General features: G+C 31.1%; 7 protein-coding genes and 1 long non-coding RNA gene across 15 annotated transcripts; 4 read left to right on the top strand and 4 right to left on the bottom strand.

The window, feature by feature from the left end:
• Positions 1 to 3020: 3020 nt before the first annotated feature.
• On the bottom strand, positions 3021 to 4722 carry LOC124820041 (uncharacterized). Its single transcript, XM_047291668.2, has 3 exons — positions 4169 to 4722; positions 3915 to 4048; positions 3021 to 3461 (listed from the first exon to the last, which is right to left on the bottom strand). Exons 1-3 carry the CDS (start codon positions 4467 to 4469, stop codon positions 3342 to 3344), a joined length of 555 nt encoding a protein of 184 aa, XP_047147624.2. The 5' UTR covers positions 4470 to 4722; the 3' UTR covers positions 3021 to 3341.
• A 7103-nt stretch (positions 4723 to 11825) lies between these two features.
• LOC124820040 (nucleobase-ascorbate transporter 6-like) lies at positions 11826 to 17773 on the bottom strand. 6 transcript variants are annotated; one of them, XM_088105007.1, is made up of 16 exons: positions 17386 to 17613; positions 17239 to 17274; positions 17030 to 17171; positions 16089 to 16186; positions 15789 to 15965; positions 15336 to 15436; positions 14961 to 15036; positions 14834 to 14893; positions 14508 to 14692; positions 13877 to 13973; positions 13344 to 13430; positions 12990 to 13048; positions 12807 to 12898; positions 12611 to 12688; positions 12348 to 12508; positions 11826 to 12249 (listed from the first exon to the last, which is right to left on the bottom strand). In XM_088105007.1, the coding sequence occupies exons 3-16, from the start codon at positions 17139 to 17141 to the stop codon at positions 12031 to 12033; spliced, it is 1602 nt and encodes a 533-aa protein (XP_087961133.1). In that variant the 5' UTR covers positions 17142 to 17171; positions 17239 to 17274; positions 17386 to 17613; the 3' UTR covers positions 11826 to 12030. The 6 variants fall into 6 exon arrangements, with proteins under 6 accessions (XP_087961133.1, XP_087961132.1, XP_087961130.1 ...); XM_088105006.1 differs by lacking the exons at positions 17239 to 17274; positions 17386 to 17613 and adding an exon at positions 17632 to 17773; XM_088105004.1 differs by lacking the exon at positions 17239 to 17274 and having other exon boundaries at positions 17386 to 17612.
• A 14184-nt stretch (positions 17774 to 31957) lies between these two features.
• Positions 31958 to 34968, bottom strand: LOC124821007 (rac-like GTP-binding protein ARAC8). 2 transcript variants are annotated; one of them, XM_088105003.1, is made up of 8 exons: positions 34692 to 34967; positions 34324 to 34411; positions 33909 to 34018; positions 33587 to 33650; positions 33312 to 33376; positions 33163 to 33228; positions 32613 to 32707; positions 31958 to 32247 (listed from the first exon to the last, which is right to left on the bottom strand). In XM_088105003.1, the coding sequence occupies exons 1-8, from the start codon at positions 34794 to 34796 to the stop codon at positions 32208 to 32210; spliced, it is 633 nt and encodes a 210-aa protein (XP_087961129.1). In that variant the 5' UTR covers positions 34797 to 34967; the 3' UTR covers positions 31958 to 32207. The 2 variants fall into 2 exon arrangements, with proteins under 2 accessions (XP_087961129.1, XP_087961128.1); XM_088105002.1 differs by lacking the exon at positions 31958 to 32247 and having other exon boundaries at positions 32255 to 32707; positions 34692 to 34968.
• A 7409-nt stretch (positions 34969 to 42377) lies between these two features.
• Positions 42378 to 48435, top strand: LOC124821006 (protease Do-like 9). The gene is made up of 9 exons (XM_047292804.2): positions 42378 to 43173; positions 44085 to 44284; positions 44628 to 44808; positions 44931 to 45122; positions 45805 to 46037; positions 47383 to 47484; positions 47568 to 47618; positions 47721 to 47825; positions 47914 to 48435. The coding sequence occupies exons 1-9, from the start codon at positions 42537 to 42539 to the stop codon at positions 48010 to 48012; spliced, it is 1800 nt and encodes a 599-aa protein (XP_047148760.2). The 5' UTR covers positions 42378 to 42536; the 3' UTR covers positions 48013 to 48435.
• A 2040-nt stretch (positions 48436 to 50475) lies between these two features.
• On the bottom strand, positions 50476 to 52823 carry LOC124821008 (WAT1-related protein At5g40240-like). The gene is made up of 7 exons (XM_088115275.1): positions 52510 to 52823; positions 52367 to 52429; positions 52169 to 52285; positions 51513 to 51753; positions 51244 to 51402; positions 50977 to 51128; positions 50476 to 50815 (listed from the first exon to the last, which is right to left on the bottom strand). The coding sequence occupies exons 1-7, from the start codon at positions 52698 to 52700 to the stop codon at positions 50671 to 50673; spliced, it is 1068 nt and encodes a 355-aa protein (XP_087971401.1). The 5' UTR covers positions 52701 to 52823; the 3' UTR covers positions 50476 to 50670.
• Positions 52824 to 56066: 3243 nt separating this feature from the next.
• Positions 56067 to 58332, top strand: LOC148206943 (uncharacterized). The gene is made up of 3 exons (XR_015786897.1): positions 56067 to 56213; positions 56359 to 56421; positions 58114 to 58332. It is a non-coding gene; the product is annotated as an uncharacterized LOC148206943 (long non-coding RNA).
• A 953-nt stretch (positions 58333 to 59285) lies between these two features.
• LOC124828900 (RING-H2 finger protein ATL48-like) lies at positions 59286 to 60864 on the top strand. The gene is made up of 2 exons (XM_047302295.2): positions 59286 to 59444; positions 60475 to 60864. Exons 1-2 carry the CDS (start codon positions 59384 to 59386, stop codon positions 60645 to 60647), a joined length of 234 nt encoding a protein of 77 aa, XP_047158251.2. The 5' UTR covers positions 59286 to 59383; the 3' UTR covers positions 60648 to 60864.
• A 1647-nt stretch (positions 60865 to 62511) lies between these two features.
• On the top strand, positions 62512 to 69642 carry LOC124828899 (ubiquitin-conjugating enzyme E2-23 kDa-like). Of its 2 annotated transcripts, none has more exons than XM_088104999.1 (7): positions 62512 to 62598; positions 64881 to 64952; positions 67295 to 67374; positions 67705 to 67819; positions 68098 to 68150; positions 68369 to 68497; positions 69307 to 69642. In XM_088104999.1, the coding sequence occupies exons 2-7, from the start codon at positions 64909 to 64911 to the stop codon at positions 69441 to 69443; spliced, it is 558 nt and encodes a 185-aa protein (XP_087961125.1). In that variant the 5' UTR covers positions 62512 to 62598; positions 64881 to 64908; the 3' UTR covers positions 69444 to 69642. The 2 variants fall into 2 exon arrangements, with proteins under 2 accessions (XP_087961125.1, XP_087961126.1); XM_088105000.1 differs by having other exon boundaries at positions 62539 to 62598; positions 64878 to 64952.
• The last annotated feature ends 922 nt before the right edge of the window (positions 69643 to 70564 follow it).

Here is a 70564-nt window from a genome sequence, read left to right as displayed (position 1 = left end):
GTCCGATTTAACGTAAACAAAGCAAAAATTACAATTTTACTTAGACAATTTAGTGTATATCGATTTTTTTTTCTCTTTTATGAAATAAAAATAAATAAATAATTCTCTCCTAATTTAAAAGATTCCACTCCATTTAAGTAAGACAAAATGAATTTGAATAATTTATATTTTTAGACATATAATTGAAAACCAACGCATAACAAAAGTAACATTGAATCCTTTGTGAAAAGGGTGTCCAAAATTAACATATCTGTTTGTCTTAAACATATTTGTGTGTGGTCTACAGTCAAATTTAGTCCTTCTGAGATGTCCAGGTTTTGCTTTTAAGAGTTTGAATACTTGTACAACTCACGTATAGGTTGAGTGTGCACGAGCTGTAAACATGTCTATGACCGAGAAATCCGCAACCACTCTAGTTGCCCTGTGTATGAGGGATTTGTTTCCAAGACAAAGATTATAAACACTTTTCTCATTTATTCGATCTTTCTGTGCAGCCTGGAAAATGATTTGACAATGAATGCCATGCAAGCTAACTTAACACATTATCAGTCAAACTTTGAAGGCGGTTTCTTAACTTGTGTTTTAATAGCTGTTTGTTTCTTCTGTTCAACCACAATTGGTTACTTTATCTACATATAATCACTTTCAGTCTAAGGAATGGTTGATTTTGCTTCCATTAAATATCAACGTCTCTATGTGATCAAATAATTCAAATACCACTCAAAGTCCTGCATTAGAAAAAGACAAAGTTAAATATTTTATAATATAAAATACTTATAAATATATTGTTTAAAGATTTTAACTTAAAAAAAATATTTGTTAAAACTCACTAGGATACAACGGGTCGTATGGATACGGACAGTGTGTATTTGTAACTTAACTTGAAAAAAAGAAATTGATCCGCTACTCATACAGACGTCAGCTTAAAAAATACTCACATATATTTTAAAATTCGCGATACCCGCAAATATTTTAAAAAAATATTTTTATAATTTATTTAAATAAAATTACAAAAAATATATAATAAAATATAATATAAATTAAAATTTAATTTTAATTAAATTTAACCTTGTGAAATATTAATTAATTTTAATTTTAATTAAATTTAACTTAATAAAATATAAATTAAATTTTTATTTTTATTTTTTGCTAGTAACGGATATCCGTGGATACATATAGTATAATATCCACACCTGGTCGGTTTATAAACGGATATTAAAATACATGCAACCGCGGATAGTAAATATCTGCGAGTACCAAAGATCCATCATAGATTTTGTCCTGTGAGTATGAATTTTTTTGTCATCGCTGTTCATGATACATGTATAATACTCAAGTCATATGTATAATATTTTCTTAATAAGAATTTCTATCAATCTCGTCAATAATATTAGAATTGATAATTTAAAATGACCGAGTTATATTGCTGTAAGGTTCACTTAAAGAAGAAATAAATTATATGAAATTGGACTCACTTTAAAAAAAATTGTTAAGAATAATTCAAGAGTGAGTTAAAATAGATAAAAAAAAAGACAAAATTAAATACTATATAAAATGAAAAATTCATAAATTTATTATTTTAAAATTTTGAATTAAAAATAGTATCAAATCGAAAAAGAATGATCTATTTAATATCCATCGATTCTCTGTATGAAAAAACCAATCACTTTGAAACTATAATTTAAAAATCAACAAAAAAAAGAGAGACAAAATAGACATCCACTTCCTCTTTTTCAGGTATGTATATCACATACATGCATCTCTAGCCAGTATTGTTGTGAAACTGTGGTGTGAAAAAGATAATACAAATTAATGACCGAAACATACATAGCTGCAATCGGAAAGAGAAAAGGAAAGTTTTTCTCGAATATCAATGCGTATCCTCCATGATTGTTCATCATACAGAAGGTAAATAAAGTCGAAAAAAAAAACAGACAAAGAAAAAGCAGGAAAGAAAGAATGCAGTGGCTGATGTTATGGATTTTTTAAACACAAGGAAAGCACTTTGGGAAGAAAAGTTAAAGAAGCCAAATATTGGTGGGCCGTGTGGAAGGAATTCTATGTAGTCGATGATGGAATCTTTAGACCCCTCGTGCAGTGCAACTAAATTTCGTGCGTAGGAAGTGCACGAGTGGTGAGCTGGTTGCAATTGTCCTATTCTATAGTTTTTCTTTCTTCGTTTTTTAATCCTTGTTGATGCAAAATCTTTAAGTAAGGGAAAGCAAACAATTAAAAAAGACAAAGCAAAATAAAGGGTCTTTTGCTTTACCAGCAATAGACAGAGAGAAAGTTTAGAGACGAATAATGCAATGGGCCACAAGAAAAATAAAATGTTCTGCTTCTAATGCAACAAAAAATATCCCTGGGATGTCATGCATGTCTAAAGTCATGAACTGCACAGGCACATCTATTGCAACTGTTTTAAAGTAAACCTTGTGTTGTGTCACATCTTCCTTCTCCTCACTCCTTTTACTTTTCATTTCTACTCCACACATTCTTTATCTTACTACTACTTTCTTCATACTCATTGAGGCCTCTTCTTCATTTTTAAATTACACAACTGGATGCTTCAAGACAACCAAGTTCTTGCCCCATCTCATAATTATTCCTTCATACATCAATACTGTTCAAATCTTATCTATTTATTTAATAAAAACTACCCTCTATTTTTCTTTCTTCCACATAGTAGTAACAGTAAACGTACATCAAAATTCTTAAAATGTTCTTTTGTGTGTGTGAATGATATGTAGTACTTTAAACATTGCTCTTAAGTATTTTGTAACATTCTGGTGGCCAACTTGTTCTTTTCTTGAAATTAAGAAAATAAGATAAGAGATCGGCCAATAGCTGATCACAGAACCTGTTCATGTTCTCGCAGTTACCCTTAAGCCTTGAAGTATTTCTTTTGCAACCATGATTTGCTTTAAGCCTTGTGTGACGGTGCTCACAAACATATTACTTTTTTTTCGGTAATTATCTGTCTGATGCTGATGTATTATGAGCCATATATGGAAAAAAAATACATAAGAAAAACGGTGAAGTTATGATGTTGAAGGGTGCTTTCACCAGAAAGTAAGATCTGAATACATTAATTGATGTTCAATATGTCAACCTTTACTATACAGAATTATTATGCATGAAGGCAGTTGGTGAACCGAAGGGGAAGTTTATGATCTGAGTTTTCTCTGGGTTCCCCGAATGTACTATATTTAATTTAATTTAATTTCCACAGATCTAAGCAATGATGGAGAAGGATTGATTAATTTGTTTTTGGTGGTTTGAGTGTCGCTCAATGCTCCTCTGTCCCTCACATCACATGTGGGAAAGATTGAAAACACAGATCAGCTGGCTGCCTCTGAGATGCTTTGTAAAGAGGGTTGCCATGTTCTTGACTTAGCTGTGGCACCAGAAGCATTATTACTTGATGCTGTCCTTGACCCCTGTCTTTCACCTTTCGTTTCCTGAAAATCATAATTAAAAATTAAGAATCACATAGCTCAAACCACCAACTACATATGACCTTTAAACAAATCTCTCTCTCTTCTCTTTCCTTTCTCAATAAAATCCACTATTATAACTCCTTGCAATTCAATTTAACAAATCTAATATTTCCTTTCTTATTGTAAGTTTTCTTAATTCTATACAAGTCACTGGAGAATAAACGGGTAAGCAAAATGATAACATGAAGTATCAAGCTCCCAAACGAACTAGAAAAGCCTTAGTAGAAATACATCTGAATCAGTTTGCATAGCCAGACCTTCTTACAAACACATTATTTAATGTTGCTTAACGAAAAACTGGTTGTCTATAAGCAAAAATACTACACCAGGAACCTGTTTTAAAGATCAATTTTGACAATCATAAACAAGTAAGAAAGTAGAAACAGTAAAATCCAAACTTTGATTGAGATTTACCAGGTTGTCCTCCGGCTCAGACCTTCTTGCCGATTTGTCTGTCCTTTCCTTGGTCAGATTTGGCTTTTGTGCTGATTCTGGCAAGTTTCTCTTCAGCTTTGCTTGTTTCTTTGCCCAAAGACCCTTCATAACCTCTGAGAAAAACGCCACATAAAGATTCAAAATTGGAACAATTTAAGGGGAAATAACAACAGAAAAGAGTTAAAAAAAGGAAAGGGTGAAACTGAAAACTAAAGCAGAAAGTTGAAACAAACCTTGAGCTGAGATTAGTCTATAAACTTGGCCAAGCATAAGGGTATCTGTTGGCTTGAGAAGCTTGATGCGGGTGAGACGAACAGGGTTGGTGGTGTTGGGGTGGTTGTTTTCAATCTTAATTTGGCAATTTTGATTGTCCTTGGATGTGCACAATGTGGTGGAGATAAGAAGAGCAACATAGTGATCAGGGTTGGTCTTCATGACTTCACTAGCACTCACAGGCCAATACAACCTTTCCACTTTCCCATTGGGTTGTTGTATGACTAAAGTTGCAGTGTCAACGGCTTGACAGTTTCCCATCTCTAAAACGCAACAACAAAGAGGATAACAGGAATGGAAGGTGGCTTACTGCAACAATTATAGCAGCCACAAGTTTGAAAAGGGGCAAACAAAGTGATACACAAGGAGGGCTATAAATAGTGGTTGGTAAATGAATGGGAAGGCCTTTTAACTTGTAGAGTTGGAAAGTTTTACAGCAATGATAACGATAATCGGCAGTAGAAAGATAGATTTTGAGAAAAAGATAGAAGAGAAGGATGAGGAAAGAGACTAAAGTAGAAGGGGACCTCGGCAGCTTAGGTGATGTGATGTGCTCCTCTATCACGTTACATTCTCGTGGTCTACCTTCTTAGGGTAATGTAAAATCATATCTCTCTCTTCACACATCCATCCCTACCCTCTTCTCTATCCATAGGTTATACCCTCGTTTATAGGGTTATAACCTTTTTTTTTCATTTGACCTTTTGGACTTCAGGACTCCGACATTGACGCAAGAACATTAGCCATTACACTCAAAAAAAACAAAACACCAAGAACAGTGGTCATTAAAGTAATAGCAAGGGTGCGTGCAAAAACAAAAGAGTTTGTATATAAAATTATGACATTCATCTACGGTTTTTCTTTACATTTTGTCACTTGTAATATTTCTATTTTGTTCTCTCTTTCTTTAATGTTCTTTTCCTTTTCACCTTTCTAAACTCTACGAGTACACATTTTTAATCTATTAATTTCTCATTGAATACCTGGGCCTTTCTTTTAAAAATCTAAACAGCGTAATGCATTTTCATCACAATATATCAATGATCGATAAAGATTATCAATTTTTTAACTATCTTTTGATAAGCACATTTTCCTGCTATTTTATCCTTAAAATTGTGATCATTATTTTTACTTATTAAAATAAATAATAAGCAATAACTTAGCTGTTTAATAAATAATTTTCAGTAATTTAATATATAATCCATCTCATTATATTTTACTCGTGTTTATATTTTTGTTAGGAATGACAAACAATCTATTATGTGGATATTCATAAATTTATGTTGATTTTTATGAAAGTACATATATTGATTGGATACGGATTTAAGTATATTATTGTTGATGTTGTGGTTAAGATATTGTTATAATATTATTTACTTTTTACATTTTAGTAATTATTTTTTGTTTATAATAATTATATAAAAATTTATTGAACTCATTGTACTTTATTATAATAAAAATTAAATATAAAGATAGTTGTGTTTATATTTTTATTAGAAATGACAAATTAATTTGTCACCATAAATATTACCTTAACATGTGATTTCGATGGAAATTTTGGTATTGATTGGGTACATATTTAAATATTGATAATACTAAATTTTTAAAATTGGTCATGAAATTAAGGTGAATATGTCATGTTTTTTTCTATTTGTATGTTCATATTCACCAATATATTTGTCCTCGTCCTTATACTTATTTTTATCTTGAATTAGGCTTAATTGTTTGGTCTCAAAAGTTTGGTTGAAAAGTTCAAATTAGTTCCTGCTTAGCTTTGTGTTTCAATTTTGTCCCAAAAGTTGTAAAAATGATTTAATTAGGTTTTTTTTTTGTTAACATCGTTAAAATTGTTAACACTATTATTTTCTAGGTGGAATTGGTTTAAACCCCTCCCCACATGTAGATAGTACTTCTTACTCTCTTATGTTTTCTCTCTCCCTTCTTCTTTTCCCCAAATCATACTTAATCATAAAGTCATTAATGATTTTAGTGGTATTATCTAAAAAGACTTTATTGAAGCAAATTAACAAATTTTGAGAAGCAATTGACACAAAAAAAAGCAAAGCAAAAATCAAATTGAAACTTTTTTTACCGAAAACCAATCGAATAATTAAGTCTTTGAATTAGTAAAACATGTTTAATTTATTAGATAATTTAATAAACATATTAATTTTTTTTCTTCTTATTTTCCTAATTTTTGTATCTACGTTTAATCAATTTTACTTTTTTCTATAATTATTTGATACTTATCCAATTGTATGAGTAATATGAAGGAGTAACTAACAAAAGAATACTAGGTTTAGAATCACAATAAATCTTAAGTGTATAAAAAAATTTGAGTAGTTGTTTTGAGAAGGTTTGCTATTTTGTTAGAAAAATTGCATGATAAGGTTTATTATATGCTTGAGACGATTTACAATTTTTACTAAAAAAAATTGTATAGTAGTTTTTGTCAAAAAAAATTTGGATGTGATTTTGCTTGAAAATATTATTTTTCTACATGATTTCCAAATAATAATTTCTTCTTTATATTTGACATTGAAATAAAGAATGTGTAATTTTTTTATATTAAATACTTGATAATATAATGTTTTTTTATTATGATATTTTTTTATAAAAAAGATATTTTTTTATATTAAATACTTGATAATGTAATGTGTTTTTTTATTGTGATGTTTTTTATAAAAAAGATATTTGATTAATAGTTGGAACAATATAGACATTAACATTAACATACTTATATTCTCTAATAAGAATAGAGATGAAACACAAATTTTACGATCATTGAATTTTATAATTAGAATAAATTTTTATTATGAGAATTGTAAGAATGAAATAATCAAACTCGTAATAACTCGTTATCATCCCTAATTTACATTAGTTTTAATAAATGATTTTAATCTTTTTTCACCAAATAAAGGCGGTATTATAGCTTATGAGTTTATAAAATATAAGGCAAGTAAAAGAAAATACCGAGTACTATTTAAAAAAAATGTAATTTAAGTTGATATAATGTTACTCTCAAAATTTGAATAAAGTTCATCAATTAAAAATAACTTTAGATGTAAGTTTTAAAATAATTATAACAAAAACCAATAATTTACTCCAAAAGTAAATGATTTATTATTCAACACAGTTATGGGTATATATTTTATTTTTAAGAAAATAAATAAATTAGACATATTTTTTTTGAACTTGCTTATTACTATTAAGTGAAATTTATTGGTCCAGATAATGAAGTAAATGTAAATAAACATAAACATGTAGATGCAAAGAGGAGATTAGTATGTGAATTTGAATTTATTATTTAACCTCTTTGTGTGTATTCTTTTAATTCTTTCCAACACCACACATTGTCATTTGACAATGGTAGTAATAACTAACAAAAAATAATAATAGTTATTAATTAGAAAGATTAGTAAAGTAAGCTAATTTTGCGGACCCACTTTGTGATATATAAGAAAGAAGTATATTGATGATATAAATTGGTGAGTTGTATTTATAAATGAGGATGGAAAGTTGCCACGGATCGTTAGTTGTTTCGGTGCCTAATTCCAACCCAACTTTTATTCTATTGTCACTGCCACATTCACTTCTCAATAACTATACATCAACTACATTACCTTCTTTATCAGTTGCCTTTTTTCAATTTTATGTATTTTTAATTTATATCATATAAATACACTATATTCTTACTTTCATCATTGAATACGACTTTTTAATTTTTGTATTTTATTCATTGAATGCTATGCATATACCGTGTGTAGATACGGTTGGCTTAAACATTTACATTATGCAATACATTTAACATGCATTTTGAAAGTCATCAAACGAGATAAACATTTAATCATTATATTTTAGCAAATTCAAATGGAGAACGTATAATTTGTGGATATACACATTTCTTTTTCAATCTCTTTCAACTTATTTTGAAATACTATCAAAACTAAATTATCAACTATACTATAAATTTATCAAAGCCTTATACCAAGCTTATATCAATACAACATAACATAATTATATATAAACACAAATATGTGTACAAAGACAAATGAAACCAAAATAATCTTTGTTTGCTTTTAGAAACTCTTGTCTTATATATATATATATATATATATATATATATATATATATATATATATATATATATATATATATATATATATATATATATATATGTATATGTGTATGTATATGTATATATATATGTGTATATGTATGTATGTACAGTACAATTATGGTAGTTTACAAAATTAAAACAATGTAAGGATATATCATTGAAATAATTTTTACCTTATGAAAACATGTATAAAGAAGACACTATATGACAAAAAACCAATTAAATTTTATTAAAACATCAATATGTAAAAAATATAAAGACCATATATGGATTTTATTCATCAAGATATTCAACACGTAGAATATCAATTTACGTTTTTCAAAAGACTTATTAAATATGTTTTATTATCTTATTTAATCTAAAACATGGATTTATACAAATCACGAATTTATGATAAGTTCATTACAACCCAATCTACACATCTACACATGTCATGTTGTGTAAGAACTTCTCCCTCAATTTCTCATCACGTCTATGTAACTTACATCATCAATGAAGTTAAAATATCTCTTTTACAACACAAGTGTCAGTACTTAGAGACTACTCAAATAGTGGTTCAGACATCATCCCATATATATTACCTTTAATTCATTCCATCAATTTTAATAAGCATTGTAATCAAATATAACTCTTTCAAATAAAATCACAAATGAATTAAACATAAAAAATAATATTCATTTTTGCCTATATATAAAAACATAATATTCAATTAGTTGAAGAGATAAGAAGAAAATAAGAATAGAGTTTTCTTTTATTTTGAGGAAAAATTGGATATAAAGTCAATTAAGTTGTAATGTTATTTTTGATTAAGTAAAAATTCTTTCACATGAGCAAAAAAAAAAAGATTATTTTCAACTCTGAGTAAAAATATTAGAGAAATAAGTTACAAAAACATAGTCAAACAAGTATTCAAATATATTTTCAAAACCATCTCAATATACTTCTAAACAATTCAAATGATCAATCTAAATCATTATTTACTAAAACGTGATATTTTACTCATTAATTAAACTTGGTCTCTTAATTCAAAACATACTTATTTATGCTTTATCATAAGAACTCAAATCAAGAAAAAATTATCGTTAACTTGCATAATTTAATCACTAGATGAACATATCAATTAGATTTTAAATAATCACACATCAAACAAATATTACTGAAAAAAAAGCTTTTTATAACAATATATTATACCCGTTCTAATCTACTAAGTATAAAAAAATGCTATATTGAATTTTATAAATAATAGAATATTTTGTGTATTGGAAGGGATTAGAAGCTAGGTGAGACGTATTTGTAGGGAATGCTATTTTGTTTATGAGAAGGAATGTTATTTGTGTGTGGAAGTTGATAATGAGAAAAATGGTGAAAGAGTGAAGGAAGAAAAGAGGAGAGAATAAGTAAAGAGAGGGTAAGGGTGAGAGAGACAGATGAATGGGCCAATGACAGTGGGAAATGTTGTGTTGAGATGCATCAAATTCAATCAGTTGTTTTGGGACTATTCTGCATGTTATTTCTCTATCCTACCAGAATGAGAATGTGCATAATCACTAGACTAAAGTAGATAAAAGGACACTAATTTCAAAAAGACTACAACACTCATAAACAATTCTAGTGGGTTTCCTTTTCAGCCCAAGGATCAAACTTTCATTATTTTTATGCCATGGACCACACAACCCTAAGAGATACAATCCTCAACTGCTTTGCTTTTCTTCTCATATCTTCAACTATCCACAAAATGGTATTTTTAACTAAAAAAGTCTCCTATCATTTTATTTACTTTTAATTCCAAAGATGTTTTTTTTTCTTCTTAAAAATATTCACTCGTTAAAAGTTGATTTAGTTAGAGTGAATGATGTGGAACGAATCAACTGTTCACGTCTTTCTGACTAGTCTATGAAGAATCAGTACGACGGAGGAAGAAAATATTGAATGCACACAAAACTTTGGTCTATTTCGAGCACTTAAGATCAAGAATTTACTTTTAATAAAATTATTATCGTTATTATTATGAGTTATTTAGTGTCAAAAGTATCATTTTAATTAAAAATAATCATAAATGTACGATCAAGATCTCGTGGACTTTTCTATTGGATCGATTTTTCAGAATATTTATGAGTGTATTTTAAGTTTGGACTTCACATTTTGTTTTGGACTTGTCATTTTTTTTCTTTAAGTTTTTCTTTTAAGAAAATTAATTAACTTATAAAATTTATAATGATCACCTTAATAACATTTATTTTGCTTATTTTTTATATATAATTATAAATTTATTCAAATATTCAAAAGAAATATTAGCAAACGAAGACGATAATAAAATACTCCGTGCTTTAAAAATAATAACAAATATTTTGAGAAAAATTTAAATATATAAAACATGAGGTTCTGGTGTTATTTTTCATTGAAAGCAATATACACTATAGTTAAAATAGTTTATTATGCAAAATTTATAATATAATGTAAAATTATTCTGTACTTCAAATAAAATATCAATGAATAGAGATTTTTTTTAAAAAAATAAGTAAATAATTATCTAATCTTATAAAATTTCTTTCGCGTTAAAGTTTAAAGAAATAAGATAGAGTAAGAGTTAACTTTTTGTTCGCATTAACTTTATAAGAAGTTGATTTCTTAATTTATGTACAAGATAATTTTAGTATATAAAAAGAATTGTATTGTTTTTCTTCTTTTATAGGTGTTAATAGAAAACTTATCAAAACAAATTTTAATGTTGAAGAAAAGTTATGAAAATATCTTATAATCAGTTTTGAGGAAGTTGTTGACATATGGTTGTGTTGATCTTTGTTTGTTTAGGTTCAAATCAACTCATGTCACCATCAAGTTCATGAGATATTTTAGTTTTCTTTTTTCCATAAGCTTTTAAAGATGCCTTGTAATAACTGTTAATGCAAAATTTACAAAAGACTCACCTTCAAACCATACCAGGACAAAAAATATATATATCCTACAAAAAATAAAGTATATTTACTTATTTCTAAAAAAATGTTTTTTATATGAAAGAGAAGGTAACGTATAAAAAACAATTTAAAAAATATAATTTATGGTTTGATATGAATAGATAAAGAAATCTTTCACTTTTGTTTTTATTCCTTCACATTATTATTTTCCGCACCAAAGTCTCTATCTGTATTAACACATGAATAATCATGAATAGCCTTCAACTTTTTGTCTTTAAAGACATAGATCTAAAGGTTCACGGCCATCCAAAAAATACTAGTACTCATAGCATAATTCAAGTTATCAAGTTTAGAATCAAATTATCACGTAATTAAGTGCAACACTAATGGATCTAAACGTGATTAAGACTCTAGAATCAAGCTTATTACGGTTGCTCACTCTCACTGTCAATCCCCACCTCTATTATTACTATTATTATTATTATTATTCTGTTTCAATTTTGATTGATTCTGCTACGTAGTAGGAGAATGATACAAGCCTGTTTCTGTCAAAAAATAAAGATTAAAAGTGAAGATACATGATGAAAGATAAATTAGATGTGCATTTTACTACAGTGAATCCAATTTGCCAATTCAGCATTTACAGAATGAAAAGCAATAGAAGAAATGTTTTAGAATATTCTATAGCAAAAGAGAACTTCATATAACTATAACCTGTAATAAGATCCAACTCATATCAGAACAAGTTAAATTACGACCTTTCAGAGACTCTGGTTCAGCTACACACTTACACAGATGGGAAGTATTTGTTTAGGTTGAAAGGCAGTGAATAAAACTCCTCACTTCTTGTGTCAGTCTTGAAGGAGCGGTACTTGTCCCACCAATGTTTTCCTCTGTCTTTCCGAATAGCACCCTCCTTCTTATGTATTGTGTTATCAAGGAAATACGCCATGCAACCCGCAACAAATGCTTTTGATTGAAATGGGACATTGATTATATCGTTGAACTGCCAAGGTACACAAAATTGTCAGTTAGTGAAATCATGGCAAAAGCTAAGAACAAATCCAAGGTTTTACATATCACATTCATAGATCAGTTCAGTACCCATCTTGCTTTGGTGTGAACTGGACCATAACCATTAATTGCTGTGTATTCATTGAAGTACTGTGACACAGACAAACCAATGAAGATGGAGAAGCCTAGTATAAAAATTGTTCTAAAACTGTTGAGGTTGCAGAATTGAAGAAAACTTAGCCCTCCCGCTCCTACAAATAATGAATGAAAGTGGAACATTACGTGCTGTTTGATGTAAGTATAACTAAACCAAAGCTTGAATGTCATATTAGAACATCTTGAATGAGGCGTACCAACATAAGCGAAGAACAAGCAGTACAGTGCAGCAACAATAGAAGGTGGAATGGACGCAAAAACAGCTCCAAATTTACCTACCCGGTAAAGAAAAATTAGCTACAGTTGATGTGAATCAAGGCACAAGATTTAGTCTGTTAAGGCAAACTACATATTCAAATTACAAGCACTGCACGAGCTTCATCTTCAACTCACCAAGAATTGAAAAGAAAATCATAAAACCAGCCGATATCTGCACCACCCTTCGGCTGCCTACTCGTGTTAAAGCCAAAAGACCAGCGTTTTCTCTATACGGAAATCAAACAAACACCTCATCGACAATAAAGTTGTTTACCCAAATTGAAGTAGCGTATACAAGCAGAATGACTTTAGTCTTACACTGATACAGAGGATCCATTTCCCGTTCCAAACAATCCCGATAACAAAATGGCAACTCCCTGAAGATAAGAAATATGATGCATTATCATCAGCCTAATCAAAACACCTTAAACTACAATTGATTATAAGGATTAGATCAAATCCCTATCTTAGTCATCAAATTCTTAAATCAAATGATGAGGTGACAATTTTTTACTTAAGAAACATATTCTTAATAGAGGCTAAACAATGTTGAAAATACACCCACGTGTTGTTTGATTGAAAATTATATCCCAAGGATCTGAGGAACTTTATTTAAGTTTTGTTTTATAAATGAGAAAAACTAAAATGCAGGCATACTAGTTATCTTTGTACCTGCCAACCGATTCCGCGACTAAGAATAGATGGTGGTAAAGGTGTTGCACTTGCATACCGATAGACAGCAATAAAAGCACCACTGGACTGCTTGCAGCAAATGAATTGTGAATATATAAATTAATTCTAGCGAATCAGTACCATTCAATATAAACTGGCAATTGTATAACACTAACTTAGAGTTAGAGCATTGGTATATAGAATAGAAGCCAGATACAGATACTCTTGTTCAGTATCACTGCTATGTGCAGAGCCAAATTTTAGTGAATTATGCATATCATTACTATTTCCCCAAGTGATTTGCATAAAAAGGTCAAAATTATTGCACTGGTCGAACATAACTGATAAACTAAGAAAAAAGAATTTAGATATCTCCCTCCTTTTACTTCCATATACATTCAGTGATTATTGATAAAAGATAAGCTAATAGGATAAGTTTTTATTACACAAGAAGAACGATACCAGTTAATAAATAAAAGGTATTCTCATTCCAACTTAAATATAGATAAGATTGATCTACAAAATGAAATTACCTCTACGAGGGAAACAAAGGATGCCATCATCATGGCAAATGCTTGACCTGCATCAAATGTAGGGGCTCCCCATTGAAATGGATATGGAACATGTATCCTGCAAACCCCAAAAAAAAAATGTTGAATACTTCCCCAAAAAGGACAAAGGTGACAATTATTCAAAACCATCAGTTCACAGTTCCTAACTCAACACACTCAACAGCCCAGCATAGAAGTAGCTTCTCCTGGAATTGATATCAACAGATGGGTTTGGGAAGAAAAGTCAATACAAATTTAGCAAATTAAGAAGAAATAAATCAAAGCCAAAGCATCCTGAGGTTCTTCTTTGAAACTCAGATGTGACAATTCACAGATTACGCAACTAAGAGGAATGTCCCCAGTTAGCCACAAGTCCAAAAGGGTCCACTCAAAATATACTATATTTAAATGGAAATCACAAGAATAAATCCCCATAATAAACCCCATCAGCAGAAGGTACATTTTTTAATTTTGGGAAGCAATCACGTAGAGATAAAATGTTATAGTGAAAAACCACACCCCAATTTATGGACATTTTGGTAATTAAATAACCAGTTGCCAGCCAAAAAAAAATACCATTTAGAGAAATAACCAATGAAACTTCACTACTAACCATGGGGCAGATTCTATTAAACCAGCACGATCAGTACGGCAAGTTCCTTGTGTTTTAGGGGCAGCATGATTGTAAGCCCCTCCAACAGTGAGCAGATAGGCATATAGCCACACAATTGCAATTGTAAATAAAACAGTGAACCGTTCGAAGACATGTTTTCCTGCATGTAGAACATGTGGTACAAACTGCATGAAAAGCAGTAAGTGTTGTTAACAAAGATTCATAGAACCAAGATCAAGAGAACAAAATACTAGCAAGGAAATCAAGAGAACAAAATGAACTGAGATCATGACGCTAAGAGTTTTTGACACTATAAAGAACTGTACCTGTGAAACAAATACTAGCAATATGAGCTGCGGCAGTCCAATCTCTATACATTTAGCAACCTACACACCAGCAAGACATCAACATTTATCTTAGCTTTGAACCCAAGCAACTAAAATGTGTACTTACCCCAGGAAAGCCGAGCTCGTAAAGCCCAAAACCAACAAGAGATACCAAAGGAACTGCTGAAAGTGGACTCAAGAACCTGAAAAAGAAATTGAAAACTTATATCAGTTGCAATATTACACTCAATTGCAGGAATATTCAGTTCTTTCAATCTCTTTAGTTCAATGGGACTACATTGTTGATACAAATTCCATCACACAAATAAGTCAATCATGTCAGTATAATTTGTACTTAAAACCAAATTTCAATTCAAAGTAACAACTGTCAAATGAGCATTCATGGCAAAGACGATAAATCTATATTACATTTCTGTTTAGACACTTTTTACCATATAAGAAGACTAATATAACAGACACTTACTAAGGACTTGAGACCAACCTTGCAACATTACGCCAAAGCCCACTAAAACCTAGTACTATTTGAAGAGTTGATGCTACAATAAGAGCACCTTGGGTTGCCCGCATTATCCTCTTGAATTGCTGAAAGAAGAGAAAATAAATCCAAAAGGCAGAGGAAGAAAGTGATTAAACTGCTCATGTACACCCGGAAAACAAAATAGTGATCCAGCAACTCCATCAAATAAGCAACTCCGTGAATTAGAATTACACTTTCTTTTTTCTGTAAATAGTTTCCTTATAATTTCAAGGTACTCTTCAAGCACACCAGGAATTGAACCCAACTTTACTCTTTACACAGTTTCTAATGCATTGATTAACCCACCCTTCATTGGAATAAATTTGCTAAAAACTATACAGATTAGAAAGCATTTGGAAGCCTTTGTTTGGCAAGTATATCAACCACAACTTATAAAAAAAAATTCCAATACAAGACCTCTGTGGGATCTGGCTCATCACTGTAACGGCTATCACGAATAATAGAGATGGTTGTTGCAACATAAGCATAAGACCCTCCAATTACTGCAGGCAATCGAGTTCCAAACAGAGTCTGCAGCAATGTGTTAATTCCAGCTACAAAGAGTAGAGTTTGAATAACTTTTGCCTTCTCCTCCTGCAAGAAATGGACTTTCAATTTTCTACTTTTTTATACATATGATTTTTGGCTAGGAGGAAACTTTTAAATTATTTCATTTAGAATTGTTTATTTTAAGTATATTTAATTTGCTAAGCTTACATTGCCACCTCCCATCTGGGGAACAAGAGCAGTGGGAATTAGCACAGTTGTACCGAGCATCACAATATAATGTTGAAACCCAAGAAGTATGGCCTCAGCTGCATCAGATTGGCACCAACATTTAGGCATATTTTCAATAACATAAGCAGAGGAAGTAGTCATATATATTTTAAAAAAAATCAACTAATGGGTGTCATTTCAGAACACATCATTTATTTGTTCATAAAATCCACATTGTTTAATAAAACTGTTGAATGTTGAGTGATGAACGTTCTGAAATTCAACAAACTAATAACAGATTATTTTGTAAAAAAAAAAAACATTATTTATGAGTAAAATACTCTAAAATTATTACAGCAGAAGCCAGAATTAGATTTTGAAATATAAAGTAACAAACTCGGATCTGGAAATAACTGGGAATAGTCTCAATGCGAATATAGAATAAGAATACTGTCTCAAATGGGCAAAAACAAGAGGCTCGATGTATAAGAATTTCAATCAAATCTAAGTTTGGAACCACCCAAATAGGGCATTGAATTTTTTTCAATCAAGTGAGTCAGAGGTAAAAAAAACTTTGGCTGCACTTTCATAAACCAGAACCCAAGTCCCTGAACAAAAACAGTGAATTAAACGCCAATAACTCTTTTTTCCTGCTCCCCTTAATTTCATTCACAATCCTTATCAAACATAAACTTACAATCAGTTTAAGAAAAAGTTTTATTTTTTCACTTCTCATCAAAGCACCTAAAAGGAAATAATTTATTGAAAGCCACTTTAATAAACAGATAAAAAGCCAGCATGCGAAACAAGTAATGTCAGAATCACAAAGCATGCTTTTAAATATATACCATTTGGATAAAGATGACAGAGGAATCAGGTTCAAAGCAAGAGCACACAGAAACCGAATCTACTATTACAGGAAAACAAAAAGAAAAACTCACGCCATGGAGGAGGACTGGTAATGCAGTAGGAAACATTTGGAAGCTGATCCTTCGGTGGATGTGGTTGTGGCTCATCAATCTTAGGCGCCGGAGCTCCCCCACCTCCTGCCATAGCTCTCTTTCACACACTCTCTACAACAAACTGCAAATATCAACAAATCAAAACCAAATCTGAAAAAAAAAGTTAAAAAAACAGTCGTATGAGGTACCTAACAGTGAAGGTAAAGGGAAAAAATGGAGTGAGGCTAATAATAGCAGAAAACAATAGAGTTAGAGTAGGAGAGAGTCTCTTTGAGCAAGCAATAGTTACAACAATAATTGTGCAGTCCAAGAAAAGAAGAGAAAAATAAAAGCACCTTTTGACGGTGTTTGAGGGTGCAAAACAAGGGGACTTTAAAGTCAAAAAACTCAGATGACCCACACCAACCAAAAACTAAATAGACTAAAAAAATGGTTTGAGAAGATTAATGAAATCGCAGACAGTGGTGGTGTTATAGGGCAGTCTAGAGTGTTGAGTGAAATAGAGTCCAAAGTCTGAGAAAGGGAAACTAATAAAAGCCAGCACAGAATGAACTCAACACCCTCTCTCCTCCTTCACTTACTTTTAGATACTATGCTTTCTCTCTCTAGCAGTATACACTGGATGATCACGAGTTACACACAATCTTATTACAATGGTATTAGTATGTCTTTTTTTCTTCTCTGATTTTCATATACATCCAATTTTACTTTCCGACAATGTTTTTGTTTTTCGTTCTGTATATATTTTTCCCTGTTGTCGTCAGGCTGCGACAGTGGCATATGATATGACTGCCAAGTATAAGAAAAACAAGACTCGTGTCATGGTCTTAATCATTTGAGAATAATTTATTTATTTAAATATTAAACTTAGTGTACAAGGAATTACTAAAATCACAACTAAAAAATAAAAAGAACAAATGTATTACGTAAAAGGTCAAAGATAAATTTGAAAAAAGAAAATACACTGTCCACTCTGTCCTTTGTTTAGTTACAATTTTCTAGTGAACAATACTGAACAAGTATAGTAAATATGATTTGATTGTAATAAAAATATACACTATTTTTCTATTATATCTTTGTCTCTCTTGTTCATTAATTTTAATCATTAAGCGTATTTAAGTGTGTTATACGAGATTATATAAGTAGGTTTGCAACTCCACACCTGTCCAATAAGAAAACACTATATGATAACTTAATTATATTAACTATTAATTAAGATTTTATTAAAATTTTAAATATACTTCTTTATTCTTTTTAATTATCATTGTTTTAATAAAATTACTTTTTATCTGTGATTTTAAAATTGCAAGATGCAGTGAATAACTCATTTAAAATTACATATTAAAGTTAAAAAATGAAAAGTTTCTTTGGTTTTGGTGAAAAAAGAAAACCTTAATTAAAGTGGAAGTGGTCCTTTGTTTTATGAACAGACTTTTTAAAATTTATTTGAGGTTATTAAAGGAGGAGTGCTGCAATGGTAGAAACATTGAAGGTTGGTTGGGAGAATTCATAAAAACTGAAGAGTTGGGAGTTTGAAAATGTTGAAAAGATAAATAAATTGGAGTTAAATATTGGGAACAGTGTCTGAACAAGGTTGAAGAATTAAAAAGTTGAAGACAGCAATACAGCAAAAAGGAAAGAATGGAAATAGAAGGAATCTATTTTAATTTTTACTGTGAAGGAAAATAAAAAGCACCAGGCATAGTAATGTGAAAGGGGAAACACCATTCAACCCCCCAAAATTGGTAACCGCTACTGCTGTATACACACTGCCCATCAAGAGAACAAAAATCTTTTATACATGGTTGTTTCTATAAAACAACTGTGTTAAAAAGTGAGAACAATTAAATTAGTTAGGCTCAATCCAATAATAATAATATTTTTAATTTTAATGGATTTTCTAGTTAAAGTTGAAAGCTTTTTTCATGTTTCTCAAACAAATCTTTACAAAAGTATGCAAAATGTAAACTAATCTTATTTTTGTTCAAGGATGAACTTAAAATACCGTCAAATTAAAAGATTAAGTAACAGTAAAATGCAATCAGTAGACAAATTTTACTACTAGAAATTCCATCCTATACTTCATGTTAAAGAACACGTTTTTCTCGTGTTAAACTGTGACTTTTACGACTATAAATTTCATCCTTATAACTAGTGAAAAAAAATATATATTACTGTGTAAGCTATCTTACACTAAGAGTCGTGATTTCTTATATTCTTTATATTGATTTTAGTATGAACATATTAATATCTGTGACCTAATATATATATATATATATATATATATATATATATATATATATATATATATATATAAACATACATATATACAAAGTTTTTAAAATAATATGTACAGTATATAAACTCAATAAATCATTAACTCTTATAAATAAGTCTGTTACTTATCATTTACAATATTATATATCTCTTATTAGTACCATCACTCCAACATTTCTGTGTTATAGTTTGATCAAACTATATAATGTGTATTATATAAGTATACTGATAAATACTTTCAATTACTTACAAGAATACAAATTAGATATTTTTTGTGTTTCTAATAATTAGTGTTGATAAAATTACATATACCTTGAAGGTATTTATTTAAATTTCACTCACGATTGTAGTAACTTAATAAGAGTATTGCATTGGTCTAACCAATAGTGGTCTTCAAAAAAAAGATTTAGGATGTCATACTTTTATCATAATAAAATGATAATTAATTTTTCACCTTACCACAAGGTTGAGTGATCATATTAAAAGAGTTTTAAAAAAGTTTGCATGATGTTTATATGTATTACAATTATGATATTAATTCAAATATGAAGTTAATAAACAATTATATTAATTTAACCTAAGATTATTCAACATGTGAAATTGTACAATAAATATATGTTGACGGAGATGTACCTTTATTATTTATTTTAATAACCAAAATGTTTTCTATTTTGATGTAATAAAGCCTGGTAACAGACACCCTAGTAAAAATATTCGAATTACCCCTTGGTCTAAAAGTATACAAAACACGAAAAAGGTCATTCACGATAAAGGATTCTTTACTTTTTTTTTTTTTTTCCTTTCTCATCAGGGATGCTGTCACAAGAGTTTACTGTGTTAGGGAAATAACTGGCAAAATGGAAAGATATGCACCAAGGTACCTTTTTCGTTGTGGGTGCGTATTTTTAACACAAGATATTTTAATATAGATTCTTTTAAAACATTTTAATACAATATGTGTATTTTTGTATTAATTCATTATTTATTTATTATTATATTAATATATTTTAAATTTAATAAAAAAAATGACATGATCAAGATTCGAAATAACATAAAAATCACAAGTAATCATGTAGTCTTTTGGTGTGTATTTTTTTATTTAAAAGAAATCAGTGAGCTACTTTCCCATATGTGTACTGGATATATTGTATTGGAGAGAAGAAAAGGAGAAAAAAAAGAATATTACAGTAAAAGCTTGGAATTCAAGAAATAGAGCTGAAGTTTCTCTAGTTGTCCTTCACTGTTTGAATCTTTTCATATGATAATAAATAATCATTAAACATCACCTTTCTTTATCTTCAACTTCAAGACAGTTCAAAGTCTTAGACAGGGACTTTCGGATTAACTTATCCAACAACTAAATTATCGTCAAATTTATAGAATATATTCCAAATGTTAGTCTCAATCATCAAATTAACATTTGATGTTAGTTACAAAATAAATTAAGACTTTCATTTATAGTATAATTACTATTTTTATCCCTGCATAAAATGTTTTAATAAATAAAATCATTGTATAAGAATTTTACCTTTATGGTTAAAATTATTATAAAATAAAATTTAATTATATTATTATAATTGTTATTATTATTTTGTATTATAACAATCACCAATCAAGATATAAGAATTAAACCTAAAGAATCTATTTTGACAAACAACATGAGAGAATCAATTCTAAATATATCAAAAGTGATTATGGAAATCGATTATGAAAATATTAAAACTCCCATAATCAGTTCTAAAAATTAACATACATATGAGAATCAATTATAAAATATCAAGATGAGAATCATATTGATATCCACAACCAAATGTAGTGTCCAAGAAGAACAAAAGCATGTAAATTGTAGGAAAAAAAAATAAAAAAGAGAGAGAGGGTCATTTCGATAATATTACTCTCTATTTGAAAATCTTCCCTTTTAAACGAAAATGGACTTGTAAGACACTCCCTCAAATTTGTCTTCACACATTGACGTGAATCGGCAGAAGCAAACACACAACATTATACCATAAAATTCGTAGAAACAAACAGAAGCTCAGGTCCTCTTGCTTCTAATGAATCAGATACTAAACTATTTTAGTTGAATCGACCAATTAATTTTTTTATGATGGACAAAAATATATGTTAATCCTAAATTTAATGTTATATGAATTATCTTTTTATAATTTATTAAGTTAAAGTGACAAAGTGTAGTTTTTTTATGCATTTTATATGTTAATAAATAAATCTGTGGTTATTTTAAAGTGATTGATTCTATTAAAAGTAAACTTTACAAGAATCAAGACTATAATATTTTACTTCTTTTAAGGTTTATACAGTTACATATTTGAATTTATATAAATTATATATAGAGAGGGAGGGAGAGAAAGAAGTGAGACTGATTGTATTAAAAAAGATATAATATGAAATAAAATGAAAGTTTAATAAAGTCATGATTTGATGAATTCATAAATAAATAAAAAAGCTGTAATAAAATTACTTAAGTTAATCTATTTTGAAAATTAATTATTAAATATTAAATTATATTTATTATTGTAATATTATTATTTGATTATTTATTATATTATAAATTTGAAATAAATGTTTTGAAAGTATCAAAATCTCAAAATAAAAATATATTAAAAATATCAAAATTCAAATTAATTAGTTTTATTTCAACTATTATTTAATTATATTTTTCATTAATATGTTTAAGTATTTATTGTATTAGAACTTGGTTTGAGGAGAATGTAACTTAGATAGTAGCCTCGGATAAAGTTTTGGAAAAATGTATGGGTAAAAGGGTGAGCATTTAGAGATTTGTATCCAAGATTATATGTAAATTAAAATAAAAAATAAACAAGCATAAGTAAATATGGGAAGTGGGAATAGGATAGGGAATGAATTTGCTCGAGGAAATAATTGTTTGAATAGGAGAAATTCAATTTCAATCTTTTACATAAGAAATAAAGAGGAAAAATATTGATATCCATTGTGAATGAATGGTGAAGATATGATATACACGATTCAATAGATTGGAGAACATTTGATACTCGTCCATAGTCCATGAAGGGTTAAAGTAGTCACCAAAACGTGAAATATATACAACAAAGGTAGGGATTTTATACGTACATCATAATCAAATTTACGAAAGCTTTCAACCAGTTCATTTACTACAACTCAATCATAAAGGAAATAAAATTTGGAAAGAGATGTAAATGATTGTATGATGGAGAATAAAATTTTAGTAATACTAGTGTTAGAATAAACAACAAACATTTCAGTTTTTCAGTTACATTCAGTTCATTTCTTATATATATTGTTGTAATCACATACTGTAAAAGTGAATGAAATTTTTGAGAAGTTATTCAGTACATTGAGTGTCTTCGTTTGCTTTATGTCTCATCCTCTATTTGCTCTGGTGTGTAGTGACTCTGGTCGTCGCTGGTGGAAGAGGGAAACCCTATCAGAGCATCTCTCTCTACCTTCTCTCTCTCAAACTCTCAGTTTCTACTTTCTCTCTCTTGTCACGTGGTTGCAGTACTTTTATCAGCAGAAGATATTTGAGTTGGTGTTTTTCTCGCTTTTGCCCCTAAGTCTAATATGGTATCAAGAGCATAGGCTGTATTTCCTGGTGTGTGTGTGTGTGTGTGTGTGTGTGTGTGTGTGTGAAGTGGGTGTGTGATCTGTGACTGGAAGTGTGTGTATCCAGAAGAGGAGAAAGAATGTTTCTTTAGGTGTGTGAAAATCAAAGAAACTACAAGATTATAGCAAGAAAGGATGGCGAGAATTGGAGGAATACAAGAACTATTACCAGTGTTTGATAGGAAGCAGTTTGATGACTGACGCATCAAGATGCAAGCCATCTTTGGCTTCCAGGATGCTTAAAAGGTGATAGAAGACGGACTGTCTGAGTTAAGTGACAGGGCGTCTGAAGAAGAAAAGAAGAATTACAAGATACAAGTGAAACTGAACAACAAGGCAAGATTCTTGTTGTACTAGTGTGTTAGCCCAAAGATCTTTAACAAGATCTCCAAGGCTGCTACTGCTAAGGAGGTATGAGGCGTCCTAGTGAAGACTTATGGTGATGGAGATAAGAACAAGAAGGTAAAATTGCAAGCACTAAGAAGACAGTTTGAGATTCTTGTCATGGATGAGAGTGAAATCGTGGCAGAATACTTTGACAAGGTACAATAATTGGTGAATAAAATGAGGGCGTGTAAAGATGAAATATCTGATGAGTATATTATTGACAAAATTCTGAGAACTCTAACATCCAGTTTTGACAATGTTGTGGTGGCTATTAAGGAGACTCGAAAAATGGAGATCATGGAGATTGAGGAGCTGTTGCACTCATTAGAAGCTCATGAGTATCGCATCAATGAGCGCAAGTAGTGCCAAGAATAGGCCCTACAGGCCATATCTCAGTTTAAAGGGAAAAAGGTGTTCAAGAAATGGAGTAAAGGTAGCAAGAAAGGTAAAGTTTCACAAGAACAGCAAGGAGAGGATTCCAGCGAATTTGAGAAAGGAAAAAATCATAAATCTGGAGGAGAATGGAAGTTTGACAAGAAGAAAGTCAAATGTTACAACTGCCAGAAATTTGGTTACTATGCTAAGGAATGCTGGAAGGGAGAAGGGGCGAAGAATAAGCCTAAGGAGAGGGCTAATCTGGCCTAGGAGGAAGATTCAGACTCTGAAGCAATGATCTTGATGGCCAATACTGATGAAAATCAACCAGAAAATACCATGTGGTATTTAGACTCTGGATGTTCCACTCACATGACCGGGAGAAAGGATTGGTTTGTGAGAATACATGGGGTTGAACATGGTAAAATTAGACCACATTTTGGCTGCAGAGGGTTCTGGTAGGGTGATCTTGAGAGGTGAAGATGGAAGATAGGTGATAATTGAAGAGGTACTATATGTACCTGGCTTGAAAACCAATTTACTAAACTTGGGGCAGCTTTTACAGAAGGGTTACATGATGAAAATGGAGAACAACTACCTCAGTATTTTCAACCAGAATAGGAAGATTATTGTACAGGCCCAACTGTCACAGAACAGAACATTTAATGTGGTGATGGAGGCAGTAAATCACCAGTGTTTTACTGCAATAGAGAGTAAGGAAGAATGGTTGTGGCACCTCAGATTTGGGCACCTAAATTTTAAAGATCTCTACCAGTTAAGCCAGAAGAGTATGATAATTGGCTTACCAAAGGTGAACATCCCAGAAACAGTGTGCAATGAGTGTGTTCAATGCAAACAGAGCAGGGGTGTTTTTCAAAAATTTCTACCACAGAAATCTGCAGAGAAGCTTGGGATTGTCTATTTAGATGTATGTGGCCCTATACAAGTAGAAACACCTGAGGGCAACAGGTATTTCGTGTTTTTCATTGATGATTTGACCAGAAAATGTTGGGTTTAGTTGTTAAAAAGAAAAGGGGAGGTACTACAGATGTTTCAGAAATTTAAAAATATGACTGAAAGGCAAAGTGAGAAGAAGCTGAAAGTCTTGAGAACAGATGGGGGAGGAGAGTATACATTCACTGATTTCAAAGACTACTGTGAAAGAGATGGAATAGTTCATGAGGTTACCCCTCCCTACACACCACAACACAATGGGGCAGCAGAGAGAAAAAATAAAACCATATTGAATATAGTCAGGTGCATGCTGAAGAGTAAAGGGTTGCCTAACTTCCTATGGGGTGAGGTTGTACTGACAGCCACCTACATCCTAAATCTATCTCCAACAAAGAGACTAAATGGTATAACACCAGAGGAGGCCTGGACAGGAGTGAAACCAGATGTCAAACATCTGAAAATTTTTGGTTCTCTATGCTACAGACATGTACCTGATCAATTGAGGAAGAAACTAGATGATAAAGGGGTTTCATTGATTTTGGTGGACTATCATGCTATAGGGGGATATAAGTTGTATGATCCTACAACAGGGGCAACTTCTATCAGCAGAGATGTAGTAGTTGATGAAGCTGGAATGTGACAATGGGAATCAAATGAAAAAGAAGGACCAACCATTGTGTTGGAAGATCTAACAGTGGAGGCAGAAGCATGCAGGAAGGAGGAGAGAATTAGAAGATCATCTAGAATCACTCAGCTGCCAACACACCTGAGAGATTATGATCTAGCCTATGATGCAACCATTTCATCAGAATGCAATTTTTTTCACTATGCCTTAATAACTGAAGTTGAACCAGTGGAGTTTGATCAAGCTATGAAGGATGAAAGGTGGTACAAGGCTATGCAGGAAGAACTAGATTCAATAGTGAAGAATTAGACTTGGGAATTGACAGAGTTGTCTCCCAACAAAAAGCCAATAACACTAAAATGGATTTGTAAGTCCAAAATAAATCCACAAGGTGTGGTGATTAGATACAAGGCCAGATTGATGGCCAAAGGGTTCTTACAGCAGGCTAGGATAGACTATGGAGAGGTGTTTGCACCTGTGGCCAGAATAGAGACAACTAGATTGGTGGTCTCCTTGGCAACACAGTTCAACTGGACTTTGCATCAATTAGATATAAAGTTTGCATTCTTGAATGATAACCTTGAGGAGGAAGTTTATGTTGTCCAGCCTCAGGGATTTAAAGACAAAAGATATCCAGATAAGGTGTATAGATTGAAGAAAGCTCTATATGGGCTCAAGCAGGCTCCAAGGGCCTGGAATCAGAGAAAAGATGGGTTTATGAGCAGTATTGGGTTTGAGAAGTGTGCTTCTGAACATGGAGTGTATGTTCAGGGTTGTCAGCATAATGGGAGAGAAGAGAAGTTGATAGTATGTTTGTATGTGGATGATCTGCTAATCACAGGAAGCAGTGAGGAGAAAATCACTGATCTCAAAGTTCAAATGTTACAGGAATTTGAAATGAGTGATTTGGGGCGGTTAAGCTACTTCCTTGGGATTGAATTTACCAAAACTGATGGTGGAATGTTGATGCATCAGTCCAGATATACATTGGACATGTTAACTAAGTTTGACATGGTTCATTGCAACGCTGCAAACACTCCAGCAGAGGTGAATTTGAAGTTTGAAAAAGACCCTGAAGAAGAAGTTGTGATCCTACTGAATACAGGAAGATGGTTGGAAGCCTAAGGTATCTATGTAATACTAGGCCAGACATCAGCTACACTGTAGGTTTGATTAGCAGGTTTATGCAGAATCCAAGAATTTCTAACTTGAATGATGTTAAACGAATCCTGAGATACTTAAAAGGGACATACAATCTTGGAATATTATTGCCGAGAGGAGAACCAGGAGGAGAGGTACGAATTAATGCTTATTCAGACTCAGATTGGTGTAGAGATAAGGGTGATAGGAAGAGTATTGTTGGGTACGTGTTCTTTCTGGGTGGAGCACCAATCTCATGGAGCTCTACAAAAAAACCAGTAGTGGCTCTTTCATTCTGTGAGGCAGAATACATTGCTGCCTGTGAAGCCACTTGTCAGGCAGCTTGGCTATGTTCTTTGATAGAAGAGTTGAAGATGGAGTTAGCAGGAAAGGTCAGACTGCTTGTGGACAACAAGTCAGCAATAGACTTAGCCAAACATCCTATGTCACATGGGAGAAGTAAACACATCGAGACTCGGTTCCATTACATCAGGGAACAAGTCAGCAAAGGGAAGCTCGAAGTGATATACTGCAGATCCGAAGACCAGATTGCAGATATACTCACTAAAGCTTGAAGGTGAACGATTTCTAGTACTTAGAAATCAAATCGAAGTAAGAAGAGTAGAGATCGGTGAAGATCGACTGAAAGTGATTTCGAAAACCTAGGGTTTTCATCACCAAGTGAACATGAGCTTGGAGGAAGGGGTTTTCACCATTTTAATCGGTGAAAAACTGTTTTAAGCTCAAAGGAAGTGTTTTTACCGGTTTTAATCAGTGAAAAAGTTCATAATCAAAGGAGATGGAGTTTTCGCCGATTCAATCGATGAAAAAGAGGGGTTTCTTCGAATATCATGTTTTTGTTTAGGAGGAGTGTTAGAATAAACAACAAACATTTCAGTTTTTCAATTACATTCAATTCATTTCTTGTATATATTGTTGTAATCACATACTGTAAAAGTGAATGAAATTTTTGAGAAGTTATTTCGTACCTTGAGTGCCTTCGTTTGCTTTCTGTCTCATCCTCTGTTTGTTCCGGTGTGTGGTGGCTCTGGCCGTCGCTGGTGGAAGAGGGAAACCCTAACAGAGCATCTCTCTCTACCTTCTCTCTCAAACTCTCAGTTTCTACTTTCTCTCTTGTCACGTGGTTGCAGTACTTTTATCAGCAGAAGATATCTGAGTTGGTGTTTTTCTCGCTTTTGCCCCTAAGTCTAATAACTAGATTAAGAATGTGGATATGAGTGAAGCATGCAAACACTAAGGCAAACTTCTCCTTTTCTTTTTGTTCAGATTGGTGCATATGTTGTATAACGATATAATCTATAACACAACAAACCTTAGGAATTTTGGATCACACATGCAATATTAATAGTTGGTTTGGTAGATACATAAAGGAAGGGTGCAAAAGGACGAACTTAACACATATAGTCTAGTTTTTGGCTCGGAATGCATGTGAAGATAAAATGTAGGATGAATTAGAAGAAAGAGAAATAAAGTGTCTAACAATAAGAGATGATACATAACAATAATGTGAATTTTATATCTATTGCAGCTAAAGAAATCTTCGTCTTAATAATATGATAAGTTAATTACCAAATGTGATATCCTAGATACACATTAAGTATAAATATTGAATGCTAAATTAATTACACATATTAGAGGTTTGCTCCTAGGAGATATTATTGAAATTTCTTATATCTTTATAAAAGATGTAAATCTTCACTTTAATATCTATTTTGTTTGATAATTATATGTTGATTGAATTGTTAAATGTGCTAAGAGTTTTATTATAAGATGTACAACCTCAACTGTGAAATATGTAGACTTAATAACAAGAAAAGCACACAAAATACGCGCGTATATATATATATATGATAAAAAGAAAAACCACTACAATAAAAGTGAAAACAAAAGGAATCATTTTGTTATCAAGTCTCAAACCTGGTTCAATAAATCTTATATATAGCCTATAAAAGTAAGCTGCATGTTGACAAAGATTAATAGATAACAGTAATAATAGTAAAACACAAATAGAGTTTAATTTTAAAATAATTTCTTTTTTTAGTTTCTGTGTGTATACGCACAATTTAAATTAGAAAATATAGGGATGGTAGGGCCAACCCCTAGCCCCATGTGGTTGTGTCTCTTGCCATATACATATATGGTTTTATCTCTTGGATAACCCCAAAAAGTAGGTATTAATATTATAAAGGAGTAGGAATTAATGCGAAATCACAATCAAAGTATTAATACGTTTAAACCTATCCAAAAGCACCATTTGGAACATTGGTGTAAAGACAAAATAAAAGAAGGTTGATGATGGGCTAAGAGAAAGTAGAGAAGACGCAACTTGATTCTTTTAAAGGATAATATTTCTATTATTTTTTTAAGTTGCCACTCGGTGTACTTTTTGAATAAAAAAATTAGGTGAAGATGAAGAATGGTTTATATGATAATAAATAATATTAAATTAAACTTTTTCACACAAGTATTTTCTAAGAGTGGACATATGGTCTTCCAAGAGTAATTTATATGATCGGAATTTTCGTTTTAGTTTTTTAAAGTAAAGTGTTTTAATAGTTTGTTACATTATATCTCTTGAAATCTAGACCAAATCGAAAGGTAAAATATAATTTAAAAAATTTTAATTTTATAATCTTCAAAACTAAAACAAGAATTTATCATTAAAAAATATATATATCATTACAAAAATACTGTACGGTATGATTAAAACAAATTCCTTAATCTCATTCTTTTGGAAAAATAAATAAACAATATTAAGAGTTTTAAAATAAACATTATTTAAGACTGTATAATGACGTTTTTGTTTTTATTTATTTATTTATTTTACAATATTCAAAGAGAATGATGGTTTAAAGGAAAAAGGACACTTATGGATAATAACCTTATGATGTCTCATCCTAATAAGACAATAAAAAGTCGAACCTACCATATACTAAATGCAAATCTTTGTCCTTTACACTCAACCTTATTTAAGGTCAAGTATATGCACACTATTTATAGCGACGTTCAGAAAAAATTCATAAAAGAAAACTTACATAAATAATTTATAATTTTAACTTATTTTTTCTCTTTGAAAATATTAAGAAAAAAATGTTACTTTATTAATATAGTAATCAAATTTTATTGCACAATAGAATTTTACTACTCCCTCCTTTTTACATGACATAGGTTCTGACATAATTATTAAAATATAGTCTTGAATAAATATTTAAGATGACACTTAATTTAAATTAACCTTCTTTAAAACATTTAATAAAAGTATTTAAAGAAGTTAAAGTTTAATTATGTAGCACCATCTTCCGTCAAAAAGTTGAAGTTTTATTTTACCATAATACCCCTCAGTTATATATTATATAATTTCACTTTCCCTGACGGATTGTTGTATAAATTTTTTAATAATTATTGAATGTGATTTTGTTGACCAAGAGAATTGGAAGTGTCCTTTGTGTTGAAAAGTTAATTTAGTAATTGCATTAGGTGTGGGTTAAAATGTCCTTGTTGCTACTACATGATTGCAGTGTTTAATATAAGAAGAAAATCTCACCACTCCAACATCACGTCACACCAACCTTACCCCATTTTTCAACTTCATTTTTCTTTTCTTTTATACTGTCAAGCAATATTATTAACAATGAAATAGATAAATAACAAATTTTAATATTTGGAAAAGAATAATCATATTATAAGATTAAAAATTTGCTTACTTTTTAAAATTAGATCTCAATATAAGTTATATTTATTTTTTTGAAGAAGTTAAAAGAAGATCTACCTATGTATTTTGTAGTTTTCTTTCAAAACCAGTTAAATTTAGAGTTTGGTGGTTTTTTCTCATTACTTAACAATATTTTCTACTCACATTAATACTAAACATTCATAAAATATTTCAGTAGTTGATCTCCTCTCTCTCTCTCTCTCTCTCTCTCTCTCTCTATATATATATATATATATATATCATTTTTAATTTTTTTAAATAAATCTTTTTTATTTATTGAAAATCAAATATATAAATTATCTTAGAAAAAGAAAATAATAATTAAAAGTATAATTTTTCATTGAGTGAGTTTCTCCTATATTTTTGTATAACGTATAATCAATAAATAGTATACAAAGTAGGGTAAGTTACAATTCTTTTGACAACTTCATACAATTATGTTATACTTTCACAACTCTATATTATATACTCAAATCAAATATATATAATTAAATCAAACACATCATGCATACGTAAAATCAACGTCTTACTTTCACATTTAGCTTATCTATATCATGGTATTATAAAAAATATAACTTTATTTACCTAATTAAGTTTCCTATATCTAAAACTTTGAGCTTTCCAAAATCTATGCTCTAACAAAAAAAAAAGTTAAATATGTACCCAAAAGACTCAAACCAAATTTTTAATTATACTACAATTTTGAATTAATAGAGATTCATATCTATCTTATAAAGTCACATGCAAAACAACCCATCACACACCATGAATGCAACTTGCCAAAGCTAAGTTAAAAAAAAGACTTATTCATGAAGAATTTTTTATTGGACATCATTACTTTATTCTATACTAGGATTTTTGTTACAGACACAACTCTTACAAAAAAGAATAACATATTTCTAAAAAAATTAGAGAAAGAAAATAAAAAAGAATTTTATAGATAAATGGTGTGTTTTTTAAAATAATTAATTTTTTTATTTGTTAGTTTTATGCTTAAGGAATAAAATATTTCTTCTTTATATACCACTTATACTCTTAAATTATCTTTTAGATTATTACACACTCGTCCTTTTCTATTTCTCAAACTCTAAATAATACAAAGTTTGAAAAAATAATACTTGAAACAAAGGAAGAAATTTTAAAGCGTAAGAGAAAAAGAGAGAGTTATGATAAAGTAAAATAATAAAGTGACAATGAGAATATAAATTAAAGAAAATAAAATCACCAGACTGGAAAAGGAAATACAGAAAGGGGATGATTCACTATTTGTCACCTTTTCTAATTCTATGTGCTACATTGCTTTCATTAAAAGTAAAATTTTATTATTTTAAAATTTAACTAATAGTTTCTATATATAAATAGTTTATACCCATAGTTATTGTGCCACTTGTTATATTTCTTAGTGACATCTATACTGTTTTCTAATTTATGGTTGCACGTCTTTACATGTCCATTTCACCAATTAAATTAATGAACATGATTAATTAAGTAATATTCATGTACTTTAATTCTTTATAACGAATAAAAGAGGAACAAATTAAAAACACGAGAGAAATAAAAGTATCGGACGAAAAAAATACATATTTAAAAGAGATAAAGTTATCTCATTTTAATAATTATAGTAATTGGTTATAAAATATATCTATTCCATTTACCATTTTATAATTTTTTTCACAAATTTTTTCAAAAATAAATTCTAAAAAGTTATATAATTTTTTTTCTATAGATTAAGTTGGGTATAATTCTTTCATTTTATAATATACATTTTACTATTTCAAACCTTGGTTTCGTGTTTAATTTTTGGGCCCACAAGCTTACATGAATCAGATCCGAATAAAATATTTTGTGTTTGGGCTTCAATAAGCTAAACTTGCGTGACCCAGATGGACTTGAAATTATGTTTGGAGGTGTTCACTAAAAGTAAGAAATAAATTTGAAATTTCTTCTGATTCATCTACAAGAAATTTGCACCAAAAGCTTAGTATTTCCTCCACTCATAACAGACCTTCTCCTTCCCAAGAAAACTCTTTGGATCAAATCTCTCATTTAAAACGAACTAAACTCCTTCCACACATCACATTTCTGCAATTTCATTGAGATGATCAAATGAAGCATCATAATACAATAACAGCAACAATAATATACAACAAATAAATCGCTTACAATCAATGTATTATTTTTATTTGGACCAAAGAAAACATTGATATACTTTTTTTAACATAAATTTGTAGCAAAATAATTAATGTTTCATTGAAAATTAAACATATAAGTAATTCTTTTAATGTTTTTTTATTAGAACTTTCAGTTGAATACTTTGTGAAGTTACATCACATGTATTGAAAATTTTGACAGTAAACAGTGCTAAACATTAATGATCTATATCCCTTTTCACAAGTAAGAAAGTTTGACGTGCAGGAGTTATTATGATATGAAAAAAGTCTACTAACAGAAGACACCCTCGACGTGGTTTTTTCTTCTTCTCTTGTTTTTGTGGAGGCTTGATGACCACCTTGATGGCTGCATCAAAAACTGACTTCACGTTCTGCAATTAATTGCATTGACAATAGGGTCATTTGCAGAAGAATTTCAGAAATAACAGTCACTATTATTTATCTGCAAAAGTGGCAAACATTGTTTTCTGAAGCATGGCTTTATTATTGCAGATATTTCAATTCCAAACCTATCATTAGGGTCAATTCCTTCTTTCGCATATTCTCTTCAGAGAACTAAATTTCCTTAGAGTATAGAAATCAAAGGACAACTGATACTACGGTCCCATAACATAATTGACTTAACTTTTTCCACACACAACAACTCAGCTTTCTCACCAGCCACCTCAGCCAAATGGATCATTGCCATTATCCGATCTTTCCCAAGAATCAAATTTTTTAATTCATTAATATTATGATTAAAGTTATCTAAAAGAAATGCTGCCACAGGCTTGCATTTCCCACTACAATGATCAAGTATTGTACCTAACTGATAGAATAAACATACCTGCTGAGTTTTTGAGCTGCACTCAATATAATATGTAGCTCCTACTAGTTTACGCAATTCCTCACCCTGATAAAAAAAAAAAAACCAACAGTTTCAATCAACACTGTCTATTGAATTTTTTAGGTGGCTGATAGAGTAAGAAATTGTACTTGCTCAGAAGTCACAGCCACCAGACCAGGATGCTCAGCCAAATAGTGCTTATCTTCTCGGAGATCTTCAAGATTACCATAAATACAGCATTATATGCAGAATATATATAGATGGGTTGTGGTTGAACAGATAAAATCTTAACAGCATTAAGCAAAGGAGGCCTTATGAACAAAATGGGCATCACAAAAAAAAAAAAAAAAAAAAAAAAAACTGAAAATAGATGATAGAATGTATATGATGGAGACAGATTGCAAGACCAGTTCTTGAGACTTACCCAATTTGGTGCCAACTAGCACCACTGGGATGCCAGGAGCAAAATGCTGCAGTTCAGGAACCCACTGAAATGTGTATATATAAATTAGAAAATGCAAGAGAAACCAGTAATATTGTTAATTTCTTATTAGCCTGCATGAATTTTGTGATATGAAATTTATACTATAGTACTTTTGTTAAAACTTAAACTTAATTATTAAGTAGAAGTGTTTTTGTAGCGTTATGAATACTTTATTAATACCATTCAACTACAATTTAATCCCGTTGAATAACCAATCCAGTTTCAAGAAGCAATGAATAACATAGCTGAGAACCTATAATACCTTCTTCAACACATTTTCGTAGCTTGCATGACTAACTAAAGAGAAAGCCAGGACAAAGACATCTGCCCCCCTGTAGCTCAAAGGCCTCAGCCTGTTGTAATCCTCTTGACCTAATGACACATTGGATATCACAAAATTCGTGCAGGCTAATAAGAAATTAAATTGCATAAACTGAAAAATAAAATTTAAATTTAACTTAATCTTATAAAATAGAGTTAAGAAAGTGAAACTTGTTCAAACTTGTATAATGTAAATTGATTTTATCTGGTATGCTCTAAGGTCAGAAAAACCAGTCTTGTTCATCAATGCAACATTGAATAGTCACGGGTAACTACTCTCATCTCTCACACTCCTAACCACTCTACATATAAAATGTATATGATATACAAAAATTGACAAGTCTGTGTAAACATACCTGCAGTATCCCAGAGGCCTAAATTGACAGTTGTGCCTTCAACAACCACATTTGCACTGAAATTATCAAACACTGTTGGAACATAGTCCTGATAATAGCCAAACATCCCCCAATCAAATATACAAACCATAGGGGGCAAAAGGAAAAAATTAGACTCCAAAAACTAAAGGCAGAGAAATTCAACTGAAACAAGATATTAAGGAACAACCCACATGAAAAAGTTTAGTCCTTTCAAAGAGAATTAGAGAATTTCCTTCTCCCCCAACCAGAATGCATGAAAATGAGAGACATTGATTTCATGAAATATAATATTGATATCATCAAGAAGCATAACTGTAGCTAAAAGATAGCCAGCAAAGAGTTGATACCGTGGGGAATTTGTTGCTTGTATAGCAAATGAGCATGCTAGTTTTGCCTACAGCTCCATCCCCAACTGTGACACACTTGATGAACCTCGAAGCTGTTGCTGCCATTGAACTCGAATTGGTGCCAACACCCCAACAACAGAACAACAGCAACAAGTTCTCAGAAAAGGTGTGTTTTGGTTGAATTTAAGTGATTGGTTGGGAGAGAGAGAAGGAGAGTGAGTGAATGTGTGTGTATGTGGCGGCACTTCACATGATTCTGCTGTCCCTTTCTTTTCTGAAACAGCTTGTACCATCTTTGATGTTCGGTTGCCTTATTTTTCGGCTTTGGGGAAATTAAATTTGACAGTTAAACCATGAAGATGACATAATGTATCATAAAGATAAATGTGTGATTGTAGCATTTTAATTTTAAATTATGAGTTTGTTACCCACTCTTTGATCACGTGGAGAGATTCATTTCAATTCTTTTTATTAGGGTGAAGGTGGTTAGGTGCATTTATAAGTTATAGCTAACAACCATGGTGGTCACCGTTACCATGTCTGTGCTGTATCCATCATCGTCGTGGGGACTAATATCAGTAAGTACTACTAACTTTTTTATTTATATTCTCAAATTTTGATTTGTTACAAACGAAACACATGTCTCAAATCTCACGTAACATTTACTGTTACGTACTGTATTGCTCAAAAAGGGGTAGCAACAGCAGCAATCGAATCTAAGCATTTTTAGCAATGTTCTGGTTCATAAAGAAACGCATATTTGTTATATATGATTCTTTAGTTTAATCGTTGGATTCATTAATCGAATATTTATGATTAGAGAAATTAGTCTCTTAATTTATTTTAGACTTTTTTCTTTGTTTTTCAAATTTGACTGGACTCTTGTTATTTTAATGTACTGACTGAAGAAGTTGTTCAGTGAGTTTTTATTACCCACATTGAATGAAGTTTTCTACCATAAAATGTAGGTATTGTCTTTTGGTATCATCGTTCTCATTTTCTATTGGTATTATTTCTCATTAAAGAAAACTGGTTGGAATGTGGGCAATGATCATTACTATTTGGTCACTTTTGAAAAAGAAATCTTTTTTGTAATAGTATTTCATCAATGTTATATGAATAAGAGAATTCACACATTGGTGATAGATTCTATTTTATTATATAGAATCCATAGAACGTAAAAGATAAAAGAAAAGAGTCAATGTTTCGTAAGACGAGCAGAGGAAAGGGTTGTGGAATTGTGGTAGCTTTATGGTGAGAAAAGGATGAGGAGGGGCTACACATTATTAGTGACATTAACAGGTTGGTGGGGTGATTAAGTAAACATTAAGCAACATGAATAATAAAAGGGGATCCCACAAATGGATCAAGGAACACGCTATGAACACAATCTTCTTTTCTCTTTTACCCTCTCTTTTTTTAACTCCAAATACTGTTAGATGCTTCGTTCTATTGATGCATTTTATGATGCTTATGTTTGAATACTAGCAATAATGAGCATTCCCAACTGCATTGGTAGCAAAAGATAAAATGAAGTAGAAGAATAATAAAGTGGAGATGTTTTTTTATCATTTAAATATTAAAAATAAAATGGAATGGATTAGATTCTATTTTCCATTTCATAGGTAAACTACTCCTCTTTTCACCTCTAATTTAAAAGTAAGATATGAGTCGTCTTTATTTTTCTTATCAAATGTAAAAATATCTATAAACAGTGAATTAATGACATGTTTTATTTGATTCCATTGGAATTTTTCGTTATAAAATTAGAAAAATCAATGTGTTATATATATATATATATATATATATATATATATATTATATATATATATATATATATAAAGTGTCACAGACAAATCATAAAATAATGAGTTAGAAACAGATTCTGAAATCGTTATCGTAATTTATTTTAAAAAATTTATGAAAATTATAAAATAAAACATGATTTACGAAAATCAAATTTTTGGTTCAAAAGTCAATTATGCATAGGAAATATATTAGCACTCTAAATTTGATATCACGTTTGTCCAAAGGTAATATCTTTAATTAAATGTGCAAATTTGAGGTTTTTAGAGTGTTTAATTTCTCCGAAAATAACACTCTAAAAAAATAAAAATATTTTTTTATTTTTTGGGATCCGACAAGAATTAACCTTCCTTCGTACGTATTCTCCTCTAAAATGAGAAATTAAACGTAATTCTTATAACTATTTAAAAATGATTTAATTTTTTTGGAGTCAACCCGATAAGAACTGATTGTATTCCTACGTATCTCCAATCATGATGAATATCACGTAATTCTTAAATAAAATATTGTTCACTGAAAATGTTTATAGTTTTTAAAGATTTTTGTATTTTTTTTTGTTAATTGACATTTGGCATTGATGAAAAGAGTAAGGGCAACCAATGAAGAAAGTTTTGGGGGATTAATGGTGAAAGGGGTCATTAAAATGGGTTCTTTTCCAAGCCTAATATATATAAAAGGGTATGAAAATGAGATGTGGTGAGTGTTAAAACGTGTTGGACATGGTTCAAAGGAAAGTAAAAATGAAAATGGTGAAGTGTAGATAGTAAAAACATCTTGGGAGTTGAAAAAAAAAGGAAAAAAAAAAGAGAAAGTAGAGGATGAAGGTTTTCAAAATGAAAAAAGAAGTTGAAAGCAAATATATATATTTTATATTTTTTGAGAGTTGAGAAAAAAAAACATAGTCTCGCTCTTTTCTTTTATTTTTCTTCTCTTTTTTTCTTCTTTATTTCTTTTCTATTTTTTCTTTTCTTTTTTTAATAAAAAAATATACTTAAGTTTTCACCAAAAATATTTTTAGTTAACCCAATTAAAATTGAAAAAATAAAAAAATTACTTATCCATCTATTTTTCAAGCATTTATTTTTTGAAATCAAATTTTATTCATTTAAACGAGATTGGATATTTAAAAAAGTGACGTAAGTGGGTGAAAGGAATAATGTGTTTTTAAAGCTAGAAATGAATAGTTATTCAATCAAACAGATTCTATTAGCATGTATAGGGATGGAAAAAAAATCCGCGCCTGCGGATGTCCATGGATAAAATCCACAATGGATAGTTGATATCTACGGATATTTACTATCCGCAACACACGGGTAGCAGATATTTTAATACTCGTTTATAAACGGGTCAGGTGTGGGTATTATACTATCCGTACCTGCGGATACCCGCTACTCGCAAAAAATAAAAATAAAAATTTAAATTATATTTTATTAAGTTAAAATTAACATTAATTTATATTTTACAAGATTAAATTTAATTAAAATTGAATTTAAATTTATATTTAATTTAATTTATATTATATTATATATATTTTTTGTAATTCTATTTAAATTTTATTTTAATAATTTATTAAAATATATTTTTTTTAAATATTTGCGGGTATCCGCGGATATCCGCGGGTTTTAAAATACCCGCGAATATTTTTTAAGCGGGTATCCGTGCAGGTAACGGGTGGATTTTTTTTTGTCGGGTCGGGTTGCAGGTAAGCACTATCCGTGCCCGACCCGACCCGTTGTCATCCCTACATGTATTGTTTTTAATCATGTGGAATAATATCTTATAACTTTTTTATAAGAGATGTTATAGTTGCCATTTCATAAAAAACCAAGGCTTTGTTCACTTGAATGGATTTAGGGGAGAGTGATTGAATAGATTTGAGAAGATTTGAAAATAAATTTTTTTTGTTGCTTATTTGAGTGGATTTGAAGGTAGGTGATAGTGAATTTGGAAATAAATTTTTTTAATCTGTCACATCAATCAAATCCTATACTAATTCTCACGAACATTATTTCCAAATTCGCTCTCACTTACCTCTAAAATCACTCAAATAAACAACAACAAAATTTATCTTCAAATCCTCTCAAATCCACTCAATCACTCTCCCCAAAATTCATTCAAGTGAACAAAGGGTAAAAGATGTTTTTTGGATAATGCGTAACTTTTGTTTGTTGACTGGATATCTGAGTTCCATTCTCATCAACCATTTTGTCCAATCCTTGAACAAAGCAGGTAAGAAAAGATATATGTAACATACTAAATTACAGGATCACATATCACAAAATATCTTTGAATAGTAGAAATGAAATGGCTAGAATATAAAATCCGAGACAGCTTGTCAATGATTCTAGCAACATTGGCAGTTCAACATTGAATTTAGCATCTTGATAAAGGGAAAAACCATAATTTATTTCCCATTTATTATCAAAATTCTAAGTGCAAAAACCCCCTTGTAGGATTTTGATGTAGCTACATAGCTCACAAGTAAAAGTTATAAATTATCAGAACTATACTATTAACCCATTTAAAACAAAAATATAGGTTAGGAAGTTTCAAAATCTCATAAGTCACTCACAACACTGACCAAAACATGGTAATATATAAAAAAAAGACCATGACTAATAAAGACAAAATTAACATCCTCCAACTTGATCGGCTAGTTTCATGTCTATTTCCAAAAGTTTCCATGATTTTAAAGAAACTTTACACAAATAATCTACAAGTCCAAACTTGTAAGAACATGGTACTAACAACAAATCAATCCAATACAGAAGTGTAAAATTTAGTCAAAAGAATGATAAACGACACATTAAAAAAGAATTAAACTCTTCGAAAACATAAGGTTTACCAAATATGAATGCCCAAACCTTAAATATTTGAAACAATGTCATGTTGATGGATTTTGATTGCAGCCTTTGTTCATTGAACAATTTATACAAACATGTAATATAAAGTGAAAGACGAAAAACGTGAAATGTGGAGATGAAATTGGAGATTCTAAATCGTGCAAAACCTGAGACAATAATTAGAGAGGAAGAGAGAAAATGAAATCATCGAAGAAATAAAAAACAGAGAATCATTTTCATAAGGATGAATGTGGACCATTTTTCAAGAAAGAAGAGAAAAAAAAAGAGAGAAAGAAAGTCTTCTTGAACATAGATCAAAGAGGAGACACGATACAATGTATCTCAGAGAGAAGACATAGGCGATAATGTTAAGTATATCGTATGATTGATTGGTTTATGCTATAGACTGAACGATACACTTTCTCATACCAATTTTCTTTGTGATCCTAAGGTTGAGAGATGAGACCTAAGGTATCACCAGTTAGATTATAATTAGCTCGCGATTAATTAAAAACTTATTTCAAAATTTATAAATATAAGATAAAAATTTAGGTGATTGTATTTAATACAATATTAATATCTGAATCTTTAATGACTTTAGTATTGAAATACTTTCTACATGTAACACCCAATTTATCGAATGATTTTATTTAAACAGCTTGAAATATAACATTATTCCCATATCATTAAGTTTAAATCTATGAAATGATAAACCTAATTTCAAACTCCGAGAGAAGAAAGTGTAAACATATATAACCATAAGAAAAATCCATTTGTTAATACTCATGGAAAAACCACATTTTTGTCAATAAGGACACCACATGTTTGTTTATGAAGTAGTCACATCCCTCAATTTCTTTCATACATAATTAAACTTGTTTATATTTTTTGTTTGATTATTTTTAAAGGCTAAAATCTCTTTTCATCCTATTATTTGTTTGAATTATTCAATTAAGTTCCTGATTTTTATTTGGTTCGATCAAGTAATTGTATTTTTAAAAATAATCCAATCAGGTTAAGTTGTTAAGTTGGAGTTAAAGTCACATCCATATATACCACATATCAATTCATAGTATTTTCAATTTTTTATTTTATTGTTTAAACTTTTTGTCTTATATCATGTCATTGTTGTGTCACGTGACACTGATAGTAACAATGTCAATGTCATTTAATGTAACAATTTCATGCATTAGTGTGCCCTAAGAGTCTCTTTTATCCAATTTAGTTCATATATTTAAAATTTTGATTTAATTGAATCTCAATTTAGTTCATATATTTAAAATTTTGATTTAATTGAATCTCAATTTTTTTTTAAAGATAGAGCTATGTTGTTTTTCTCTAAAAATAAGACCAAATTAGTAATTAATATATTTATATGTGAAAATAAATTTTTAAATTTATACATCAAATCATTCTACCTAAATATTAAAATTAATTTTATTTTTAATTTAAATTAAAAATACTTATTTTAAGCTTATAATTTTTTTTATATTATACTATATATAGCTAAAGACCCATTGGTCATACCAATCAAGGTCTGTAATTTTAGTATACTTAAGACCAGACACCGTGGACTGAATCTCATAAATCGGATACCAAATGACAGTATATTCTATGGTCTTTCAAAGATATATCATGGAATTAGCCAAAGTTAGATCTTGCTCAACAAGTAAGTGTGTCATTACGCTTTAGGGTTGATGGACCCATATGAGTTGTGACCTATTTGAATGAACTAATGTTCAATAAAGGAAATATTATAAATAATATGAATGATAATTTATAATTCACTTTTTGCATTAATTGAGTAAACGGCTTTGACTATATTCCGACTTTGAGTGTTAAAAAATCTTTTACAGGTATTCTTCCAGGAGTAAAACATTATCGAAAATTGGTGAAAGAATAATATCTTTGTAGGATGTGTTGGATCCGAACAAAACATAAATATTAAAGATCTAAATGTAAAATGACATTTGTAGTTTTAAATTTTAATATTTGAAATAATTTAAAAAGATGTGTTTTTCCTTTGTTAACTTATTTATAAATTTAATGTGATTAATACACTTACATCTTTGAACTTAATATATATTTTGATCTTTAATAACTTATTTATAAATTTGTTGTGATACCAAATATAAAAATTTAAAAACTACAAGTGTTTACTTTTACATTTTAATATTTTAAAAAAATTATAAATTTGAAATAATAATTTATTATTAAAATTAAAAATGTAAAAAGTAAAATTAATTTAAATATTTAAGTGATGTGATTTGATGTATAAATTAAAAAAAAATAATATATACATTATAATTAAACTTAATTATTAATTTTATCTCATTTTAAAGATTAACAACATTGTTCCATTTAAATAAAATGAAAAACTAAGTTAGAATTTCAAATAGACAACAAAATTGAATATAAACATAAATCGTTAAACATTTCAATTAACACATTTTTTTATTGAAAAAGTAAAATCTTCGGACACGAACTTAATTTAAATACATTAGATAATATGACTCATTCAAATTCATATTTTTTTTAAAAGTGATCCATTTTAATAAATCTGAAAGTATATTGAATAAAAAAACCTAGTATAACTATTCATAATTTATTCAATTTATTCTTAAATTTATATTCTTTATTTAATTTGTTTTTATATAACTAAAAATTTATGTTTTTAAACTTTTAATTTTTTGTCAAATTGTACAATAATTCTGTTTGAATCCATTGAAAAAGACTAATTTAATATTTTAAAATAAGAAATTAACTTAGAGTTTTTAATATTATAGTAATAAAATAAAATATGAAAACTAAATAAATAATTTAAACCTAAAATCAACTATTTAAAAGTCATTAATTAGAATATTTAAACGGCATAAATTATAATTATAAAAATGTATTAAAAAATATCTAAAGAAACATCAGAAGTTTTATACATTTATAAATTAATTTATTTACTGTGACATGTAATACAGAAAATCCTAAATAGTACAGTTTCAAAAGAAACAAGAAGGAAAACTAAATAGTAAATTAGTATGAAAAGTGGGAAGACCCGCATAAAACGAAGTTCTGTTTGATTTGGATTCCCTCCTCCGCCTTCATTTTGTTGCTTCTGCTTTCTTTCTTCTTCCTTCTGCTCAGCACAAATTCACGCTTTCCCAATCTCAAATAACAGTAACAAACACTTCCCAAATACGAGATGGGAGGTAACAAACGTAAGAGACCACACAAATCCAAAACCTCCGCCCCGGAAACCCTAGACCACCCCACCCCCGCTCCCTCCCCTGCTCCCGTCACCGCCACTGCCACCGCCGTTGCCGCTCCTAACTCTGCCTCCAACACTGCCTCAATGGAGGACGTCTTTTCCGTTAGCAATGTCGAGCTCATCGACAACACCGTCTCTCCCCGCGTTCGCCGCCACCGTGGCCGCCCCAAGAAGGTCCCCGTCCACTCCGACAAACCCCTATCTCTTGCGACGGGGCGCCGCCTTTCCCGTCCACTCGACAAAGGAGACGGAGACTTCTCGGTTCCCGGCGACGCTGGGATGTCCACCTTGGTGGCGATGGAGGTGGACAAGGGGTGGGAGGCGCGGGTGTTGCCGGCTATGGACTCCGTGGTGAAGGTGTTTTGTGTCCACACGGAACCGAATTTCTCGCTGCCGTGGCAGCGGAAGAGACAGTACAGCTCGAGTAGTAGCGGGTTTGTGATTGGCGGGAGAAGGGTTCTGACGAATGCGCATTCGGTGGAACACTACACACAGGTCAAGCTCAAGAAGCGTGGCTCTGATACCAAGTACTTGGCCACTGTGCTTGCCATTGGAACCGAATGTGACATTGGTAACTAACTCCTTACCTCTCACTCTCCTTGTTAACTTGTTTCATTTATCTATTATTTGCCTTTGCAGTATTTTTTTATGGATGTCAAATTGGAACTCGTATTTACGTTAGACAGAAGAAAAAGTTGTCTTTGTGATTCGCGATACTTGGTTCTCTTCTTGTATGAGCATAGAGAATAGTAGTTTTTCGGAAGTTGGCATTCAATGGAGCAAACTGAATCATCTTTACTTCCAGCAGTGCTATTTGATTGAAAGGATTGAGTTTGAAGAAGGACCAGTAGTGTATTTTTAACCTACCGGGAAGGAGGTAGAGAAGTTGCTGGAGGAGAGAACAAAATCATTTAGCTTCTGAATTTAATTGTAATCTTATTTACTTTTAATGGGATAAAAAGAGGAACTGGAGGAGTGGAATCATTAGACCATAACTAATGAGGATTGAGTCATGATTGCCTCCAAAAGAGGGTGCATATGAAATTAAAAATAAAAGAGAATCATAAGACAATAGCAGTGAATAAGTGAAGGGAGCCTACATATATTTGTTACTGCACATGCTTATTATATGAATGAGATTTAAGTAATGTATATAAATATATTTTATTTGCACAATGACTTCATTAAGGATCAATAAATTGGGATTCGATATTTGAAAATGATTTGTTGATATTCTAAGCTATTTTGTGAAATATGAAGAATAAGTTGTGTCAACCTTTCTCGTTAAGGGCTTTTGGTTGTGTTAGCTCATAATGGGTGTTTGCTAACACATTAGGAATCTATGTTAACAGAAAAATAACGTTAAAATCAATGCAAAGGCAACTATCTGTTGCCCCAGGGTCTCTAAAATATTACATATGAGGCTTTTGGTTATACATTCGAACATAGTTCAAATTGATATATTTAATTTTACACTTGCAGCCATGCTTACAGTGGATGATGATGAGTTCTGGCAAGGGATGTCACCTGTAGAGTTTGGGGAGTTGCCTGCACTTCAAGATGCGGTAACTGTTGTGGGGTACCCAATTGGTGGAGATACTATCTCGGTGACCAGTGGTGTTGTATCACGCATTGAGATTCTATCTTATGTTCATGGTTCTACAGAGCTTTTAGGTTTACAGGTTAGGTTGAAATTATTAGTCTTCATCTTTATCATTTAATGTCTGTTTGGAAGAGCTTGTGGGGGGGCTTATTTCAGCTTATGAAAATAGCCTAAGATTCCCAGGAGCTCATTTTACCTAAGCTCAATAAGTTTCTTGTTATAGCTTATAAGAAGAAGCTTTTTTTAGCTTATTCCAAAGAGTTCCGTACTTTCATAGTCAAATTTATTGAATTAGCCCTCATGTGATTTGAGCTCACTAAATAAGCATTTAATCAAGTTGTATAACCCAAAATCCAAATTTACCTTTAGTTATGATTCATTACATGTATTCTGATTTCCCCTCGTTAAGGTTTCTTTTGCAGATAGATGCTGCTATAAATTCTGGCAATTCTGGAGGACCTGCATTTAATGATAAAGGAAACTGTGTGGGGATTGCATTTCAGTCCCTTAAGCACGAAGATGCGGAGAATATAGGTTATGTCATTCCAACACCAGTTATCATGCATTTCATCCGGGATTACGAGAAGAATGGAGGCTACACTGGTAATATGGTAGCTACAAACTAAGATATAGATTTCAATTTTAAAAGATGTTACCTGTGTGCTAATTTTTTCAAGATTTGAATCTTTATATACTGAGATGGTTCTTTCTCATTCTGTTGTAAGGGTTTCCTATTCTAGGGGTTGAGTGGCAGAAAATGGAAAACCCTGATCTGCGAATGGCAACAGGCATGAGACCTGACCAGAAAGGTGTGCGCATTAGAAGAATTGATCCCACTGCTCCAGAATCCAAGGTTTTGAAGCCATCAGATGTTATCCTTAGTTTTGATGGGATTGATATTGCCAATGATGGAACAGGTGAGTGGTCATTTTTCAGTTTCTTTATGAATTATGTGCAGAATGTAGTTTATATTTGTTTATTAAAAACTAAAAAAAAAATCTTGAATGGAGTTATCATTTCTTATTTGATGGCAACTCTAATAGAGGAAGGTAGTTATATTAAACATATGACTTCTTTTAGAACAATGACAACATTCGTTAAATTAAAGATGTCGCACTCAGCTCTCAGCATGCTACCAAATTTGTGTCTTTTACATAAACTGTTGGTTTTATGACAAAATGTGCGTTGGTAAAAGAACTTAACTCCTTGGACCCTTTTTTAAGGAATGTCAAAACTCAATATTGGATAGAACTGATGGAGTGTATTTCTCTCCAGATCTGTCTACTTTTTCCATTTGGATTAGGTTTTGTGGTTAAGGTTTTGTGTTACTAATTTCAATTTAGATAAGACAAGTAGAAACAAAACTTTGCCATCTCTGTTAGTCATAGTACATTACTGTATGAATTCTAGATCTTTTGTCATAAAGTAACTGCCTATATTGGTTTGCTGTTTTTTCTGTATTTGTTTATTGTTTTAATTAGCAATAATTTTGGCTTAATATAATAATCCATCTTCCTGTGGCCAATATATAATATATCAAAGATTTGAGTTTAACAGTTCATAATGTTGTAAAGTCTTGGTCGTGGGTGTTCTTTTCAGTTCCATTTCGACATGGAGAGCGCATTGGCTTCAGTTATCTCATCTCACAGAAATATACCGGGGATAATGCAGCAATTAAAGTACTGCGAAATGCAAACATCTTAAAATTTGACATTAAACTTGAAACTCACAGAAGGCTTATTCCATCACATAGCAAGGGCAAGCCTCCCTCGTATTATATAATTGCTGGATTTGTTTTTACAACTGTTTCGGTTCCATATCTTCGTTCTGAGGTCAGTGGTTAATCCAGTATCCGTATGCTTTTAATATATCAGCTATTGGGTGTCTTGGGTGATGCCTTTTGTTTTAGCATTTTTTAATTGATATGGATGCTCTTGCAAAGTTTCTGCTTCCAAGTGAAGGTTTAGTACGTTTGCGAACTCGACAAACTTAACCTGATCTGGTATTTGAACTTGTGGCATATCCATGCCCAAGTGGAAAATATTCATTATTGCTGCATGAAACACTGTATCATGATTCATGAGAACATTGAGTTACTTAGAAATTAAAATTATTTAATATCTATAAAAATGTTATGCAGAATAATTTGGATTTTGTAGAAATATATAAAAAAAATATCATGCCATGTTATAGTTTCTGTGCAAGGAATGTCGTGCTGTCGAACTGGTCATTGTGTTTATTGCAATAGAAAGTTGTCATTATTTCGTAATATTGACATGTAGGATTTTGAAATTATATGTATATAGGTAGAGCTGTCAAAACGGGTAATCCGGCTCGACCCGGCCCGACCCATCACGGGTTGGTCACTTAGTGAGTCAATCCAATCCGACTCACTTATTAGCGAGCTGAAAAAATTCGAACCCGGCTCGATCCACCACGGGTTGGTAGGTTAAACGGGTTGGCTCACTGACTCATTTAATTATAAGTTTTTTTTAAATAAAAAAATTATTATTTTTTAATTCAAATCTAAATAAATATCACTCTAAAACGATGTTAAACTCCAAAGACAATTCAAAATAAAAAAAAGTATCATACAATCCAAGCGTAATTCAAAAACATGTACAAAAGGCGAACAAATAAGTTTTTAATATTGTTAATTTTTGTCTCACTTGTCCATTTATAATATTAGAGTCTTAAATAGATAAATCTATAATATTTTTCTCTCTTGAAACATCTTCTTTATCACTATCTACAATATAAAAAAAAATGCTAACTAATAATATTGAAACACAAAATAATAAATAATTAAATTAAATTAGGTGGGTTGGTGAGCCAACCCGGCTCACCACGGGTTCAACCCGGTGAGCGGGTTCTAAGTAAGCCGGGTTGAAAACTAGTCCGCATAAAAAAATTACATTTTTTTCAAATCCAACCCGGCTCAAATCCGTGGTGAGCCGGGTTAGCTAGCAGGTTACAACCCATTTTGACAACACTTTATATAGGTTTCACTCTAAAGTTTCATTACATGAGAGTGTATATAGCAACTTGTACCTTTTTTTTTTTTAATTTACTTCACTTTTGGCACTGACTAGTAAATTCATTTATTCACCTTGCATTTGCTAACTTTCTTGTGGATGGAGCCATTCCTTTACAACCCATTTTATCTTCTATGAGCAGTATGGAAAAGATTATGAATATGAAGCTCCAGTCAAGCTTTTGGATAAATTGCTGCATTCAATGCCACAATCACCAGATGAACAACTTGTTGTGGTCTCTCAGGTATGTTTTCTGTCTGTCTTTTCCTTCTGCTGTTTCTCCTAAGGATCTTATGAAATTGAGATTATCTCTTTGACACTTTGAAGGTGCTCGTGGCTGATATCAACATTGGATATGAAGATATTGTTAACATCCAGGTTGTTAATGGTTATGTTCCATTTTTTTGCTTTCCTTGCTAACAGCTATATTGGCTTAACCACTCAATTGTTTACCGCTTTTTATTCTGTATATCTATGAAGGTCCTTGGTTTCAATGGTAAACCAGTGAAAAACCTGAAGAGCCTGGCCACTATGGTAGAGAGCTGCAATGATGAATATCTAAAATTCGATCTAGATTATGATCAGGTTCCCTAGCCATCCTTCCCCGTTTTATGTGTTTGTGTGAAAATGGAAGTAGCTTTATAACTAAACTAACTAATCGTCTTGAATGCAGATAGTGGTCCTTCGCACAAAGACTGCAAAAGCAACTACCCTTGATATTCTTGCAACACACTGTATTCCATCAGCGATGTCTGATGATCTTAAGTCATGATCTGGATCACAATGTGGTAGATTATGCATCACTATCTCAAGTTATTATTTAACCGGGTAACAATGATGCAGATACGTAGGCTTGACATAAATGGTAGTGGGAGTAATGTTTTGTTCAATTGCTAATACTTGTCGTGATCCTCGTGGTTCCGCATTTTGAAAGGGGATGAGAGATAGAGTAAGCAGGATTTACATTAAAATTCATTATCTTCTTATACATTACCTTTTCTCAAATTTTGAGGGAAATTAGAGAGATGTAAAGAGTCATTAATTTCACCAGTGTGACATATACCAGAGAAGGCAACGCACAATAGAAACTAAATATTAGCGGCGAAGGTTCAAAACCATATTGCATGTTTGGTTTTTCTTCATTTGAAAGTTTATCCACCTCCTGAGAATAAAATATTTTAGCTTCTGCTTCTTATATATTATCTTGACGAGCTTTTTCTTGTTAGCTTACATCCTCAGCAGGATGTAAAACATACTGAAAGATTGTTTCCCACATTAACTTATCCCTACAATACTATGTAAAATCCATGGCAATTTTGGCTGGACAAATCATATTAAAAGAAGGGAAATGCAAAGCTGATGTACTGCTGCAAAGATCACGCTAGACACTATTAAACAGACAAACAGAAAATTGAGTTAGAATGTCAAAGTAAATTTCTGGATTGGTTAACAATCGACATGTATCTTAAGAAAAAAATTTCTATTCGTGAGTCACTAATTTAGATATGTACAGATTGCAATGGAATGAATTTTTAAAAGTATTGAATCTCAAAATACCCATACCAATGTATAAGAATGTTTGTTTATTAATTTCCGTTTAAAATATAAATAGTTTTATTTTCATTTTAATTAAAATAAAAAATAGTAAAAGATAAAGAGATAACATAAAATTATATGATTAAGAGATAATTTTGTTTAATTAGAAAAGTTTAAATTTGTATTCACTAGTATAATGTTATTTTTTAAAAGTCATCTTAATTATAATATATTACATTTTATATTACAAGTATTAAAACTTATAAAAAACTTAAGGTATTTTAGATTTATCTTAAAAGATTTATGTCAAACAAAGTTTTAATGAAGTATAACATATAAGACAGTTTACCGAATATTGTTTCTAGGATGAGAGGTGAACGACTTGAATTGGATTTTTGAAAAATGATCTTGAAGAAGAGCACACAATATTTTATTTGTTTTAGTTACTAAAAATCTGGTATATGTTAGCTTTGCACCAAACTGTCAGCATTTATATTTGGAAGATATAGCAAGAATCTAGTTGATTATTGAAAAGTTATGAAGAAGGAAATTTGATATCTTTAATAAATAAATTTTTTTATGCTCATGTACATATAAGGTGATAGTTTGGAGGTTATATGTTTCTTTCATTCAGACTTAGTTAGCTACACTGAGACAAGAAGATGTACACTTGATAATGTTTTATAATAGCTTATGAAATTATAACCAAAAAATTTAAACATTGATTGTTATTTTCATTCGACTTCGTATTTTGGTTTGAAGTTATCTTATTATGTTTATGATTAAAAAGTTTTATATCTAGTTTTAGAGTCGTTAGTTCGTTAAAATTTCATCATCATTATACTTACTTTTATTTTTAAACTTTTTATTTAATTTTATGTTTTTTCATTTATTTATGCACATATTTGTTTATTTTGAAAAAACGCATTTAATTGAAATGGATTAATTAGAGCTAAGAGTTTATGATGAGATATATTGAGACATACAAATTAAATTTTATGATATATTGAGACATGGAGAATAATACTCATTATTATTAGAGGAACTGATAGATCGAAAATATTATTTATTATTAGAAGAAAAATCACTATGTTCATATATTTAGTTTCTTCAGTTATTTTTTTTTTCTTCACATGATTATCATGATTGTGATCCATTTATCAATGCTAACTCTATATTATCAAAGTAATGTTACCAATTATTATGTGTCATGAATTTCACATCAGTTTCAACTTTAAAAACTCTATGATAGATAAAAGTCTATAAATTGGATGCATCTTTTATGTTAAGCCTACTCTCTTCTTCAGCATACAATACCATTGTGTATCGAGAACAAGATTGAAAGAAGAGACTGGCTGAAGGTACATTCTTTTGCTTATGCACTTTAAATGATATGAATATGTTTGGTTGTAATTACTAGTCATTTTGGTCATTACTGCTATGTTCTTCAAATTTTGCATCATGATCTCAAAGTCATTATATGCATAGAATCAGGTAACAATGATGTAAATGCGTTGGCTTGACTTTTAACTTTCAGTTAGATTGTTTCCTTAAGTTTTACTGGTAGGTATATTTCATTCAAGTTGTAATGACTCTCATGGTTCCTCATTTTGAAAGGAGGAAAAATTGGTATGCAAGATTTACCTTATTCTTAGTTATCTTTGAAACACTGTCCTGTTTTAATTTATGAAGGAACAGATCAAATGTAAAGAGTTTTTATTACTTTCACCAATGCAATATACACCAGAGCAGTCAATGCAGAAAATAACTATATATATTGGTTGGTGAAGAACTCTGCTGAAAGACAAAGATTCTTTCACCACACCCGTTTATGTTGAATCCATCTATGAAGGTAAACTAATATACACGAGTAAATGGTTATGCTAAAACACTTCTAAGTTATTGTCTCCAGTAGAGGACTAGCTTCAGAAGATGGCAATGATTGTCCATCAACTTGGAGGCCTTTTGCGTTTTCCTCTTTGGATTGTGCCCACAATACTGTGTAAAATCCGATGGCGATTATCACAGCGCCTAGGACACTAAAAGAAGGGAAACACACAAAACAAATTCAACATAGAAATAGTACTGTCAGCAAAGCAAATTTTACACATGCAATTACTGTGGATAGTTTGACATTTATGAACAAGGTCCCGTCGAGATGGAATAACATAGCAAAGAAAATTTTGGAAATGAGAGTAACCTGCCAATATGAAGAGTTTCACCAAGGAAGATAACACTCGAAAAGGCAGCAATGGCAATCCCCACAGGCTTGAACAAACTAACAAAAACAGGTCCTTTCCTTTTTATGCACCAAGTCATTACTGAAAAAGACACCACGCTTCCGATAATAGCCTGCAATATTGTTTTCCACACAGGACGAATGAGCTTAGCAATAAACCTGCAATGGTTTGCAACTTGTTTCTGTGTGCTTGATTTCTTAGTTTTTAGGTTGTTTTTACGTGCTTACTGAATATAATATAGAGATGAGCTCAATGTCAGTGCTCATTTTCCAATCATTTGAATCCCTGACTACAATGATAGACAGTATTGCACTTTGGATAGTTCCAAACAGGCAATAGAAGGCTAATATGGTTGACTGTGATGAATATCCTTTAAGAATTGCTGCCTGCAAACAAGCTCAACCAAATCAGATCCATCACTAAAAACAATTGGATACCTTTGCACCAATTCAGCTTAGTGATGTAAATATCTAACCAAACTGGGCCTCGATCTCACCTGTGTAATATTCCAGAGTGCAAGAGAGACAGAAGCAGTGGCAAAGAAGGCACCCCCAATTGCCCAGTTACTTGTTTGAGCCAGCAAAGATGACAAAGGTTGCGATGGAGAGTGTTGAATTCGAAAGCTGGCGATGGGAATGCCCTTGTAAAGGGTCACCAGTAATGCTCCAGAGATGGATAGCACTGTGCCTGTGACCTTGATCTGGCTTATTGAGCTTCCAATATTCAACTTCTCCATCCTAAAATAAGCCAGTAAAATAATCCAATATGCTTTCACTATCTTAGTTCCAGTTCTAATGTTGAGTGCAACAACTAACAACTAACAACATATATTTAATAAACTCGAGCTACAAATACAATTATAAACAATGTCTTGCTATGCATTCTGTTCTGGAAAACACCTCATCAATATTGTTTTAGTCTAACACTCGTACAATCTTTAAATCTTAATCTCTACACCTAAAAACCACTCACTGTAATATCTCTTTGTACAACTTTTAATCCGTTTAGGTCCTTACAATTTTGGATTTCTGGGAATACAATGGATTAAAAAAAAAAATGTTCCCTAGGAATTAAACTAAAAAGATATAGAAAATGCATAAAATCTGATTAAATCTTGTTAGTATTATTATATAAATAAAAGTAAAAGAGTACCCGAAGATGACAGCTAGCACAAAAGTGATAGCTGGAGTCAAATTGTTCATGGCGGATCCAAGAGTGGGAGAGCTGTAGTCAATGGCGGTGAAAACACAATTCTGCATAACAGTTATGCTGCACACCTCCCATAAACAACATGCTTACATTTTTGTCATGCGATAAAGTTTCCTTGTAAAAGAACATATACATACATACCCAAGAGTGCCTAGGAGGAAGAACTTGCAGAGAAGAGCGAACGAAAGGGGTGCTCTTGTGGTTCTGCAAAGTTGAAAAGTTGAAGGTTAAGGTGGTGTTAGTGATTTGAAAAAGTGCGTGACGAGACTGTAAGTTGAAGGTACCTGTTGATGAGGAAAGAGACAGGGAGGAGAATGAGAGTAGCAAGGGCGTTGGAGTAGACAACAAAGACGAAATGGTTCATTCCTCTTTCCATGGCTGCTTTACCTAAAGTAGAGAGACCCACGTCAAGGCACTCCACCATGATCATGGCTGCGAATGGAGTCCATTGCAACAATCTTCCTCCAACTCCCATTTCACCCTTTTCCGTTTCTGACCATAAATGTTGTCTTTTTATTGAATCATTTTCCTACGACACCACCATTATTGCCACAAACCAGTATTTTCTCTCTCCAATTTCTCTGAGAGATGTCCAGTAAAAAGAACAGACTCTTTGATAGAAAAAAAAAATAGTAAAAGATTAGGGAAGAGATTCAATATATTTTTATCTTTATCTTAATTTTATAAATAAATAAATATCATTTTTTTAAATATTTTTCTCAATTAATATTAAAATAAAAATATGATACAACCAATTCAAATATTAATATAAAACGTGTTTGGTTTAAAAAAAATTAAAATATATTAAAATATCTGAGAAAATTTTAACTTTTCATAAAAAGTTTATATAAAAACATATTAAAAAATGTAAAAGACAATAAAATGACAAATTATCAACAATCAGCCACCCTTCAACTATATTCTATTACATTTCACTTACTCAATTTAAATTTTTATGTCAATTCATTCATTTATAATAAAGTTGAATGCCAAATTAATGATTTTAAATTTGTTACATTATATTTTAATCATAAAGGTGCGATTTTCATGAATACATTTTGTTTCTTTTATTTGACACTTATGATATGGTCACCCTTCTAAATAATTATTTAATCATAAATATGTGATATTTTCATGAATACATTTTGTTTCTTTTATGACATGGTCACCATTCTAAATAATTATTTCTCTCTGTTTCCTAAATGTCTGCTAAGTATTATTTCTCAGTATACCAATCACCAGGATTTATTATTTAACTTTCATCATTATCTTTTCAAGTTTTTATTTATTAAAAAAATACATAGATACAGGGGTGTTTCTTTTTTCTAATACATATTATATAAGTTAATGATGAATAATAACTACCATAACTTTACTAACGTGTTATGTGTGTTAAACAATTCTAAGTAAAATAAAAACAAAAATAAACCGTGACCACTAGATTCTTAGTTGGATGTCTGCATCTAAAAATAGTGTATATAATTAGTCAGTATCACCTAATTTTATATGGTGAAAAAATAATTACATTGATAACTATATATATATATATATATATATATATATATATATATATATATATATATATATATATATATATATATATATTGTTAATTAATTAATGATAATATAGTACTATAAAGCTTTATGACAACATTTTGTAATTGTGCAGGAAGCATTTAAATCCTAATAAGAATATAAAACAAATGTGAAGATGTAATATTTTTTAAAATAATAATTACAATTAAATTTGTATGAGTTCATATAAATATTAATTTTCGGATCAGATCTGCATTTTTATACATAAGATTCATTCATCATTTATTTTAATTCTCAAATTTATAATTTCTTTTTTGTTTTTATATTATAAAATAAAACTTATTTTAATATTTGTATTAATATTAAATGTTGAAATGAATGATATTTAGTAATGTTTTAAAACTTTTTTAATCATACACGACTAAAATATCAAATTTCAAATAATATGTATTTAAAATTTCTAGTTTCTCTTTGTAATGTTTTCATTGTACAAAATATTATTGGTTATATTTTTCAGAATTTTTTCTCACAAGATAATTAGTTAATCATTGAATATCACAATTATCTAACTCTTAATTTTAGTATATTTATTGAGGTGTGAAATTATTTTAACAAAATCATATAAAAAGTATTTATCATTTTTATTAACCTATAAATTTAAAAGTAGATATCAATTAGAAAGTACTATTATTTTACCACTAAAAGGATTATTAGAATGAACTTAAATCGATTATCTACCAAATCAATCAATGAATAGTTTAAATTGTAGACAAACAAAGTAGGAGGGAAGGGTAGATTTATGCAAGTCTTCTAGTTGGTGGTTTCATGAAAATATCTAAAATTTTATAGCTTTTTTCTTTTTGTTTTCTCAATTATTATGTGTTCAAGTAAAACCACAAATTCAAGAGAGGTGACTATAAAGTATTTTTCTTGCAAGGTTATAGGGGAAGAAAAAAACAGTTATAATAGATAAGACATTGGTTAATTAATATATGAAATAAATGAATAAAGTATATTTTTTTTTTCCAAATTTTTAGAGGTACAAACTTACCATTTTCTCTAGTTAAAAAATATACAATAATATTTCTTCCTTTAAAAATTCAATATATTTTCATTTTAAACTTATCTACTGACTTTAACTAAAACAGCATTTCAAATATGTTCTTTATACAATCATCAGTTACATTATTCTCTTTCAACATAAATATATTAAACTCCATTTTACACAATAAAATTTGGTAGAGTTTGTTCATCCCATTTAACTTAACAAATTGATATACTAAAGGATAAAAGGCACATTAATTCGTTTTTTAATTAAAATTAATTTAACATATTAAATTTCTATATTGTATTATTTTAAAATTATAAATATGTAATAATATTATAATTTAAATTATTAATATTCATAAATTTTAATTATTAATTATAATAGAGTAATTTAATAATTAAATATAATAATTATTTTAATTTATTCAATTAAAAACTTAAATAATATTTAGGTAATTAAATATGTTTAGAAGATATTTATATAATTAAAAAAATATTTTTAAAATATATAATAAATTTTAAAAATAAAAAAATAAAATAAAAGTGTACAAATTAACCTACCAATCCATCAGTAGTTTAAAAGAATTACACACACATATATATATATATATATATATATATATATATATGTGTGTGTGTGTTTTTTTTTTTTCACTAATTTTTTATCATAATAATAAATATTATTGTTTAAAACAAAATATTTGTTTAAAATCACTATTATTATTGGTTTTAAGTATCTCTTATTATATAGTGTAGGTCTTCGGTCAAATAAAAAGCAGCAATTAACCAATGTAAAAAATGAGAGGTTGATTGGTCCCCAAAAAAATAATAATCGAAATTAACTAGTTTAAAAGTGATTTAGTGTAAGTTAATTATATAATAATATTAATGTATAATTTAGCGGTAATTAGATTTGTAGTAATTAAAAATCTATAATAAATAATACAAATTCAAAAATTCAATTATTCATTATAACATTTAATATATTTTATATTTGAATATTTATTTACTTAAGTATTACAGTGTGTTTTATAAATATATGTAAACGGTTCAGGGATGGAATTTTCACTTTTGAATTATTAAAAAATTAAAATGATTTGAAAACCGAAACATGAAAAAAAAAATTAGAGGACACGCATGTATATATTATACACATGTTTTCACTGTAGGACCTGAAAACACAACTAAAGAATTCGGACTTTTAAAGTATAAATTTATTTTTTATTATCCTGGTTCATTAGTCACCTTTTCCATTTCTCTCTAGATTCAGTTTTCCTTCTTCTTTCTTTGTTTTTTCTCTAACCCTTACACTCACTGATTCAGTGCATGTCCGTTTAGATGGTGACTAAGCGTCCGCAGCGGAGAGAGCTTTGTTTTGAACCGATTATTTCTTTCATTTGGACTGGTAAGTAGTTCTCCCTTTTTCCTTCTCTGTTTTAGAACCTAAGAAATGCTATTCTACTGATTTCATGCAACTATAAACCTCCTTCATTTTCTTGTCAAAACTTAGCTCTAAAGAGCTGTTCTATCACCCATTGGGTGGTTTGTAGGGTATTGTGCGTTTTGCTGAGAGAGGTTCTCTAGAGTCGATTGTTGTACTGTGAGAACCCTAGGTAAGGGGAGCTAGTTATCATTTTTGAATTTATTTTGTTTGAATCTGTTTTATAAATGGGTATACATGTTGACTGCTGAACTGATGTGTTGTTGGATTGTATTTTATATTTTAAGCATGTTGGATGTTATGAACTGAGATGTGTGGTTAATGAGACTGTAGTGGTTTGTTTGGGAATCGTTTTGGATGAACGAAAGGACTATAAATAAAACATGTAGGAAGGGAATGGGGTGTGATTTCTGCTTAGTGTCAATTTGGTAAACAGGTTCAATAATTAGGCAGAAGGTTTAGGTTAGTTTAAGGGAAGTGAGGTATTGAAATTGGGCATTTGGGGTCTAGAGCACAATAGGACAATTTGAACAACTTAGATGGGTTAAATGTAACTTGTTAAGCACATAAGGAAGGTCTAAAACATGTTAAAAATAGTAGAATGGATCTTAGGTCATTAGGTTGTTGATTTAGATGTTTTAGAGAGTGGAATGAGTTTTGATCACTTGAAAATCATTAGAGGGATGTTAGAAATCACATAAACATGCTTAACTGGGACATAATCACGATCTAGAGGTCTTAGAAAATGGGAAAGAGGACTAGAATTGGTCTAGAGGGTGCAAGTGGGCATAATTTGCAGAATTTGGCGTTCTGTAGATTATGCAGACTCGCTATGCGAGCTGTCTCGCATAGCGAGACCTTGTAGAGGGTGCTCACTGTCTGAGTCATTCGCTGTGCGAGCTGGTGCGCTGTGCGAATGACCAAAGGGTGCTGCTCTCTGTTTGTGGATTCGCCTGGTGAATCCTGTCGCTCTGTGACTGGTGGTGGTTTGGAACCACTGTCCCTTTTAATTCGAAGAGCGAATGGGGCGCAAGGCGAGAAGGTTGGGAGGGTTGGTCTCTGTCTTGACTCTCGCTGTGCGACTTGGTAGCGCTATGCGAGAGACTTAATGTCTGTCACCTATGCGAAGTAATTCGCAAGGCGAGTGTGGTGCGCTATGCGAGCCACTTTAGTTTCGCTAAGCGAAACAGTGTGTGCGATGCGAGAAGACCTGAGTTTAGTGTTTAATTTCCTTTTGTTTTATAATTAATTAAGTGGTTGTTACACTGTTTGTGAAGCATGTTCTAATATCCATGGCCTTATCTTATGGAGCTTAAATGGGTATGTCTATGCTAATTAAAAGTATATGAGTTGTAAAGGAAAGTGGTATGATCTCAAGGTTATGGGTATAAGTTTCAAAGTTTAGAATCTCTTGGTGAGATTCTTAGTGTTTAGAATGAGAGTAGGAGCTCAGTCTTGGGGGTCATCCTGAAACTCCAATGATTTTCCTTCTCACATAGAGAGGATTGCACCATGTGGTGAGGAGTAGCAGGAGGTATTAGTCTTGGGGGCTTCCAATATGTCTTAAGGCCTGGAACAGGCTAATCTCGTGAGTGTGGTAGGGTGGGGAACCCAAGTTTCATAAGCCACCACGAGTGCAAGACCCGCCATAGCTCGACTATCATTCTAAAGTCTGGATGAGTCAAGTCTAGAACATAACATGTTACGATGCGTGTTTATCTTGCTTGATTGAAGTTAACTCTTGCATGCACATATTTTTATATTGTATACTTCTTATATAATTAGCTCACCCTTGCTTGTTTGTGTTCGTGCTATGTTTGTGTGTGTTTTCTCTTGCGATGATCATCCACTTGGATGAGAGCAGATGTCAAAGAGGTGCCCCTAGAGCATGCATTAGAGGAAGATGACGCTGAATCCTAGTTTCATTAGGATTTCCTTATTTTAACTTATGTATTTTGAAAAACTTTAATATGTAGAACCCATGGTATGTTGGAAGACTCTAGTACTTCAAGCTTTGACTTTCTAGCATTTTAAGGATGACTGTAATCCCAATATTCAGTTATATGTTTCTAACTGTTTTTTATTATTATAATTTGATGACGTCTTTATTATATATGCACGCCGTATATTTTGGAGTCACATTCACTAATATTTTATAATAACAATAATTATTGTTACTAAAACAATATTTACTTAATTGTTTACTTTAAGTGTCTTAAATATATGTTATTAAAGATAATTTTACATTTTCTTTTCATTTGCAAGCACACTTAGTATAATTTATCCAACACAAAATATTGTGTGGAAAAACTAATCAGGTCATTGATAATGGTTAGAGTATTGAGTAAATTAAAGATAACTACCTAAACTAAAGTTATTTTATACTCTTTTAGTTGAAAATATATTTTAAAAACATTTTAGAAGTTTGTTTAATGGAATGACGATTAAATGAATAAAAGTATATTTAAAAAACAGTACAATGTAATGCTCACACTATTAACAAAAGGAGAAGATAAATTAGGGTTAAATATGTTTTTAGTCCCTAAACTATTGGTCGTTTCTGGTTTTCGTCCCTCTTTCAAAGTAAGGTACAATTTGGTCCTCATTCTTTTCGAAACGTTGTCCTCGGAACTTTGGTTTTAGTCCTCATTTTGTTGCTAAATGAGGACCAAATTTTTAAGCGGTGTTAGTTTTCGAGGACTAAAACGAACGTTTTCGAAAAGAATGAGGACCAAATTGTACCTTACTTTGAAAGAGGGACGAAAACCAGAAACGGCCAATAGTTTAGGGACTAAAAACATATTTAACCCGATAAATTATTTTTATAATATTAAATTAAAATTAAACAGAATAGGTCGTATATTTTCAATCTTAAGATAGGGTAATGTAACATTCAACAATCACATTTTGTGAAGAAAAATTTAAAATGATTTTTATGAAGTGAGAAAAGTAAAATAAATAAGCGTGTATTCCTAAAAAAATAAAATGCTACGTGGCATTGGTTTGTCCAAGCACCCACCCCAAGGCCACCTGCACGATTCATCTCCATATATTCATTGATTCGGTGTCATCAACCTTCTTCCTCTTTCTCCAATTAGGGCTCAATTTTCACTTTGCTTTCCTTTCTTCTCAACATGTCTGAAGATTTTCTCGAACAAGGGAAGAAGCGAGTCCGGAACCCTTTTGTCCCCATTGGTAAAAACCTCTCCTTTTCAATTTTACGGTTTTTCAATTTCAATTATCCGCATCTTTCATTTGTTGTATTCATGCATTATTTGTTTCGTCTTTCATTCGTCAATATTTCTTTCCGTCCTTTTTTCACTGGAAAGAGGATTGATGAAAAGAAAGGTTCAGAGGGTTTATAATTAGGAATATTATTTGTTGTTTTAGATAGATATTGGATGGACTTAGAGAGTGAGAAATTGTTGTAATGATTTTAGTAGGGACCTATCTTCCATGTTGGAATGGAAGGTGGTGTGATCTAGGGTTGTTGTGTGGACTTGGGACTGCGGTAACAAAATGTGAGTGATACGTTACTGGTATCGTCTTATGTTGGAGGGGATGAGAAAAAAAAAATCAAAGTTTATAGATTTATGATTATAATTTGCACGGGCATATGTGTGAGACATAATTTGAAAACCTAAGAATTACTTATTTAATTGGTTTCTTGATGTGCCGAATCTGCTTATATGTAGGTTATCAGTATTTAGATTACCTTGCAATTACTTCACGAAGGATTATATGTTAATGGAAGAAATTTACCTTGGTTCTGAACTTTATGTGCAATGCTTGAATTGAATTAACTAATTTTGGGTGTTTGATTCCTGTAACTTTGAGCTTAGAAATCACTTTTACAGTGGGAAAAGAGTACGTTTTTTAATATTGACAAAATGTGAACAACATGGCATACATAATGGTAGCATCCAGTGCCTCCCTTTATAATAAATTCTCTTTCACTCAGCATGCGAATATGCAGCAGATAAAATTGTATCTTTGCGTTTCCGAAGGAAGAAACAAGGAATTTGATGATTTCAAATTTAAATTGTAATTTGGGGTGGAGTATGCATTGGCCTTGGGGAAACATCGATTTTACATTTTTGGTGACTGGAGATGGCTGATATCGATGTTTGTGTTTCTGTTTCACTGGTTGGAACTTGTTCTTTGTATGGCTGTCTTGTCCTCGTCATTCAACTTATGTTAGTTAAATTTGTTGTGTTAATTTCAGGTGCACTTGTTACTGCTGGTGTTCTCACAGCTGGCTTAATCAGTTTTAGACAAGGTAATTCTCAGTTAGGTCAAAAGTTAATGAGGGCTCGTGTGGTTGTTCAAGGTGCTACAGTAGCGCTCATGGTTGGAACTGCCTTTTATTATGGAGAAAATCCATGGCGATCGAGTTAAAATTATAGTGGCCGGGAGCAAAAGTTGAAGTTTGTAAGTTTGTGGTTCCTTGTTGGTTTGAGTTATACTTATGTCCTATCTTGGTCACTTGAGGACCAAAACCTCTGCCCAACATCTCATTTTTTAAAGTTTTATCAGAACACAACGATTGAGTTCACCCAAATGTACCTTTTTTATATATAGATTATAATGAAATAAACACTCGATTAACCGTTCCTGTCTGGAGAAACAGACTGCAACATGATTATCTTCGTTATGGTTATAGAAGCCAGGTTTCCAATTATTCTTGGCTCTTGCATTGAAACACTTTGTTTTGACACAAGGATACGGGGAAAAAGGAAATCTGACTTAGCCACTCTTTTTTGCTCACGAGGAGTATAATGAATGTTGGAAACTATTTTTATTTTCCATACTTAACTTTTGTTTGGTTAGTGAGAAAAAAAATGGAACTGGATAATGAGAATAGGATGGACTGGAAAGTATGTTTGTGGAGACAGTTTCTTTCTGCTGCTCCATAATTTTCTTCCTGCATTCTCATACTTTTTTTTAATCTCTTTTCGTGTTGTACAGTTCAGGATTTATTTGACTTTTTATTGTATAATTCAAAAGATATTTCTGGATTTTGATTTTCATAAGTTCTTTTAAGAAAGAAAAAATAGTTTTTGGATTAAACAATTAAGAAGTGACTTTTCTCTCGTTTTCCTTCACCCAACTTACCATGTTTCGTTGATCTGCATTGTTCACTCCTTAAATACTATATCTAACTGTCAACGGATGGACTAATCGTTCAACTTTTTCTTTGATTAGTTATTGCATTTGAGAGAGAAATATCTCAAACAACAACATGACTATGGGTGGCTCACCTCTATTGTGGTTGCTATAATATCGTACGCCCCTTATTTTTCAAATAACACTCACTGCATTAATATCACTAGTACCTACTCCTAATTATATCAATATTGCAAAACTTTTTAACCATCTCTTCTAGTAGATTTTTAGAATAAATTTATACAATCGAATCATGCTAATACATTTTCTTAATCTATCTGAATTATTCACAAGACTTACATAAAGGAAATATATATATTTTAAGATTTTTTTAAAGATAAGATGCAATATATTGTATAAGATTAAATTTAGTTAATTTTAATATGCAAACTTAATAATTTTAATTGAATGCGTGTGTATATATATGTATAATACAACATAGCAAATTTAGATAAATATACTACACTTTCAAGCAAAAGACAATTTCATAAAAAATGTTATTATCAAATTGAAAACATTATTCTTTTAGTTTAGAACTATATAGAAGTCTTACAAAATTTACTAATGGTTTTAAATATTATGAAAAAAAATCGTTTTCTCATTTAAATTTTCTAATTTGAAATATACTTATACATTCACCTTTAAATACAAATAAATGTTTATTAAAATTAATATATTTTCACATGTCATATATATTATAATAGAAATAATAATAATCATACTTGGCACATTTAATACATTATATTAATTAAGGAGACGAATAAAACTCATGAATAAAATATGGTTTTATGAAAATTTGTGATTTCCATCAAGATGAGGATTATATATGAATTAAAATGAGACTAACATAGTTAGAAAAATTGACCATAGCATGTTAAATTACCGTTGATTCATGGAGGAAATAATAAATGGACTTGAAGTGGTGATTGTACCTCCTAGAGTAATAAATTGGAATTAGCTAGGTAATAAATAGGGATTGCACTCACTAGAAGAATGGTGAAACATAATTGCCACATTGCCGAACCTTCATATAACACGTGTTATGTGCCACGTCGACATTCTATCTCCCTCACACCCACCCACTCCCTATATATGTGTTTCTCCTCATTTCCTTTTTCAATTCTCTTCTTTTCAATTACTCTCTGATCACAACGCCATCACCAAAACGCTACAAGGGTTTCAGGCAAGCCATCATTTCCCCCAAATTATAGTTTCACTTCTTTTATGCCATTCCACTTTTCCTCTCTTATCCTCCCTTCCTTTTGATTTTGCACTAATTCAAGCATGCTTAGCAATAGCAGTTCACGCATTGTTTTTCCTCTATCTTTGGTTAAATGGGTCAGCCATAGATCTTTCTACCGGAATCTAGAATAGTTCTTTTCTAACCTTCTTTGTCGGTATCGGTTCATTCAATCAACGCAAATATGCCTTTTCTCATTTTGCCCTCCGTTGCCGAATTGGTCGCTAGGAAGTTTATCGCAGTAAGACAAGGAATTTTGGGTATTTGCCTTTGTTTCAAATGGACGCAGTCGTTTGCAAAAGATTTGGACTTTCATGTATTTGCACTTCGTGCCAAATGAAACGTGCACTTGTGCCACATTGTGTATCACGCACTTTGTATTGCTTATTCCTGCACATTCATCAGACCCTTGCATTAGTCACTGTTGCTTGGTGTTCTCCTTTGAACCTGGTAGCCTTGTGCTTCAATACTTGGAAGGGTGATAATGTTGGTCCGTATTTTATTCACATGGATAGTGTTTGTCTCATTGGGTTGGGATTTTTCACCAGCTTAAGTATTCTTCTGTCCTTCTGAAATTAGAGGTTTTTTTGTTGCCTTCATCGTAGTTGAAGGATTACTCTTTACTGAGTAAGAATTTGGTGTAACTTTGCCTGTAGTGTAAATTCTACATGTATGCTCTATGATGAACAGAGCTGTGTAGTATATACCTAAACAACTATGTCTATGTTTCTGTTAATTTTCCTTGTCCACTTTGTCCTTTTCTGTTTGATCCATGGCTAATGTGCTTTTATTGAGGAAGAATAACCGCTTATTCTTTCAAGTGTTATGTAGAACTTGAAAACTAGGCATTTCTCTAAACATAATCTATATCAAACATGCAATGAAACGCATTGATGTATCTTAATCAAGTTGTTTCCCTTCGTATATACAGCCTCTCTTGGTTCTTTCTAAAAGAACACCTCTAAATTGTGAACTGCATTAATTGCTTTATTTTATATTCTTATAAAATACCCCAAATCGAGAGGTAGTTTTTAGGTGGAAAGAGATTAAGTGAATGAAATTAATTTCTGATGTCGAATGATAGTTTCTTCGAACATGTACTATCTTTATATGATATAGGGCCTCTTTCTTCACATATTTGGCTTCTTTTTATGGATCAATATCTATTAAGAAGTGAGTTTAACCTCACAGAACCGCAAGGTGAGGATTCCTATTTATATAATCCAGAATCTTCAACAGACCTCCTTACATCTCCAATATCCTTCATGCTGAGTATTATCTTTAAATGATACAGGGTGTAAAAATCTTCAATAGCCTCCTTCACGTTGAGTATTAACTTTGTATGATATAGGGTGTCTTTCTTTACGGATGTGGCTCCTTTTTAGAGCTCAATATAGATCTTCTTGATTTTTGTATTTATTAAAAAGTGAGAAGTGAGTTTACATTCTTTCAAAATCGCCACCTTATAAAGTGAGGATTATCCTCACTTACATATTATAAATTTGCACCTTGTAAAGTGAGTATACCTCACTTATATATTATGAAAGTTTGCTTTATCTTTAGTCAAGATCTCCAACACATCTCTCCCACACTGAGACATGTACATGTAGTGCATGTGGTGGTCCAATAATGGGTGTTATGATAGGCCATACTAATCAGTTTAAATTTAACTCATTCTTACAAAATTGGCTTTAATACCATACTTAGTTTAAATTTATCTCATTGGCTTGTAAAGTAAGGATTGTCTTCACTTTTATACTCTAATACCATACTAAGTCATAATAGACTCTAATACCACACTTCAATTTAAATTTAACTCATCATCATAAAATGGCTTGTAAAGAAAGGACTGTCTTCACTTATATACGGTAAAGTAACCTTATCCTTAGTTAATGTGAGATCTCCAACAACATCAAGACAATTAAAGTTTCTTATATTTGGGTTTTCTGCTTCTCTGTATCATTTATCTGGATCATTTATCAGCTTATGGTGAATCTTTTTCGGACAAAAATATGTTTTGGTTTGATATGTAGGGCACCCCAGAAACATATTGAGCTTATATATCAAGTTCCTAATCCTATTTTAAATTTAACACACATGAATAGAGCTTATATAGACTGCACATTGAAATTGGGTTTTGTTTTCGTATCTTCCAATTTGATGGAGATGAGAACAGATATGTACATTTGGCAGATATTAAACTTTCTTTATTGTATCTGTAGCAGGTTGAAATAAGTGATTTGTATAATCAAAATGTCATCTCCGAGCAAGAGAAGAGAAATGGATGTTATGAAATTGTAAGTAGACTGTTTTAATGAGTGTTTATGGTTACATTATTTTTAACTGTTTGAATTATTTACTGTATATTTTTTCTATAAGTAGGTGGCAAGCGGTATACTCAAATTCTTTTAAATGTATTATGGTTAGTTTGTTTTGACTGTTAGTATGACGTGATGAGTAAGCACATTTGGCACATTGTAGGTTATTTTCTCGAGGTATCATTTTATCTTGAAACCACGTTCATAATGTGGGTGGGTTTGAGTAAGTTTAATTTGGCTTAAAGAGAAGCCCCTTTAAAAACTAAAGCTCAATTACACTAAAGGACCTGGACTACTTTGTTGAAATGAAATAGCCATTATGTATAATAATTTGTAAGATTTATAATGGATTAAAATTTTTCCAAATCCGTTGAAGTGCATGCCTTTCCTAACTTACCATAATTTTTTGTTTTTGTTAATTACTAAATACCGTGTAGTTTTGTTTTCAAGTTAAAATATCTGTTAGTTGATCGGTGAGAAGCTTACAAGACGCTGAAAATCAGATTTGAAGGGGCCTAATGTGATTGTTGGAAAACTTCTTTAATTGCAGTCACCCCTTCGTTGAAAAGGGCTCCTAAGGGAGGCCTTTTCATAAAGGCCGAGTTAAGGATTATAGTGGGTGGCCACCAGGACGTGTCTTCTTGATAGTTTAGATCTCATATCAACTGGAGATGAGTCATGTAGTGATTTTAAAGTTTAGAGACTCCTTACTTTTTTCCAATTTAGTAGTTAATTCTAAGAGTAATAAATAAACAAATTACGGGGATTCATGATAAAGAAAAACTTCAGTGATAAAAAGAGGGTTAACAAGAGGGTTAAGTGATAAAAAGTAGACTTTGGAGTTAAGTTTTGAAATGCAATACTTGATAGGAAATTTGTTTTACCCATTTATTAACATTCATGATAGAAGGCAGGATTATGAATTGACTGTTTCTGTCATGAAAAATCACCTCGAAGTGACAATCAAATTCATCATAGTATGATATGCCAAGCACAGAATCCAACACCAAAATTAAAAAGAAAAAAAATTGCTTATGATTTTCACCATCACATTACGTTTTAGCATAAGCTGACTTTTAGTCATAACATAGACTTTGCCCTTTTTAGTGGGAATAAGGATCTGCAAATTACTAAGAACAATTGAGGAAATTAAAAAGAAGCGAAAAAGAACATTCTTACCTAGTTTTGGTCTGTTTGCAGTTTATGTTTTCCCCATGGTGCCTTTTCTTGTGTCATACAATCATATTTCCCTGTGGTAGGGGACTAAACCACTGCTTTTTTTATAATTTTATTTTTCAGAGGAACATTCCCTCTACTTTCCTTTTCTGCCTCCCAAAAATTAAATGTCTTAACAACATATGATACTTGCTATTCTTTACATCGCTCAATTAGTAAAACTCTGTTGGTCTTGTAATGAGTTATTATAGGTTTTTGACTAAGTGACGATGATATGTTGGTGTGTTGGTAGCATAATCATTTATGCATATTTTTGTTGCCTAAATAAAAGGTGTTACACTGAAAGATGTCATAGTATTATGTGGTGCCACTTGGTACTTATAGGCTGTTATCACAATGAACTGGTAGATATCGTTACAGGAACATGATCAGAGAGTGTAGTCAAACTTTAAATTATATGCTGCATTTATGTACGGAATAACATGGTTGAAATTGATAATGAAGGCATATGGGCTTCATCTAATTTAGTAACCTGTGCCTAACAACAATATCAAGTGACTTTTGTATGCTTCAAATGCATTGCATAATTGGTGAGGCTTATGAAGTATGTGCATTTCTATTAGGACCCAAAAAAACAAAGTCGCAAAAGCCTAGTATGAGTAAACTTTCCAACGAACAATTGTAGGAGAAAAAAAGGTAATTATACCCCCATTTCTCGTATAAGCTAAAATTAATTTATGAAGCTCAACTTTTCAAAAGCTATATCATCGAGCTTCTCAGTTGACATGTGAAGTTAATTTTAACTTAGGAGAGAAATTCCATTCATTTTCTCTCTCTCCTTTTTTTTTTCTGCTAAAAGTACTTGTTAAAAGTTTATCCAAATGGTGTCAAAGGCTTGAACTTTTTGAGGGATTTGGCATTGATCAAATGCTGCTAATATACTATCATCAGTCTAGAATTTGAAAGCGTATGCATGTACTAATTTGTAAATTCATGTTGATGACTGTTCCTTATATCTGTTGGATGAACTGCAGTCCAAGACTATCACTCTTGGCATTTTATCCACATGGTCATGTATGCTCGATTACTCGCAGCAAGTTTTTTTTTGGAGTCATATTTCTCAAACATTCCTTACTTCTTTTCAGGATGATGAGCGATTATGCAGTGGAGACGATAAACGATGGACTTAGTGAATTCAATGTTGAGTTTCATGGTCCAAAAGAAAGTACTGTCAAAATTCTTTGGTTAACCTACACTTATGTTTGATGAAACTGTAAATGTGTACGAAGAATTACTTACCACTCAATTTTTTAAAATAAATATTTCCCCTTTTTTCCTTTCTCAAGACAAAAGAGGGAAGACAAAGAGTTTGATGAGAAGCTGCTTTATTTCTATCAGCGCAAATGTCCATATAATATTTGCATGCTATACTTCTTCTTCTAGCTTGACACTGGTTTCCTTGTCTTTAAATGGGGTTGTGAGCACAAAGATCAATTACTTGTCTTTAAGTTATTTGGTTGTTCTTTGATTTATCACATTTACGTGATTGTTGCAGGTCTTTATGAAGGCGGTGTCTGGAAAATTCGTGTTGAGCTTCCTGATGCTTACCCATATAAATCCCCTTCTATTGGCTTTGTGAACAAAATATTCCATCCTAATGTCGATGAGTTGTGAGCACTTCATATGCTATTAGTCAATCTTTATTTTTTTGGGTGAATATTTCTCCTGCTCTATGTAGTTTCTGCACTAATATGGGTCAATGGATTATTACCTTTATATTTGGGTTCCATGATACATGTCAATAATTGCTTTCTGCTGTTTATATTTCATTGTTTTGGGATTTTGTACAAGATATTTCTTAGGAGTATCAAGTCACTGAAACAACTTGCTATTGTTTGTGCACTGGTGGATCTGACTTATTCTGCTTTGCACATTTCATCAATTGCAGATCTGGCTCTGTATGCTTGGATGTTATTAACCAATCTTGGAGCCCAATGTTTGGTAATTCAGTTATACTTTCATAGTAAAACTTTCAAGTATCATTGTGTGAAGGTTCTATTAGTGTGTCATATTTCAGTCTATGTACACTGAGATATATAGTTATCTGAATGAAAATTCAACATGAATATTATCCTCCATTAATGTCCTCCCTCTTTTTGTGGCTAATCTGTTATGTTTTTTGTTTCTTATAAATGACCAAGATTTATTGTGTTTTTCAGATCTTCTAAATGTCTTTGAAGTTTTTCTTCCACAACTCCTGCTTTATCCAAATGCTTCAGATCCTCTCAATGGCGATGCAGCATCGTTAATGATGAAGGATAAAAAGTTGTATGACCAAAAAGTTAAAGGTGAGCAATTGTTTGTTATGGCTACTTTTTCTTATAATTGAAGACACGTTATATATTGGTTTCCCTATTTTAGTCATCCAACTGCAATGCCTATTGTATGCTGATTGGCAGTGTTTGTTTGGATTTGTGCATAGAATGGGAATTGGACATTGGAATTGATTTGCTATTTCTGTTAGTACCACTACTATTTTCATCCTATTTTTTGCCACCATGACCATCGCTTGCTCACCGCGATCACCTTTTGTCGCCGCCAATTGGGGATCGATTTTTTATTTTATTAAATTTGTTGTAATTCTAGTTAGAATGGAATTATAATTCAATTCTTACCTTTTTGTTTTTTGCTTAATCCGAAGGTGAGTAGAATCATGATTCTAAACCAAAATTCAATTGCATTTCAACTACGATTGTGATTACATGCTCTTAACGGACTCTTGGTGTAATCCTCTTTACAAATCTCCTTATTCTGATTGAATAGCTTAACCTCCCGGGCGAATCACATCTGGACTTTGGTTTGTAATGATAAAACCGTCCTTGTGCTGCGGACCCGTATTTACTCCCTTTTTATTCTCCTAACACCCGCCCAGCCCAGATCAGGAAGTTGTATCATGCAATGCAATGGTTCAGCATTCTATATTTTGACCAAAGGCTGTAAATTATTCAAACACGATGATATTTTTTGTACCCGAGACTGCTTCGTGTATTTCTTATTGTCTGGATTTATTTCTAAAGTTAGGATGCTTTGGTGAATGGGGGGCTATTTAATGGTGAAAAAAGATATATAAACATTGCTCTGCTATTTGTGGGGACAGAGTACTGTGAGCGGTATGCTAAGAAGGAAAACATTAGCAACTCTACAGCTGGTGAGGAGAGTGGAGATGAGGAAGACATCAGTGAAGAAGACAGTGGATCTAGTGATGATGACATTCCTGGTCATGCTGATCCTTAAGCGGGTTTGATGGTCTCCCAATTATACCTTTAAAGGGTCCATGTAATACCAATCAAAGCATTATTACATCATTGTTACTTGTTCAATTATAAGACGTAGGGATTATATTCAGTGTTTCTGCTTGTAAAATTACAGTTCTCATTCCTCAGTAATTTCATGAAAAGCTATAATATAATATATAGTTAGCGCTTTAGTCGAATTTTACATTATGTAGTTCATTAATTTCAAAAAAGAAAAGGTGTTGAATATTCTTGTTCAAAATTTCAGTTTTCTCTTGTATAGTTATCTAAAAATATTACTTCCAGTTATGACGGTAAAATTCTTCCTACTTCTAACTACATATTTTTATCAATGTAGCTTAAATAAACATGAAATCCTGCCCTTTGTTCCACGCAAACCAAAGAATTAAAAGCAAAGCCATTGTAGCTTATAATTGCACAAAATTGAGGGACTTTTACGGTAATTAGTTGAAATTTTATCTGATACAAAATTCTTCAAAAATAACTTTAAACGGACCGTTTGAGTTTCTGACAAGTCCTTATTTCACAAGGCTAGTGTAAAATGATGAACTTGTTGAAAGTGGCATTAAAATGTATAAATTTTTCTCCTGCTGATAGTCCAAGTAAGAGAAAAGTTTTCGTGATGGAATGGCAATTTCAATGAAACAGGAAACGAGAGAGATTTTAGTTATACACTTTCCGTTCAATATGGATCGTAAAAAACTTTTTTTCGTTAGCCTCTTTGTTAATTCAATCTTTCCCTATTTTTTACCAGTACCATTTTACCCAAGTTGATGTACAAAGAAAGGACACAGCTAAAATCACATTTGGTATCTAGATTTCTCACTTTCTGATCCCTATGGACTCACATTCAACGGTTTAATTCAAACACACTCTAAACTTTCCTCAAAAAGGAACTACATAGCCAGAAGAAAGAACAAAACATTCACACGAATCCAAAAGCTAAAAACTGAACTTGGCACATTTGTGATGGATCTAAATTATTAATTAAGAAAAAAGGAAAGATGCAGAAAACTTTTGAAGTGTTAAGAGATTAAATCAGAGTGCAAAATAATTTTCAATGGAAGATGAAAAAAGATATAAATTTAGAAGGTTTTGTAC

The sequence above is a fragment of the Vigna umbellata genome, chromosome 1 (genome assembly GCF_029865625.1).
Source record: "Vigna umbellata cultivar VRB3 chromosome 1, Vumbellata_1.0, whole genome shotgun sequence".
In the NCBI taxonomy this organism is placed as follows: Eukaryota; Viridiplantae; Streptophyta; class Magnoliopsida; order Fabales; family Fabaceae; genus Vigna; species Vigna umbellata.
The sequence above is the reverse complement of the archived record's forward strand: the minus strand, read 5'-3'. Positions and strand labels throughout refer to the sequence as shown.

What these genes read in the sequence shown, in the direction of transcription:
- LOC124828899 (XM_088104999.1), top strand. Translation starts at nt 64,909, where the DNA reads ATGTCATCTCCGAGCAAGAGAAGAGAAATGGATGTTATGAAATT. An exon ending in CATCCTAATGTCGATGAGTT is followed by an intron (nt 67,820 to 68,097) that starts GTGAGCACTTCA and finishes CATCAATTGCAG; the next exon opens with ATCTGGCTCTGTATGCTTGG. An exon ending in GTATGACCAAAAAGTTAAAG is followed by an intron (nt 68,498 to 69,306) that starts GTGAGCAATTGT and finishes TTGTGGGGACAG; the next exon opens with AGTACTGTGAGCGGTATGCT.
- LOC124821006 (XM_047292804.2), top strand. Translation starts at nt 42,537, where the DNA reads ATGGGAGGTAACAAACGTAAGAGACCACACAAATCCAAAACCTCCGCC. An exon ending in CAGAGCTTTTAGGTTTACAG is followed by an intron (nt 44,285 to 44,627) that starts GTTAGGTTGAAA and finishes TTTCTTTTGCAG; the next exon opens with ATAGATGCTGCTATAAATTC. An exon ending in TCGATCTAGATTATGATCAG is followed by an intron (nt 47,826 to 47,913) that starts GTTCCCTAGCCA and finishes TCTTGAATGCAG; the next exon opens with ATAGTGGTCCTTCGCACAAA.
- LOC124820041 (XM_047291668.2), bottom strand. Translation starts at nt 4,469, where the DNA reads ATGGGAAACTGTCAAGCCGTTGACACTGCAACTTTAGTCATACAACAA. An exon ending in TAGACTAATCTCAGCTCAAG is followed by an intron (nt 4,049 to 4,168) that starts GTTTGTTTCAAC and finishes CGTTTTTCTCAG; the next exon opens with AGGTTATGAAGGGTCTTTGG. An exon ending in CTGAGCCGGAGGACAACCTG is followed by an intron (nt 3,462 to 3,914) that starts GTAAATCTCAAT and finishes TATGATTTTCAG; the next exon opens with GAAACGAAAGGTGAAAGACA.
- LOC124821007 (XM_088105002.1), bottom strand. Translation starts at nt 34,796, where the DNA reads ATGGCAGCAACAGCTTCGAGGTTCATCAAGTGTGTCACAGTTGGGGAT. An exon ending in GCTAGTTGGCACCAAATTGG is followed by an intron (nt 33,377 to 33,586) that starts GTAAGTCTCAAG and finishes GTAATCTTGAAG; the next exon opens with ATCTCCGAGAAGATAAGCAC. An exon ending in TGGCTGTGACTTCTGAGCAA is followed by an intron (nt 33,229 to 33,311) that starts GTACAATTTCTT and finishes TTTTTTTATCAG; the next exon opens with GGTGAGGAATTGCGTAAACT.
- LOC124821008 (XM_088115275.1), bottom strand. Translation starts at nt 52,700, where the DNA reads ATGGGAGTTGGAGGAAGATTGTTGCAATGGACTCCATTCGCAGCCATG. An exon ending in GTCTCTTTCCTCATCAACAG is followed by an intron (nt 52,430 to 52,509) that starts GTACCTTCAACT and finishes TCAACTTTGCAG; the next exon opens with AACCACAAGAGCACCCCTTT. An exon ending in TTCCTCCTAGGCACTCTTGG is followed by an intron (nt 52,286 to 52,366) that starts GTATGTATGTAT and finishes GGAGGTGTGCAG; the next exon opens with CATAACTGTTATGCAGAATT.
- LOC124820040 (XM_088105006.1), bottom strand. Translation starts at nt 17,141, where the DNA reads ATGGCAGGAGGTGGGGGAGCTCCGGCGCCTAAGATTGATGAGCCACAA. An exon ending in CTTTGGCGTAATGTTGCAAG is followed by an intron (nt 15,037 to 15,335) that starts GTTGGTCTCAAG and finishes TTTCTTTTTCAG; the next exon opens with GTTCTTGAGTCCACTTTCAG. An exon ending in GATTTTCTTTTCAATTCTTG is followed by an intron (nt 12,689 to 12,806) that starts GTGAGTTGAAGA and finishes TTTACCGGGTAG; the next exon opens with GTAAATTTGGAGCTGTTTTT.
- LOC124828900 (XM_047302295.2), top strand. Translation starts at nt 59,384, where the DNA reads ATGTCTGAAGATTTTCTCGAACAAGGGAAGAAGCGAGTCCGGAACCCT. An exon ending in GAACCCTTTTGTCCCCATTG is followed by an intron (nt 59,445 to 60,474) that starts GTAAAAACCTCT and finishes TGTTAATTTCAG; the next exon opens with GTGCACTTGTTACTGCTGGT.